The sequence below is a fragment of the Helianthus annuus genome, chromosome 11, assembly GCF_002127325.2.
Source record: "Helianthus annuus cultivar XRQ/B chromosome 11, HanXRQr2.0-SUNRISE, whole genome shotgun sequence".
Classification (NCBI taxonomy): Eukaryota; Viridiplantae; Streptophyta; class Magnoliopsida; order Asterales; family Asteraceae; genus Helianthus; species Helianthus annuus.
Window position 1 is genome coordinate 6400292 of NC_035443.2, and position 71107 is coordinate 6471398.

The 71107-nt window shown below is 37.1% G+C and overlaps 7 protein-coding genes and 1 long non-coding RNA gene across 12 annotated transcripts; 2 read left to right on the forward strand and 6 right to left on the reverse strand.

Moving 5' to 3' along the window:
- The first annotated feature begins 519 nt into the window (after positions 1-519).
- Positions 520-1563, forward strand: LOC110887651. The gene has a single exon (XM_022135228.1). It carries the CDS (start codon positions 520-522, stop codon positions 1561-1563), a length of 1044 nt encoding a protein of 347 aa, XP_021990920.1.
- A 2099-nt stretch (positions 1564-3662) lies between these two features.
- LOC110889368 (probable inactive purple acid phosphatase 29) lies at positions 3663-5123 on the reverse strand. Its single transcript, XM_022136883.2, has one exon. The coding sequence runs from the start codon at positions 5074-5076 to the stop codon at positions 3940-3942; it is 1137 nt and encodes a 378-aa protein (XP_021992575.1). The 5' UTR covers positions 5077-5123; the 3' UTR covers positions 3663-3939.
- Positions 5124-7627: 2504 nt separating this feature from the next.
- Positions 7628-21986, forward strand: LOC110889369 (nodulation receptor kinase). Of its 2 annotated transcripts, XM_022136884.2 has the most exons (15): positions 7628-8019; positions 8469-8985; positions 9637-10112; positions 10199-10349; positions 11127-11198; positions 11316-11384; positions 11477-11548; positions 12497-12568; positions 13498-13673; positions 13754-13980; positions 14055-14181; positions 14260-14328; positions 20669-20858; positions 20955-21087; positions 21534-21986. In XM_022136884.2, the coding sequence occupies exons 1-15, from the start codon at positions 7923-7925 to the stop codon at positions 21879-21881; spliced, it is 2796 nt and encodes a 931-aa protein (XP_021992576.1). In that variant the 5' UTR covers positions 7628-7922; the 3' UTR covers positions 21882-21986. The 2 variants fall into 2 exon arrangements, with proteins under 2 accessions (XP_021992576.1, XP_021992578.1); XM_022136886.2 differs by lacking the exon at positions 12497-12568.
- LOC110891688 (protein BRICK 1) lies at positions 11336-25952 on the reverse strand. 2 transcript variants are annotated; one of them, XM_035979512.1, is made up of 3 exons: positions 25781-25952; positions 24771-24943; positions 11336-11570 (listed from the first exon to the last, which is right to left on the reverse strand). In XM_035979512.1, the coding sequence occupies exons 1-2, from the start codon at positions 25911-25913 to the stop codon at positions 24819-24821; spliced, it is 258 nt and encodes an 85-aa protein (XP_035835405.1). In that variant the 5' UTR covers positions 25914-25952; the 3' UTR covers positions 11336-11570; positions 24771-24818. The 2 variants fall into 2 exon arrangements, with proteins under 2 accessions (XP_035835405.1, XP_021995007.1); XM_022139315.2 differs by lacking the exon at positions 11336-11570 and having other exon boundaries at positions 24670-24943.
- A 1090-nt stretch (positions 25953-27042) lies between these two features.
- On the reverse strand, positions 27043-34465 carry LOC110889370 (serine hydroxymethyltransferase 1, mitochondrial). 2 transcript variants are annotated; one of them, XM_022136887.2, is made up of 16 exons: positions 34203-34465; positions 34061-34111; positions 32890-32976; positions 32033-32154; positions 31873-31949; positions 31476-31600; positions 31303-31395; positions 31136-31228; positions 30000-30197; positions 29825-29929; positions 29270-29335; positions 29104-29181; positions 28860-28971; positions 28671-28781; positions 27313-27475; positions 27043-27210 (listed from the first exon to the last, which is right to left on the reverse strand). In XM_022136887.2, exons 1-15 carry the CDS (start codon positions 34290-34292, stop codon positions 27330-27332), a joined length of 1554 nt encoding a protein of 517 aa, XP_021992579.1. In that variant the 5' UTR covers positions 34293-34465; the 3' UTR covers positions 27043-27210; positions 27313-27329. The 2 variants fall into 2 exon arrangements, with proteins under 2 accessions (XP_021992579.1, XP_021992582.1); XM_022136890.2 differs by lacking the exon at positions 28671-28781.
- A 3035-nt stretch (positions 34466-37500) lies between these two features.
- Positions 37501-38450, reverse strand: LOC110889371. Its single transcript, XR_002563551.2, has 2 exons — positions 38062-38450; positions 37501-37800 (listed from the first exon to the last, which is right to left on the reverse strand). It is a non-coding gene; the product is annotated as an uncharacterized LOC110889371 (long non-coding RNA).
- Positions 38451-42438: 3988 nt separating this feature from the next.
- Positions 42439-53429, reverse strand: LOC110889372 (protein PSK SIMULATOR 1). 2 transcript variants are annotated; one of them, XM_035979513.1, is made up of 12 exons: positions 53205-53429; positions 52782-53116; positions 51850-51966; positions 50141-50258; positions 49380-49470; positions 48563-48660; positions 48310-48379; positions 47267-47361; positions 46740-46856; positions 44597-44673; positions 44282-44326; positions 42439-43069 (listed from the first exon to the last, which is right to left on the reverse strand). In XM_035979513.1, exons 2-12 carry the CDS (start codon positions 53006-53008, stop codon positions 42625-42627), a joined length of 1500 nt encoding a protein of 499 aa, XP_035835406.1. In that variant the 5' UTR covers positions 53009-53116; positions 53205-53429; the 3' UTR covers positions 42439-42624. The 2 variants fall into 2 exon arrangements, with proteins under 2 accessions (XP_035835406.1, XP_035835407.1); XM_035979514.1 differs by having other exon boundaries at positions 52782-52848; positions 53177-53423.
- A 4364-nt stretch (positions 53430-57793) lies between these two features.
- LOC110887652 (zinc finger MYM-type protein 1-like) lies at positions 57794-59931 on the reverse strand. Its single transcript, XM_022135229.2, has 2 exons — positions 59061-59931; positions 57794-58914 (listed from the first exon to the last, which is right to left on the reverse strand). The coding sequence occupies exons 1-2, from the start codon at positions 59929-59931 to the stop codon at positions 57794-57796; spliced, it is 1992 nt and encodes a 663-aa protein (XP_021990921.2).
- Positions 59932-71107: the final 11176 nt, after the last annotated feature.

The following is a 71107-nucleotide window of genomic DNA, read 5'->3' on the forward strand; positions in this document are numbered from 1 at the left end:
ATATGGTCTAGGATACGGCCAGAATCGCCAGGCTGGTAACATATCTATTAACACCGGTATTCCTGCTACTAACAATCTTGAATCTTCACAGGATGCAGGTGTAACATCAACATTGAGCAGAGAACTTTAAAAACTGAAGGATATGATATCAGGATGCAGGTGTACCTCATTCTATTACATCTTTTGCTCATTTAGTTAACTTATTTAACAATCAATTTTCTTGTAGCAGGAGTTTTGAGAAACTAACAAGTGATCTTTACAGGATAACACATGGATCACACGAATCCTTGAGGGATTATGTTTACAAATTTAGTAGAGAATCCCTGGATATCCCGAACCTTGATGTTGCCACAACATTACAAATGTTCAAAATGGGGTTACAGAAGGATTCTCAATTTTACCAAGATCTTGTAATGAATCCTTGCAGGAAACTGGATGAAGCTCGAAATAGGGCCTTAAGATACATAAGGCTCGAAGATGACAAGAAAATGAAGGAAAGGATGAACGCATCCTCAACGTATGAATCGACGAAAAGGAAGTCAGAATCCTCATACAAACCGGTCCAAGCCATATGCTAAGAATGACAACAAAAGAGTGAATGCTGTTAAGGATGAGGATGAAGAAGAATATCCTGAACTTTCAGAATATTGTTTTTCAGTAAATATTCCTGAACTAATGTATGCCATGCAGGGATTGGGGGATAAAGCAAGATGGCCTAGAAAGAATCCTAAAAATGTTGATTGGAAGGACAAATCAAAGTGGTGTGCCTTTCATGAAGATTTTGGGCACATGACGGAGGATTGTATAGCCTTGAGAAAAAAGATAAGTTACTTGCTAAGCAAAGGTTACCTGAAAGAACTTCTTGGCAGGAAGAAGAACAAGACTCAGGATACTGACAAGAATCCTGAAAGAGCAGCATCTCCACCACCCGATGCAAAGATAATTAACTTCATCTCTGGAGGATCCGACATATGTGGGACTTCTTACTCTACAGCCAAAAGGCATGCTAAAGAAGCCAAAGCGGAAAGGGGAGATAAGCCAACAGGAATGACGATGCTGACGAATGATAAAGTGATAACGTTTGATAGTGATGATCGGGATAACATCCAGGATCCCCATCATGACAGGTTGGTAATTACTTTGTATGTTGCTAACCATTTTGTCCTCAGGATACTGGTAGATAATGGGAGCTCAGTCAATATCATCCAGTTGGAGACTTTTAAGAAGATGGATATCCCGCAGACTGAGATTACTTCAAAATCCACTGTACTTGTAGGATTCAGTGGGGAAGCAAAGAACACTACCGGGGAAATCAAGCTACCTGTCTATGTTGAAGGGGTAAACTCGTTACAACGCTTCTGTGTTATGGATTTATTATCCTGCTATAACATAATATTAGGCAGGCCTTGGATTCATGACATGAAAGCCGTACCCTCCACTTATCACCAATGTGTGAAGATTCCTACTCCTTGGGGAGTGGTGAAAGTTGAAAGTGACCAGCAGGAAGCAAAAGAGTGTTATTCTTCCTCGATGAAGGCATCAGCAAAATCCCAGGAAGGATAGTAATTAAGGATACAAGCATAGGATATTGTGGAAGCTTTTGAACAGGATGTCAAGAAAGTTATCCTCGATGAAGATAATTTGGATATCTCAGTGCTTGTAGGAGTCAATATTCCTGAGGATATTGAGAAACAACTTACTAACTTTTTAAAATGCAGGATGTCTACATTTGCCTGGAAGCACGAGGATATGACAGGTATATCAAAGGATATTATAACCCATAAACTTGGAATTGATAAATCTTTCAGGTCTGTTTAAAAAAAAAAAAAAATCGCTCCTGAAAGGAATGCTATCATCCAAGAAGAGGTGGAAAGGCCGTTAAAATCCAAGATGATAAGGGAAGTCAAGTTCCCAAAGTGGTTGGAAAATGTGGTGGTAGTCCAGAAGAAGAATGTGAAATGGAGAGTCTGTGTTGATTACACAGACCTTAACAAAGCATGTCCGAAGGATCCATTCCCACTACCTCATATCGACTCAATGGTAGATGCAACTTGTTAGGGATAGAATTTTAGCAATTATGGATCATGTATCCTAAGTTTCGCCTGGATCACAGATCCTCAGGAAATAGGAAATGGTGCAGGAAGACTAAGGATCACGGATCTTCACTGTTATTCTAACTTACTAACAATTGTTCCTTGTATCATTGGCCTTGTTTTGCAGGTATATTTCGAAGAGGACTTGTTCTCATCGGGAATAACGGGGAATATGCTCCCATTATGAACACGTGCATGGGCTAGTGACCGTTAATGGTGAACGTGGATGCTTAGCTTAATTTTCGGATAGTTAGTTAGTGTAGATTAGCTAGATATTTCAGGGGATATTGAGCTTGATAGTTATCAGTTTTTGCAACACACACACTCGCATACACTCTCTCTCGAACACAGCTCTCAAACACATTAGAAATTTCATTGTAACAATCTCAATATCACCCAAAGTTGTAACCTTTATTGTTCAATATAGTTGGTGATCGGTAGTTTCCATCACCCGATGTTTTTTATACCGGAGATCATTTGTTGATCAAGGGTCTTTTCCTCATATAAATCCTTGTGTTCATTGTCATTTACATTTGATAATTGTTCATACATTTGTTTATCACAACAAGCACTCTACCTCACATTCAAAGTTTGGTTACATTATCCTTGATCAGGTTTTTGACCAAAATGAAGGATTGATCCGCCTTAACCTTACGTTAATTAATTTAAACATTAAGGATTAGTTTAACATATATTAATAATGAAAAAACAAAGAAAAATGATTGAGAAATTCAAGTTAAATTATTCTAAATCAAACAATTTCTCTCTAAGGCATCTGCAATACTTAAAACTTGAAGTCAACACCTATTCTATCAATACCAGCAACTTTGAACCATATTATTTCATTGTTTTGTCTTCAAAATCTCTAAAGATTCATCCTGTATCAATCAAGTCAAAAGGGTTCCTCACAAATTTAAAGTTCTAAACGAGCTGAGCCGAGCTCGATCGAGTTCTCTTAAGTTAAACAAGCTAAGCTCGACTTTCTTACATTCGTAATGCTAGATACGTGTTGCGTTTAACATATAAAAGAACACTAAAATTTGATTGAAAAACATGTGTATGTGCATGGGTTAGAATTGGCTATGGACTCACATATCTTTTATCTCTGAGTGAAACAAAAGGTTAATCATATAAGTACTTGATTCAAAAATTGTCCAAGGTATATTTCTAAGCATATAGCCTCCTAAATCTTTTTTTTTTTTTCAAAAGATCAGATTATTGTAAGAATAATATAGTTCTTGTAAGCATATTTGACATATTAATTCAATATGAAAAATAAAATAAAAATTTGATCAAGTACAAGTACCATAAAACACAAATTCAGACAAAAAGCATATCTTATTTGTCACCATTTAAACTTAGTTTTTATCATAACATATATATACAATGACTTATAAGATGCATGGATAAGGTCCTGAAATAACAAGAAAGGTACTCATCGCATTCGACGTCTTTTCCAAACCGCCTCATGTATTCGATAGGTTTATGCTAGAAAGATGCTAAAGATTTATCTTTAGGTGGAATGCATAAACTGATTTCACAACACAATGCATTATCATTCAACCCAAGTCCTTCATTAAACTTTTATATTAAGAGGCAAAACAATACAAGACTTATCAAATACAAATATACAATATACCAATACCAAGTCTCGGCCTTCGGATCCTCAGTACAATAACTGATGGCCGAAATTTCGATACAGTAACTCACACCAATACACGAAAACAATTCATAGAACTGAATACAAGTGTCCATTTTCTACTAGTATGTGGGATTTATGGTTGGTACAAGTATTCATTAGACTTTTGGGATGACTGAAACAAGTACAACACTTGTTTCTTTCTTTCTACCATTTCATAGATGGAGTCTTAGTCCAAAGCACTTGATCATCAATCACAGTTAGGTTTCCATCGTCAAGGCGTTTATAAGTTTTGATGAACTCAACCGCTCCCCAACTACCATTCGACTTTTTCTCTAACGATGCGACAACAACCCTTGACCTTCTTGACCATCCAGCCTTTCCATACGCATGGTACCCGAATCCACCAGCATAACATAGATAAACTCCTGTCAGCTCCCCACAAAAATCATTGATATGATCATGACCCACGAAAACCGCCTTCACATCCCCAGCTCCCACCAGCGTTGTGAAGAAACCGGAGTTAACCGAAGCAGAGCTAATCCCTTCTTGTTTAACGCCTGTATAGTTTGACGAGTCAAAGCTTGAATATTCAGGCAATGGGATGTGAAAGTAAGCAAGTCCAGGAGCTTTCGACTTTTTCTGAAGCTTCATCGACGTTTGTTGAAACCAAAACTGTTGCGACGGTTTAATCCATCCGTAGCCAGGGATAGCGGGAACCGTAGAGTAGTCACCACTATCGAGAAAGTACAAGTTGAGAATCGATTCGTTCCCGGAACTTGACCCTTCGGTTCCATGTACTTCAAGATTGTAATTTCCGAAACCATCGATAACATCAACGCCAAAAGGGTTTAACTGTGATAAGGTGTGGTTCATTCCGACGATATGTTTCATGAGGCCTTCTCTCGACAATGTGGATTCTTGATCGTGATTTCCTAACACGGCTGCCCAAGGGATGTTTGAGGATACCGCAGGGGCAAAAGCAGCGTTCATGGAAGCGACTGGATCGGTTGTATCAGCACCGTAGATGTTGTCTCCAGTGAAAACAATGAGGTCTGGTTTCTCAACCTGGATCATTCGCTCGATGAAAAAAGTGGTGTTAAGGTCGGAACAATGGGCGTATTGTTCAGGCAACACATCCTCACATGCTGTTTTCTTTCCATTAGCATAGTGCATGTCAGCTACTTGCAGAATCCTAAACTCACCCTTGTTTTTATCGAATCGCAGCAACTGTTGTATGCCATTGTTAAAAAAAGATGAACTTTGGACTTCCTCGGTGTTAACCGAAATAAGGAGTGAAAAGGAGCAGATGAAAACAATGATGATTCTTAGTAATCTCCCCATAGCTAAAGAAAATTGGATTTCCTTACTTCTAGATGATGATAAATTCTACAAAAAAAGATGTAAAGAAATTATCAAGAGAATGCTATTCATCACTCAACAACAACCGAGAGTCGCCCAATAAAGTCTATATGTAGCAAAGCTATTGGTAGGGTTTAGGAGAGCGGGATGTAGGCAAACCTTATCCCTGTCTATGAGGATAGAGAGACCCTCGACTCCAAAACAAACAAATAATGTTAAAAGGAAATAGAAAACCTCGTTTTTTAACGATACAAAGTGATGGAAGAGTAAAATAGAAACATATACAACATATAGACACAAAATGAGATATAAAAACATGCAAAGTTCACCTAAAAGTGTGGGAGAACCTATCACTTTAAAAGTCTCTAACATTAATCGTACGTCTCCACGAACTCCTATCGCAGACCATGTCTTCACAGACGTAAAACTCTATCAAATCCTGCCTAATCTGCTTGATTTCCACAATTCATAATCACACGCAACTACGCAAGTCAAAGCCCTAACCCTAAACTGCCTAAAAGAAAACAACCAATAAGCACAAACCACAGCAAACAAAAGAGTATAAATTCTAGAGCTAGAGCTTCAAAGTGAATAATAACCTATAATTTGATCTTAAATGATTCTAAATAAGGGCTTACAATTCCCAAGCAAATACTAAAGCAAATTTAGAGTAAATAGATATAAGAAAAACAGTATAGGAGTTTAGAAATAGCAGTAAACGAATAGAATAGAATGAACACGAATAGGGCATATTCTATGTTTGTGTTCGTTCGTTTAACTTTAACAGAACACTAACATTAACATATAATCGAACGATTCTTTTTGTTCATGTACATGTACTTTCATTAAGAAAATGAGCATGTTTCATGTGACGTGTGTTCATGTTCTTTTATATAACTTAATGAACAAAAGTTTTGTTCATGTTATTAAATAAACGAATATAAACTAACTTTCCGCTTAACAGTTCGTGAACATTAGATTCATTATTTTTTATTTTTGAAAGAGTACCTAGAAAAGCGGAGACGGTGTGGTCGGAGAACGCCGGCGTTTATGTAGAGTGGGAGCTCCGGCCGTTAGTTTAGTAACTAACACAATGGTGTTTTCTTTGTATTTTTTGAAATGGTTTGCATTTTATAGTAGTGGAATTTACAGCTACGATACATATGTTTAGTGGAATTACATTTTGCCCCCTATCACAAAGATCTTCTATTTTGATATTTAGTGTTAGTATTTTGGAAATTTGCAAAGAGTTGGATAGTAACTCCAAGTTATTGTCATGGACAAAATTCGGCATAGATTATAATGGGTTAAAAAAAAGATTATTTATAACAGGTAATATGAGTATTATATATAAATAACATATAATATGACCATTCACAACTTTGTTTCAAATACATTTTATATCTATACATAGATAAAAATAGCCACGTCAATAGCATATTCGGAATCTTATAAGATATCGTATTTAACTTGCTATAAGACGAAAAACAAAATATGCTTAAAATAATTATATTTGTAAAATATTATAATATTGAAACACCAATGCTCATAGGTTATTATTATTATTAATATATTAATATAAGTTCCGACTTGCAGACTTCCTTTACTTTTTTATTTATGTTTCCCACTAGTATTATATATAAATAACATATAATATGACCATTCACAGCTTTGTTTCAAATAAATTTTAAATCTACACGTACATAAAAATAACCACGTCGCAATAGCATATTCGGAATTTTATAAAATATCTATTTTAACTTGCTATAAGACGAAAAACAAAATATGCTTAAAAATAATTATAATTATAAAATATTGTAATATTGAAACACCAATGCTCATAGGTTATATTATTATTATTATTATTATTATTATTATTATTATTATTATTATTATTATTATTATTATTATTATTATTATTATTATTATTATTATTATTTTTCCAATGTTAGAACAAACACTTTGATAATGAGCATCCACCACTTTAGTCTGTTCACCAAATTGGTCAACCAATGTCACTTTCACCAAACTAACAAACAACTTATATTTCTTATTTATGTTGTGGTACATATAATATATACAAATATATAAAAAAAAAAAAAAAAAAAAAAAAAAAACTACAGGTCCAAACTTACCTGCAAATACCTCATCTTCCAGCTGCTCATAAGTTTCTTTTTCTTGTACTGCGGCAGGTCCGGTGGTTACGAGTGTCTAGTTGGTGAGACATGATTGATAGTCGAAGTTATTCGATGAACGTTTTTTTTTTAAATACAAAATTTCATGTTGTTGGATTCTAAGGTAGCAGACAAGGTGAGAGACGAAAACACGCCAAAACGAAGGATTGCTACGCCTTAACCTTACCTTAATTAATTTAAACATTAAGGATTAGTTTAACATATGTATTAATAATGAAAAAACAAAGCAAAATGATTGAGAAATTTAAGTTAAATTATTCTAAATCAAGCAAATTCTCTCTCATCTTCCTTTCAAGGCATCTCCAATACTTAAAATATGAAGTCAACACCTGTTCTACCAATACCTACAACTTTGAACCATATTATTTCATTTTTTTGCCTTTAAGATCACTAAATATTCATCCTGTATCAACAAAGTCAAAAGGGTTCCTCACAAATTTAAAGTTCTAAATCACAGTTTTTTTCGGCTTTTGGTAAAGAAGATGCTAAATGAACCACGATCAGTCAACCGTTTGTGGGAAATTTGAAACGGAAATAATGGATCGAATTCATGGAACAAAACCAAGATTTTCTTTAGTTTCAGAGTTATGAATTTGATCACCAGATGGAGAAACTTAAACTGACAATAAGAGGATGATGGAAGATTTGATTTACCGGAATTTAAGTTCGGTTTCATGTTGTGTTATACTTTGCATCTTCATAGCCATCCAACCAACTTGTTCACAAGAAGGTATGCTTACTTTTCATAAATGATATGAAGATCATATATATATATGATAATATTGATCAAGTATGCTAATTAGTTTTGTTCAAGACTAGTGGCGGATCTAGAAAATCATTATAGGGGCAACGTTTCAAAAAAGGTTTCTAAAGGGGTAGCGGCGCAGCTTGTTGCTCGCTTACCTGTGATATTGATGTAACTCGACCAGTTCATATATATATATAAAAAGGGGTAACGAAATCGAAAAAACGGCAAAATTTTTCCAAAATTTATACTACCGTTGGAGCATCAAGAGGCAACGAAGGTTACCCCTTGTTACACTCTATATCCGCCCCTGTTCAAGACTTAATCTTGCTAAAAGTTATTTTGATCAAATCAAAGTAGCTTATTGATCAAACTTTTAGTAAGTTTATATTTACCCATGGCTCTCTTAACTCTAGATTCTCAAACTTGTGTAGGTTTTTTAAGTATACAATGTTGTGCCGTTTCCAAATTCATCGATCCGGATAACAACATATCATGGATCCCAGATGATAAATGGTTTTCCGACAATCGACAATGTCAAGACATAATAACACCCTTACAAAATGGTACTACTTATGATCATGCTAGGTTTTTTGGAACAAAATATGGTACAAAATGGTGTTATGATTTGCCAACAAAAAAGGGTCAGATTTATCTGATTAGGGGCACATTCCCTTTGGGAGATATTAATGCATCACCTACAGGGGCATTTTTTGATGTTTTAGTAGGTGTAACGCCTATAGGGCGAGTTAACTCGTCAGATGAAACCGAAGTTGAAGGGGTTGTACGAGCTACTAATGATTATATCAACTTTTGTTTATTACCAAAACAAGGAAATCCTTATGTTTCCAAGATTGAATTAAGACCGTTGGATTCGGATTATGGAGAGGTTTCGGGTGTTGTCAAACTCGTGCATAGAGTTGATGTTGGGAACACTGGAGAAGAAATCCGGTATGTTGCATATCTTTTCTGAAAAAAGTTGTAATTTACCTACATGCTGTTCATAGTTGTCAATAACGGTCGCTATGGTCACTATAGCAAATAGCATAGCGTATAGGTCGAAAGTCGCTACAGGGTATGTAGCTATAAATAGCGGGATTTCACTTTTTTAAATATAAATAGCGAATAAATATAGCTAGATTTTAGGTTTTAATTAAATATACATGTAAAATAGCATATATACCAGGGTATTTTGATACAATATACATATAAAATTTGTTTAAATTTTTTTTCTAGTGTATTGCTATTCGCTATGTAGTATATAGGTAGTTAGGTACCTTATCGCTATCTAGGGATGAGCATTTTGTACTGGGTACCGATACCGTACCGGTACCGAAATTTCCCGTACCGAATTTTTTCGGTACCGGTACCCACTTTTTGGCATTTTCGGTATCGGTACCGATAAAATACCGAATTTTACCTTCAATTACCGGTACCGTACCGAATATTTCGGTACCGGTACCCAGTTTTGACGAATTTCGGTATCGGTATTTTCGGTACCGGTACCACGCTCATCCCTAGCGACAGATAGCGTCGCTATCTGTCGCTATTCGCCATTAACAACTATTAACAACTATGATGCCTTTGAACATGCAATTTCAGGTTTCCACAAGACCCGTATGACCGAATTTGGAAACCCGACTCAGATTTGAACCAAAACGGCACTTCCACGTCACTAGAAAACCGTAATATCATTGTTCCAAACAGCATAAAAACACGACCTCCTCTTCGAGTGCTACAAACAGCTCGAACACATTCAGATCGTTTAGAATTTTGGCATGAGTTTCATTCAGAGTACAATAATTATATTCTCAACCTCTATTTTTTTGAACTCGAAGGCACGGTGCAAACTGGCCAACGCGTGTTTGATATATACATCAACGACGTAAAAACACAGCAGATCGATATAATGTCGGCTGGTTCAAACTACAAGGCTACTTCTATAAACTTCGAAGCGAACGATTTTTTTAACTTGACCATACGAAAAACTACTAATGGATCCGAGTTGGGTCCGATTTGCAATGCTTATGAAATTTTTCAAGCTCAACAGTTGCTTCAAGCTACAGATCAACAAGATGGTAATTTTAACTATTTAAGCAAACTTAAGTGCCTAATTTTATATGCCCTTAACATGAGAACTAGTTTGTTTATTAATCTCCTGCAGTGGATGCGATTTTGGTCATAAAAAATGAGCTGTTGGTGGCGAACCGGGATAATGAGGTGTTAGAAAGTTGGACAGGTGACCCGTGTCTCCCGCAAAGCTGGACCGGGGTGACATGTAACCAATCGAATGGAAAAACGGTCATTACTAAACTGTGAGTTTTTTTAACTAAGATATCATATTAGCACATAGTTGTCAATAGCGGCTATAGAGCGCTACGTAGCGTATAGGTCATAGGTCGCTATATAGTATAGAGTAAATTACAAAAATCGTCCTTTATGTATGTCACTTATTGCAAACTGTGTCCTTTATCTTCAATAATTACAGAAAACGTACTCGATGTTTGCAAACCTTTGCAAGTTATGTCCTTTAGCCCTAACTCAGTAAATTTTTGTGGTTAATTCTGACCAAATGGACCCCACATGAGGGTATTTAGTGGTTAAATCTGACCAAATGGACCACACATGAGAGTAAAATGACCAAAATACCCTCATGTGGGTTCCATTTGGTCAGATTTAACCACAAAAAAAAAATAACTAAGTTAGGGCTAAAGGACATAACTTGCAAGGGTTTGCAAACATCGAGTACGTTTTCTGTAATTATTGAAGACAAAGGACACAGTTTGCAATAAGTGACATACATAAAGGACGTTTTTTGTAATTTACCCTATAGTATATAGCAATAAACAGCGACATTTTTATTTTTATTTTTTCTCATCTCCACTGCCCAATAGTCGATACCTCAAGCTTGGTCTTATAACACGTTTTTCGTGTATTTTCCTCATTTCCACTACTCGATAACATTTGTTTTTATGTTTCTCTACTTTATCGCTAAACATGAAATAGCGGACGCTATTTCGTCGCTATCACTACGTAGCATATAGGTAGTTTGTCGCTATTGACAGCTAACATAAAAAAGATATACTTTGCAGGGATCTATCTTATGGCAAATTTAAAGGACCACTTGCACAGGGCATCACTATGCTAACTCATCTTAAGGAACTGTAAGATATGCTAATTCCTTTAACCGCTTAATTAGACAAATTAGTCAAATTAATCAAATTCCCATATGTCAAAAGCGTTAGAGCGTTAGTTACTTACGTCGTGATTGTAAACGACAGGAACGTTAGCAATAATCGTTTCAACGACAGGATTCCTGTGTTCCCATCTTCTTCTGTTCTCACCTCAATGTATCCTTCTTTCCATAAATCAATATTGAGCAGTTAAATATTACAATTCAACTTGATAACAGAAGCAAATAATCATATTTACAATATTATAGGGACCTAAGAAACAATGAGTTCATGGGAAGGATTCCAGACTTGCTTACTTCCCTGCCACACTTAACACATCTGTGAGTTCTCTAATCTCTAGGCCTGTAAACGAACCGAACGTTCATGAACTTGTTCGGCGGGAAGTTCGTTTATTTAATAGACGAACAAACGTGAACAAAATTATTTGTTCATTTAATTAAACGAATGAACACACGTGTTGTTCGTTCATTTATGTTCGTCTATGTTCGTTCATTTATGTTAGTTTATATTTTAATAAGAGTAAATTACGATTTTGGCCCCTGTGGTTATATCACTTTTACCCTTTTAGCCCAAAAAAGAATTTTTTTAACATCTGAGCCCCCAACGTCTTTTTTTCTAACCCTTTTGGCCCCTAACGTCTTTTTTACTAACCCTTTTGGCTCCTAACATTTAATGGATGGGGTTCGTGTTAGGGGGCAAAAGGGTTAGAAAAAAAGACGTTGGGGGCTCAAATGTTAAAAAATTCTTTTTTGGGCTAAAACTGTAAAGGTGCTATAATTACAGGGGCCAAAATCGTAATTTACTCTTTTAATAAATACAATGGAGTTCTATTTATATAAATATAAACATAAACATAAAAGAGGTTTTCTAACTACTTATATACGCATATAACTAATTGATAATTGGGCTTTATGTCCGTTTATGTTTGGTCATTTATGTTATTTTAATTTTTTAAATTGTGTTCGTTTAAGCTTGTTTGTTTATGTTTGTTTACGTTCGTGAACTGTTCGTTTAGGTTTTAAACAAACGAACACAAACATGCCCATTTTCTTAATGACCGAACACGAACAAAAAAAATGTTCGAATCTATGTTCGTGTTCAGATAAAAGCTAAATGAACGAACACGAACATGCCTCTGTTCGTGTTCGTTCGGTTCGTTTACAGGCCTACTAATCTCCAATAATTACTGATGAATAATATAACCTACTAATCTCCAATAATTACTGATGAATAATCCAACTAATCTATGTGTTGCTATCCGCATCTAGATACTATGGATGCAATAAGGATTTCAACAAAGAGATTACCACAAGTCAAAATACATCTAGGATTGCTACAGAGTAAGGAATTTAATACTACTATTATTAAAGGGTGTACCTATCTACACACCCATTTCACTATGTACACACCAAAAAAAATGTTTTTTTGTCCTTACATGCACACCCTGCAGTGTCGAACTGTGGCTAAAATGCGGCGTTTTGGTCCGGTTAACCAGACAAAGACTGACGGGTGTCTAACGGGTCTGTTGACCGGACCAAAACGCCGAGCTTTGGCCGCATTTTGGTCCTGTCAACCAGACAAAAGACTGCAGACTGCCGCGTTTTGGTCCTGTCTGACGGGTCTGTTGACCGGACCAAAACGCGGCCAAAGCTCGGCGTTTTGGTCCGGACAACAGACCCGTCAGACACCCGTCAGTCTTTGTCTGGTTAACCGGACCAAAACGCCGCGTTTTGGTCACAGTTCGACACTGCAGAGTGTGCATGTAAGGACAAAAAACACCTTTTAATGGTGACTATCTACACACTTGGTGTGTAGATAGTTTGGCCCTTATTAAAAAGAATAACTAAACCATAGTTGTCAATAACGATCGTAGTGATCGCTATAGCGCGCTACGTAGCGTATAGGTCTAGTGTCGCTAATAGGGTTGTAGCGACAGATAGCGAGAATAACGACACTTTATTTATTTTTATTTTTTAATATAAATAACAATTAAATATAGCTATAAAATAGCTGGATCTTAGGTTTTTGTTAAATATACATGTAAAATAGCATGTATACCAGGGTATTTTGATATAATAATAGACATATAAAATTTAATAAAAAAAATTCTAGTGTATCGCTATTTATAAAATAGCCGCCCGCTATTTATCGCTATTCGCTATGTAGCATACAGGTACCTTATCGCTATTTGTCGCTACTCATCATTAACAACTATGAACTAAATCATGACGGGCTCTAAAAACAAATTATAAAAATGTTCGTGTTTTAGCAACGGAATGTGCAGAGAAGAGAAATCACCACATCCGACACACACCGTTTTCATAGCAGCAAACGCGGGTGCAGCCATTTTAGTTACAGGAGTACTTGCCTGCGTAATTTGCTTTTACAAAAAAAGGAAGAAGGCCAACAAAAGATCAGAAGGGAGAATACCTACAATGACCAAGAGTGAGTACAGTCGTTTCTACGAAAACTTTATATAATTTTTTTAAAAATTTATATGTCTGTGTAACAAACGTAAACTGCAGATGCGATTTACGCAATGCCAAGCAGTAAGGATGATATCGGTTTAAAGGAGATATCCATAAAGAGCTTTACTCTTGAGCAGATAGAAAGTGCGATACAAAATTATAAAACTTTGATTGGTGAAGGCGGGTTTGGGTCCGTTTACCGTGGGACCCTAGTGGGTCGAGAAGTAGCTGTAAAGGTGCGATCAGCAACTTCGACACAGGGAACCCGTGAATTTAACAATGAGGTGAAAATGTGAAGTATACATTTTTTTTAACTATTTTTAATGAATTATTGACAATGTTGTAATGTTGTATACAGTTGACACTTTTATCAGCTATTCAGCATGAAAATTTGGTGCCACTTCTTGGTTATTGCTGTGAAAATGAGCAACAAATTCTTGTTTATCCGTTTATGTCTAACGGGTCGCTACAAGATCGTCTTTACGGTATGTTTCCTCCAAATAGAATATTTTTTAGTACCTCTTCGCGATATTACTCTTACCGGTTTCATTGTGTTTTAACAGGTGAAGCGTCTAAACGACGAGCTCTTGACTGGCCCACGAGACTTTCGATAGCTTTAGGATCTGCTCGAGGTAAGTTAACCTCATCTTATATTTGATAAGTTAAGTTCACGTAAAAATAAAATAAACGTACGAAACGTACTAATTGAAAGAAAATAAAAAAAAAGTGGCGGTGGCATTTTGGTAATTATCAGCAACTTCAAAGTTACTCTAGTAGAGTAATTTTGAGCTTTTGTAGAGTAATTTTGTAAAAGTTCATGTAGAGTAATTTTGGTCGTGTAGGGTAATTATCAAAATTACACTAACCCCCCCCCCCCAACTAAAAGCTAAAAACTAAACCATAAAGCTAAACCCCATAACTAAATGCTAACAAAATTACTCTACAAGACATTTTCCAAAATTACTCTACAGAAGTCAAAATTACTCTACTAGAGTAATTTGATAATTACCCTACATTTCCCAAAATTACTCTACAGATGCTCAAAATTACTCTACAGATGCTCAAAATTACCAAAAATGACACCGCCACTTTTTTGCTTTTCCCCCAATGCGTACGTTTCGTATGTTAATTTTATTTTTATTTGATCCTTTACCTATATTTGATAATGTGAATTTAGATTTATTTGTAGGATGTATATGATGGATGATAGCCTCAACTTTCATCAATTGGCCGATAACACTCATTTCGATTTGTACCACACCACTCCCAACTTTCAACTTATTTTCCTACATCACTCACAAACTAACCCAGTTTGCTGACGTCAGCAGCCATGTCACCAAACCAGTGTCACATCAGCTGCAACGTCATAAAAAAAGCAAAGTCAGACGCCATGTTAGCTGCCATGTCATCAATAAAGCCATATCAGCTGCTATGTCATCAAAAAATGCCACGTCACCACACAAGTGCCACATCAGCAAAAAAACTAACTGAGTTAATGTTCAATTAGTTTAGGAGTGATGTAACAATATAAGTTGAAAGTTGGGAGTGATGTGGTACAAATCGAAAGTTGGTAGTGTTATCAGTCAATTGGTCAAAGTTGAGGTTATTCAAATCAAATATCCTTAGACTATGGGGTATGGGGCGTGGGTTGGCTACAAACGCCCAAGTCACCACCCCGGGTGGGCTTGGGTTTCGGCGTGGCCCCTTGGGCGGGGGTTTCAGCCCGGGCGTTGGGCGGGCCTACGGTCTTCCGTGGCCGGCTCTCATTGGCTGGGTTGGCTAGGCTATAGTGGCTAGGTTTAAAATTTAAAAAACAACCGTTTGGCCAAGCCAAACCCAACCCACGCGCGCTAGCCACGCCCCGTCATACCGACCCAAAATGCACATGACCAGCGGTGCCCCTCAAAGTCCACGTGTCAACCCATGCCCAAACCCCCGCCCCACCATACCCCACGGTCTTAATTTGTTAGACAAACTTCATTTTTCTTTAATGAATTTAATATAAACGCCACCATAGCACAACCAAGTTAGATGGTAACTTCAACAAAAAAAAAAAAAAAAAACAAAACAAAACAAAAATATAAACAAATATGCAACCACTTAAACAGAAGAACTGTATAGCAAAATCAAACTACCAAATTGGATTTTTTTTTTTTTTTTTGTTACTTTGAATCAAACTACGTGAAAAGGATATCTGTTATTATGTCTCAAATATAGAGAAAACAAAGCCCTATATATAGAGTTGCTAATTACAATTAGATACCCTCTACAATAATAAGTTTGTCTAATATAATAAGAACATAGTCTAACATTCCCCCGCAAGTTGAGGGCGGGGAACGACTTGCAACTTGGACCGTAGAAACTCAAGTCTTTGTGATGACAAGGGCTTCGTAAAGATATCAGCGATTTGGTCATCAGTTGAGATGAATTTGATATCTAGCTCTCCTTGAGTAACTTGTTCACGAACAAAATGATAATCAACTTCAACGTGCTTCGTACGGGCATGAAAAACCGGATTGGCAGAAAGGTAGGTTGCACCAAGATTGTCACACCAGAGTGTGGGTGCCTTGCTATCCAAACCGAGTTCACGAAGGAGAGACTTTAACCAAATCAGTTCTGCAACAGTATCAGCTATTGCCTTGTATTCGGATTCTGTTGAAGATCGAGAGACAGTTTGTTGTTTTTTTGCAGACCAAGAGATGAGATTGGATCCCAAGTAGATAGCATATCCCCCCGTGGATCGACGATCGATTGGGCAACCAGCCCAGTCAGAATCCGAAAAAGCAGTAAGAGTAGAAGTCCAATTAGCGTCAGAGAAAGCTTGCAGCTGATAACCCGTGTTGTGACGAAACAATAAACCATAGTTGACCGTGCCTTTTAGATAACGTAAAATTCGTTTCACAGCAGCCCAATGATTCTCGGTAGGAGCATGCATAAACTGACAAACTTTGTTAACGGCAAAGGCTATATCGGGACGAGACAAAGTGGCATATTGAAGAGCCCCGACAGTCTGTCTGTATCGGGAAGGATCATCAAGCAGAGGACTATCATCAGGTAACAACACTTGAGAAGTAGCCATAGGAGAGGAAACGGGTTTACAATCTGCAAGACCAGCACGCTGAAGAATGTCAAGCACATATGTCCGTTGAGAAAGGACCAGATCCGCACGGTGATGAATAACCTCAATTCCCAAAAAATAATGTAGCTGACCCATATTCGTAAGAGCAAAGAGAGAGTTAAGACGCTCAACAATGCTGGTGATAGCGCCCTGATTATTGCCAGTGATTATAATGTCATCAACATACACAAGTAGATAAACAAGCGTGCCCGATGAGTTGAGAATAAACAGCGACGGGTCAGTTTTGGACCCATAAAAGCCCAGTTGACGAAGAGCAGTAGATAGCTTAGTAAACCATGCACGGGGGGCTTGTTTGAGCCCATACAAAGATTTGTTCAATAAACACACATAATCAGGCCTGGTAGGGTCAACAAAACCAGGAGGTTGGCGCATGTAAACTGTTTCCTTAAGATCACCATGTAAGAAAGCAGTTTGAATATCCAGTTGTCTCAAAGACCATTTGTTTGTGACTGCCAAAGATAAGACAGTTCTAATAGTAGCAGGTTTGATAACTGGGCTGAAGGTCTCGTTATAATCAACACCATGTTGTTGATGAAAGCCCTTTGCAACAAGACGGGCCTTGTACCTGCTAAGATTGCCATCCTGATCTGTTTTTAACCTGTAAACCCACTTACAATCAACAACGTTAGTATTGGGTACAGGAGGCACTAGTGTCCACGTCCCATTTCTATGTAGCGCAGCCAATTCGTCGGCCATAGCATGGCGCCATTCTAAAGACTTGTTAGCAACGGTAAAGGATGTGGGTGTAGTAGGTATAGCAGGGTGGGTGGTGGCAGTGTAAGCAGCGGGATCATAACGGGCAGGTTGTTTGGGATTAGGACGAAGATTAGGAGGACGAGTCCTGGGTGCCGGAGGTGGGATGGTGGGGTTTGGTGATGGTGGATCGGATGGCGATGATGTAGATGGTTGGGTTGGTTGAGGAGGTTGGGGTGTCGTTTGAGTAGGCTCGGATGGGATGGTGGGGTTTGGTGATGGTGGATCGGATGGCGGTGGTGTAGATGGTTGGGTTGGTTGAGGGGGTTGGGGTGGTGGTTGAGTAGGCTCGGTTGTGAAACCGGGTGGAGGTTGAGGGAAAATAGATACATACGGGGAGTCGGAAGGTAGTGGGGTTGGGGTAGGTGTAGGTTTATGGTATGGAAAAACATGCTCGTTGAAACGAACATGGCGAGCAATGTATGTTCTTTCGGTGGATGGGTCAAAGCAGCGGTAACCATGGTGAACAGGGCTATATCCAAGGAAGACACACGGGGTAGATCGAAAATCAATCTTGTGTCGATTGTAAGGACGAAGATAGGGAAAACATTGACATCCAAAGACACGAAGGAACGAGTAATCAGGTTTGCGTTTAAATATGTGTTCAAAGGGAGATTTGTTGGAGGAGACACGAGAAGGTAAACGATTAATTAAGTAAACAACTGTTTCAAATGCAAAGTGCCAGAAGCGTTGAGGAAGATTGGACTGGGCCAAGAGGGTAAGACCAGTTTCCACAACATGACGATGACGACGCTCAACGAAGCCGTTTTGTTCGCTTGTGTGTGGGCATGAGCGTCGATGAATGATACCAAGATTTTGGCAAAAAGAAGTAAGCGGGCGAAATTCTCCCCCCCCCCCAATCAGATTGAATGGACTTCAACTTTGTGTTAAATTGGCGTTCAGCCATCTTGATGAAATTTGTTAGCACTGTGTAAACATCAAACTTATGAACTAAAGGATAAAACCACATGTATCGCGTATGATGATCAACACATAACAAAAAAAAAACGATAACCGTCACAAGAAGGCGTAGGGGAAGGACCCCAAACATCGCAATAAACAAGATCCAAAACATTTTTACTACGAAACGTAGAGTCTGACAATGATAATTTAAAAGATTTGCCTAATTGACATGAAGAACATAAATTGTTGGAAAACTTGTCCGAAACAGGTAAAGAACAATTTGAAATAATAGAATGAAAAACTTGAGCATGTGGATGTCCCAGTCGTTGATGCCAAGTGTTGGAAGACGCTTTGACAGCAGTGAATGCAACTTTGGGTAAGGTCTTGAGTTGAGGAAGACGGATGGAGTACAATCCCTGTTCACTGGGGCCCGTTAGGAGGGTAGTGCGTGTAGACTCGTCCTTCACAACAAAATAAGAGGAGTGAAATTCAAAATAAACATCATTATCTTGACAAAATTTTTGGACGGATAAAAGGTTTTGTTTAAGTTTAGGAACATGGAGGATATTTGATAATTTAAAGGTTTTGTGAGGGGAGGCAAAAGAGGTGGATCCAATGTGAAAGATAGGTAAAGAGTCACCGTTACCAACAAGTAAAGAATCCTTACCAAAGTAGGCCTCCGAGTTGTCCATGCTAGATAGATCTGGAGTGGCATGACTATTGGCACCAGTGTCGGGTTTCCATGAACTGGATCGAGAGGTAGCATCTGAGTAACTTGCATAATTGGCCTGAGTTGTGGCACGAGGTTGATTAGGACATTGGGAGGGTAGATGACCTATCCCACAACGGTTGCAATGACCATATACTGTGTTTTGAGTGGAGGCCCAAGCAAATTGACGGCTGCTTGTAGAGTCCCGATTGCGAGAATTTGAAGCTGCCCGAGAATTGCCACGAGATGAACCACGCGCACCACGATTACCTCGGCTGTTGTTGGATGACCGAGGGGCAAAGTAAGCCTGTGGTTGGGGAGAGGCTGCAGGACTAAGTTGATAACCCAACTGAGATGCCATTAACTGAAGATTATTAAGCTGCTGTTGAATCGAGTCCACATTGGGCTGTTGATAACCCAACTGTGATAAGGGTGGTACAGCAGCCTTTTATGGCTGCTGGCCTGGTGCAGACGTGGCTAAAAGAGCCTGTGGAACCTGCGGGTTCGAGGCCAAGAGTCTTGTGATCATGTAATCATGATCACTCAACAGTCCGTGAAGCTCGTTAAAGTTAACTGGAGGAGAACGAGCGAGAAGGTTAGCTTTAAGGCCATTATATTCCTCTCGAAGTCCTGCGAGAGTGAGCATAACAAGGTCTTTATCTTTCATTGGTTCACCTATATTAGCCAGGGCGGTTGCATACTCCTGTGCTCGGCTGAGGTAGTCAGCGGGTTTTTCATCACCCTTCATGGTGATCCGAAGTAACTGATTTTTAAGGGTGAATTCATGGGAAGATGTGACAGGGGCATATGCCCGTTCTAAGGATAGCCAAACTTCACGTGACGTTTTGCCCTGGATGTGCTGAAACGAATCCTCAGAAACAGTAGAAATAAGAAGCATACGAATATGGGCATCATTAGAAACCCATGGAAGATAACTTGGGTTGTCGGTTGTGGCAGATTCGTTGGTGACCTTCTGTTCTGGACAGGGAATAGTGCCATCTACATAGCCAAATAAGTTGTGAGAAGTGAGGAAAGACTCAATCATTGATCTCCAGTAACCATAATTTGTAGGTTTTAGGGTAAAGGCAAATTTATGAGAGTTGTGGGTAGTCTTTTCTTGATTGCTGAAGGTGAGAATGGCTGCCATGAGTAATCAGAGAGGGTTGATTGCCTGGAGTTGATTTGGCGGTAGTAGGGTTTTTGGCCGCAGGTTTGATTTGGCGGCAGTAGGGTTTTTTTTTTTTTTTTTGGCCGCAGGTTTGATTTGCTCTGATACCAAATCAAACTACGTGAAAAGGATATCTGTTATTATGTCTCAAATATAGAGAAAACAAAGCCCTATATATAGAGTTGCTAATTACAATTAGATACCCTCTACAATAATAAGTTTGTCTAATATAATAAGAACATAGTCTAACACTTTGAGTATAACACATTAACACTAATACACAGTTCGAACCACTGCCAGGTTTGAGCTATCTTCATACATTCTCGGGGGGTTCGGTCATACACAGGGACGTGAAATCAAGCAACATACTCCTAGATGATAGCATGTGTGCCAAGGTGGCAGACTTCGGTTTTTCGAAGTATGCACCTCAAGAAGGGGATAGTAATGCCTCCTTAGAAGTAAGGGGAACCGCTGGATACTTGGATCCAGAGTAAGTAATTAAGTATAACTTTTATATTCCAAATCCGAATCTTTTGCATATTTTAAAGGTTCATATGGTTACAAACTAAAACTCATGGATTTGAAGGTACTATTCGACCCAACATTTGTCGGCCAAGAGTGATGTCTTTAGCTATGGAGTTGTGTTGCTTGAGCTAATCACGGGTCGGGAACCTCTCAATATACATAGGCCGCGAAATGAATGGAGCTTGGTTGAATGGGTATGCCTCAATTACAACCCAAAATAAAAAGTTAGGACTATGTAATAAAAAATCGTAAAATTGGATTTTAATATTCCCAACTTTGACATATTGGCCGACAATAATCCCAACTTCTAACCTATTTTCCCTCAGCGATCCCAAACTAACTAGACTGGACTGCTTATGTGGCAAAAAAAAGTCAAAGTTTTGCTGGCGTGGACTGTTTATGTGGCAAATAAGTCCAAGTTTTGATGACGTGGACTTTTTACGTACACAAAAACTGACTGGGTTAACTTTTAGTTGGTGTGGGATCGCTGAGGGAAAATAGGTTAAAAGTTGGGACTGTTACAAAACATTTCCTTAGCTGGGACTGTTGTCGGCCAATATGTTGAAGTCGGGATTATTAAAATCCAAATTTCCTAATAAATATAACATTATGAGATAACAAAATGCCATTTTTTATGCAGGCAAAACCTTATATAAGAAACTCAAGAATAGAAGAAATAGTGGATCCAAGTATAAAAGGAGGATATCACACAGAGGCTATGTGGAGAGTTGTGGAAGTAGCATTAGCATGTACCGAGCCATATTCCACTTACAGACCGTCCATGATAGACATCGTTCGCGAGCTAGAAGATGCTTTGATTATAGAAAATAACGCGTCTGAATACATGAAATCATTGGATAGCTTTGGGGGATCCAATCGGTTTTCCATTGAGAGACCAATTTTTAATATACCCTTACCTTTACCTACGACAACGCCATCAGAGTCGTCATCTGTACTTACGCAACCTGCTGTTCCGAAACCACGATAAATTTGTGTCTTAATGTAGCAAATGGTGAATAATATTAAGTAAATATGCTTAATTTCGGTTCATTTTTTATGGAGTAGATTTAATCAGAGAAGAAAATTATCCTGATGTGATGATGTCATGAATAAAAAAATGGGGAATTTACGAAAATGTCATTTGACCAACGTTCTTTACGAAAATGCCACGTTCATGCGTCCGTGGACGGACTCCTCCACATGGGAGGAGTCTGTGTGTCACCTTGAAGAGTCCATGAACGAGGAGCTGACACGTGTCCTTTCAAATGTTGAAGAGTCCATCCCGACGCATCCCATGCCCTCCCCGACGCATCCCATGCCTCCACGACGCATCCCATGCCCTCCCCGACGCATCTCATGCCTCCCCGACGCATCCCTTGCATCCGGACGCATCCCATGTGGAGGACCGTCCACGGACGCATGAACGTGACATTTTCGTAAAGAACGTTGGTCAAATGACATTTTCGTAAATTTCCCTAAAAAAATCTTATGATTCAAACAGACTTAATTTGAGCAAATTTCAGTATGATTGCAAACGTTAGAAGTTTTTATTGGTACATTTTCAATTAAAACATAATGAAGACCATAAACTGCAGGATTGAATAAAAACCAATAGCGACTTACTGAGCAATAGTTACTAACTAAACGGCAAAAATGATGACATCTTTAGGATAAAAATTTCACAAGTTATCAAGCATGTATTTGTAACCAGAATTATTTATCGCAAAGTACAAACGAACACAAATATCTGTATTAAACAATTAACATGCATATGCTACTCTATGCGGCTTGTGCAGCATATAAACTAAGGGTCTGTTTGGTATGGGGTAATGGAATGGACGAGGGAATGAAATGGACGAGGTAATGGAATGGATGAGGTAATGGAATTGATCATTTTCCATGTCTTGTTTGGTTACCATGTGAGAATGAAATGAACCATTCCTTTTTGTTGTTTGGTATGCAAGAAAAGACGAAGGAATAAAATCGAATGGCGGTGGTCAGTGATGGGCGGTGGTCAGTTATGGGCGGTGATGGTGGGTGGTGATAGGTGGCAGTTATAGCGGCGGCGGCGGTTGGCGGTGGTGGTGGGTGGAGATGGCGGCGGGTGGAGACGGCGGCGGGTGGTGACAGCGGTGGTGGTGGTGGGTGACGGCGGAGGTGGGTGGCAGCAGCGGCGAAGGTGGTGGCGGCGGCGGTGATCGGAGGTGGTAGCGGCGGTGAGTGGTGGCGGTTGATTGCGGTGGTGGAGGTGGGTGGCGACGGCAACGGTGATCGGAGGTGGCAGCAGCGATGGTGGCAACGGTGGCGGCGATGATCGAATGTGGGTGGTGGCGGTGATCGGAGGTGCCCGCGGCGATGGTGGGTGGCGGCGACGGAGGTGGGGTGCGGCAGCAGGTGGCGGCAGCGGCGGTGGTGGGTGGCGACGAAGGTGGGTGACGACGGCGGATGATGGTGGTAATGGGTGGTGGCAACGGTGGTGGATTGTGGTGTTGTTAATGAAGGGTGAAGAGGGAACTGAATGGAAAAAAAAACAGGGGGGACAGATGGAATGATTTTGAAGGAAAGGAATGCATTTTGGAATGGGCGATTCCATTCCATCGACCAACCAAACACTCTTTTCTTCATTCCCTCATAATGGTCTATTTCATTCCACCTCTCATTCCTGCATACCAAACCATACCAAACGCTACCTAAAAGTTTCCAACATGGATTAACCCAGATATAAGTTCATTATTATACTGCTTCTGCACTTTGTTAGCTATTTAACACTACAAACGAATGGTTCGGGGAATCAAACAGGGCATATAGTCGTTATCTCTGCTGCCTAGAACAAAAATGCTACAACTATCATGCTGAATTTCTTCACTAGCATACAAATATACGATTACAAGAAAAAGAACATAAGTCATCAAATTTATATTATCTTATAGAGTTCCTGCCATCCCTAACTAAGGTTCGTTCACTAGCATACAAATATACGATTACAAGAAAAAGAACACGTATTTTCAAACTTCAGACATGTTCTTGCAACTGGCGTGTTAGGAGTGACGCAAAGAATGGAAGTTATGTAAAAACAATCAGAAAACTCAAAAAGGTTGACTCAAAATTATAATTGTTGATTTTCTAAGCATCCTTTTGGATCAGTGATATACAGGTAGGCACAACTAGCTGCAGTAAAACAGGTGGTGGTTGGTTATATGTAGGGCTGCAAACGAACCAAACGTTCAACGAATAGTTCGTGAACCGTTTGGCGGGAAGCTCGTTTGCGTTCGTTCGTTTATTAAACAAGCGAACATGAACAAGAAATTCCGTTCGTTTAGTTAAATGAACGAACATGAACAGAGGCCGCGTAAGTTCATTTATGTTCGTGAACGTTCAGTAACATGTTCATTCATGTTTGATCGTGTTCGATAGTTCATTAGTGTTTTTAGTTTGTATATTTTATTTATATACTTCAAAACTCTGACAAATAAAAAATATTTAAGAAGTGTCGGTGTATTATATATTTTGTTCATGAACACTTGTTTGTGTTCGCTTGTTTCCATTTATGTTCATGAACATTAGTTTGTGTTCATCTACGTTCGTTGCCTAAAATTAACAAACGAACATGAACACGTTCATTTCCTTAACAAACGAACACGAACATAAAATCTCGTTCGGTAAGTGTTCGTGAACACATATATTTCTTAACAAACGAACACGAACAAAGCCTTGTTCGTGTTCGTTCGGTTCATTTGAGGCCTTATATGACAATAAAGTGAAGGGAACTCTTCCAATTACAAAACGCACAGACTAGCTACGTAAATATGTATACGATAAGTAGGCAAACAATTTTCATATATATCACACTGGAATTTAAACAAGTTAAACAGCTCACAGTCTGGAAGCCCTTAGCTTCTTTCTACAATGCCATTATCGTGTAGAATCAAGTCTTGAATAAATTCGGGTTGGCCGTAGCAGTACTAACTTGTACTTCAAGCAATTCTAGCCGACGCTCTAGGCTATCAAGTTTCTCATTTAGAGACGCCAGTTTGCTCTTTGTCGTAGCTTCTGAAAGACAAAAACATATTTTATATTAAATTAACTTAAAGTTCTAGCATATCCTACAAGAGTACAAGATGAAAAGCACATAAATAATAACACTACGCAACATTCGTAATCAAACTCACAATATACACATGGCTGCAAACGAACCAAACGTGCGGCGGGAAGTTCGTTTGTGTTCGTTCATTTATTAAACAAACAAACACAAACAAGAAATTTCATTCATTTAGTTAAATAAACGAACATGAACAGAGGCCGTGTTCGTTCATTTATGTTCGCAAGCGTTCAGTAACGTGTTCGTTCATTTATTAAACAAACGAACACGAACAAGAAATTTCGTTCGTTTAGTTAAATGAACGAACATGAACAGAGAAACGCGGCATTCGTTCATTTATGTTCGCAAACGTTCGGTAACGTGTTCGTTTGTGTTCCATAGCTCATTAGTGTTTTTATTTTTTAAATTTTACTTAAATACTTCAAAATTCCAACAAATAAAATATTTAATAAGTGTCAGTGTACTCTATAATCTGTTCATGAATGCTTGTTTGTGTTCGTTACCATTTGTGTTCGTGAACGCTTGTGTTCGTTGCCTAAAATTAACAAACAAACACGAACAAGTTCATTTCCTTAACAAACGAACACGAACATAAATTCTCGTTCGTGAACACATTCATTTGCAGCCCTAATTATATGCATATCAAATAACTCTTATTATTGCAAACCCTAACTTATAGCAGATGCAAATTCGTGGAGTTAATTACAATAATAATCACGATTAGCAAGTAATGAGCCCTAATTGAGTAATAGGAAGCCGAAAACGAGGAGATTAAGTGAGGATTTTACCGAATTGAACGAGAAAGTCAAAGAGTTGACGAACGTTGAGAGAGATGTGAGAGATGAACTCTCGATTCTCCCAGTCAGCTTGCACGGCTATCCCTACGTTTACTGCATTCGTTATTCCACCTGCTCGAGCCATTTTTATCGCTGTTTTCTGGATTCAAATCGGTTATAGTTAGTTATAATGATATATTTTGTTGTGTGTTGCTATTCACGAGTCGAACCAAACCGAATCGAATCGACTGGACCTTTGCTTTACTCGGTTTATTTACAAACCGAACCGAGCGTTTATTGAACTTATTCAACCAGCCAAATTCGAACGAGCGTCTTTTTGATTCGGTCATTTTTCGACGGAGCGCCGAGCGAGTACTGAATGTTGTAGAACAAAAAAAAGAAAGTGACATTGAGGGTGTTAGTTTTCAAAGTAAAGTGCAGTTTTCATCCCTAATGTTTTGTCAAATTAGAAAACAAGTTAAATTTAATTAATAACATGTATAAATTCAACAAATAACAAAGGATAAAAAAAATACTAAACCGGTTCTATCGAAAGATTAACTGAGTGGAAAGATAAATCGTCGATCGATTGAAGTAGAACCTCTATTTGTCTATGCCATTCTATGAGTCTCTTCCTTTTTGCGTATGACATCGCCACTCCCTTTGGCAGCATCCATTAATTCGGAACTCAATTTGAAAGCCATATTTCGACTCGGACGTTTTCAGGATTGTCACACCCCAACCGATAGCGGAAACATCGGAGTGAGACGAAAACAAGATTGCAAGAGACTTCATAACTAATGATGACAATATTTAGATAATTCAAATTTCATTGATACTAAAGGACAAATACATTGTTTGAAAGGAAAGTACAACCAGTTGCAAATAACGAAACAACATGAAACAAAATACATAAGTTTAAATCTAGGTGTGTTTCTAATCCACCCTAAGTGATATTCTTCATCGTCATCAACTAGTTTCCTACAACATGTATTAAAATAATGACCAACAAAACCTTTGCGAGTATACAAATTTAGATACATATCATAATGGTGTTTAAAAGTTCTCTTATCCAAACTAGCATGTTATTAACAAACTAGCATGTGTTATCTATTTACAAACTTATTTTTATTTTTCACTTTCATTTTTCTTATCCCTGATCAAAACAAAATAACAATTGTTTTTTTTTTTAATAGATTTGAATTATGTATATCTGATATTATCTTTTTAGTAAATATGACATTATATCCCTAATTATCTATCACACAAAGATATAACTACTTAGTAATTAAGTGAGATTAAATAAAAAAGTTTAAAAGAAATGCTCCATTGATTCACATATACAGAAGATTCATCATCATACAGAAAAGCCTTATAATCCACATTCAAGATAGATATACTGGTCTGATATGGAAGAAGCACCACTTCCATCTTCATGGCACCTGTTCCATGCATCATCATCATCTTATTAAAAACAAACAATAAGAATCACAATAATATAATTAGATCCAAATGCCTCATTCTAATTTCTAACCCATACCTACCTGGCTTGTATGATTCCTTAGTTTTTGTATTTCATGGTTTCTTTCTCAAACCCGATTGTTGGGAATTGTTTCGCGTACTCCTCGACGTCATGGCGTAGCTTTGAAAGTTCTGATTGGATGCCACTAGACTGCATTGCAGCCACAAAGTCCTTCAGTTTTGTTCCTGATTCACAAAACAAAACACCATCATTTGTAATTCAAAACATATAATATAAAGAGTTAATTATTGTTTTCGTCCATGTGGTTTGTCAAAAATCACTATTTCAGTCCATTAGTTTAAAAATTGCGATTTCAGTCCCTGTGGTTTCACTTTTGTAACCATTTCAGTCCACCTCGTACCCATTTCAGTCCCTGTACTTAACAGAATAATGGATTGAAATGGTTACGAAAGTGATACCACAGGGACTGAAATAGTTACGAAAGTGAAACCACAGGGACTGAAATCGCAATTTTTAAACTAATGGACTGAAATAGTGATTTTTGACAAACCACAGGGACGGAAACAGTAATTAACTCTATAAATATAGAGTAAAATGCCATTTTCGTCCTTAAGGTTTGTTTTTCCGCATCTGGATCCAAAAGGTTTGAAATCTTGCCATTTTCATCCAGCTCGTTAATCCATCCGTTTTTCTCCGTTAAGTCAGGGGTATTTTCGTCTTTTTTGTTGACTTAAAAGGCAATTCGGTCTTTCGAATACTTGTACATAAAGTGAAAAAGACCGAATTGCCCTTTAAGTTAACAAAAAGGACGGAGATACCCCTGACTCAACAGAGAAGAATGAATGGAGTTAACGAGCCGGACGAAAATGGCAAGATTTCAAACCTTTTGGATCCAGATGCGGAAAAACAAACCTTCGGACGAAAGTCGCAAAACTGGCCAAAACCTTAAGGATGAAAATGGCATTTTACTCGTGTATATATATATATATATATATATATATATAGAGTGAATGTCAAGGATTGTCCTTTATCTTTATACCCATTTTCAGGCGCTGCCCTTTATGTTCAAAATTGACGAGTTTTGTCCTTTATGTTTTCATATCATACACGTTTTGTCTTTTAAGCCTAACCCAATTAGTTTTTTCAGTTAAATTTGGTCGTATACTTTGCACATGAGGGCATTTTTGTCAATTCAAAGGTAAGTTCAATAGCAGATTTACAGCTCAAAGCTTTTGCAACCTTTGAATTGACAAAAATGCCCTCATGTGCAAAGCATATGACCAAATTTAACTGAAAAAACTAACTTGATTAGGTCTAAAGGACAAAACGTGTATGATATGAAAACATAAAGGACAAAACTCGTCAATTTTGAACATAAAGGACAACGCCTGAAAATAGGTATAAAGAGTAAGTGTATACCTTGGGCTTCACCCTTGATCTTTACAGCCAGCTTTACAGCAAGGTCAAAAAAGAAGGCAACTTTAGCAAAATCCTCTTCAACAAATCCCCTAGAAGTAAGAGCAGGGGTTCCTAAAAACAATAAAATTATGGATTAAAATTTGTTTTAATTTAATAAAAAAATAATTTTTACTAAAAAACGGTCCTCACCCATTCTGATGCCACCAGGAACCATAGCAGAAACATCACCAGGAACAGTGTTTTTATTGGCTGCAATGTGAACAGCTTCCAACACCTTTTCAACCCTTGAACCATCAATACCCTTGTAAAAAAAATATATGCAAATGATCATTACTTCTTTATATTTGAGACTTATTGTCAAAAAAAAAAAAAAAAAAAAAAAAAAAAAAAAAAAAAGAGAGAGAGATTCTTGATATAACATTCTCTTGTTTACCTTGTTTTTCAAGTTAACAAGAACTAAGTGGTTCTCTGTTCCGCCGGAAACAAGATCATATCCGTGCTTAACTAGAGTCTGGAAAAAAAAACAAGCATGTGACTTATGCCGGCTTTGAATGTGAAGAAATCGACATGAAGTTTCCAGACGCGTAATTATATCATACCTCTGCAAACTTGGCACTGTTACTCATGACTTGTTCTTGGTACGCCTTGTATTCTGGTGTTGTTGCCTGTATACATTAAAGCACGAGATATAAAGGGCAAATCGGGAAATTACACTCATCATCATCATACTCAGTAAATCCCACCAATAGCAAAGCTAAGGTAGGGTCTGAGGAGGGTAGATGCAGACAGCCTTACCTCTACCCCGTAGGAATAGAGAGACTACTTCCAGTGAGACCCTCGGCTCGATTGTAGTTTTGTATCAAGCCTTTGACCTAAGGCACATAACACTCAAACAATCGGGACAGAGACCGATTGGTGCATGTACCCCCGTGTCTTTCAGCTATTAACGCCACCACATGATGCATAATTAACCATCCGCCGCTTTTAACGTTATTTTCGCGAAATTAGTAAGATAACGTTAAAGTTAGTACCATTTCACTTTTGCCCCCCCCCCTCCCCGAGCGCCAACACATATATACATTATATGTGCACACCGCAAACGGTGGAATTACACGTTATCAAAACGTTCATGTAACTTGTTGAAAAAAGCAAACCTGTTTCAGTGCAACTGCCAATCCAGTGATTGTGTGATTGTGGGGGCCACCTTGAAGTCCAGGAAAGACGGCCTGGTTGATTTTGTCTTCATAATCATAGAACACCTTCCAGAATAACGAGCGTATGATCAATATATAATCCTAAATTAGCAACCATTTATTTCGACAAATGTACCTCAACGCCTTTTTTGTTGACTTCTTTCAGTCCTTTCCTATAGAAAATCATGGCACCACGTGGACCACGGAGTGACTTGTGGGTTGTGGTGGTCACGACATCTGCATAGTCGAAAGGGGACGGGATGACCCCCGCTGCAACCAAACCACTAATGTGTGCCATATCTGCCAACATAATAGCTTTTTGCTTGTCACAAACCTGTAATAAAAATGTTATTTGTGAATTTGTAGGTAAATGTAATCATATAAAACTTAACCATGCTCATATTATTATAAACAATCTAACTAGTGGGTTACCACCGGCGCTCTGCAACGGGTTCGAAACGTAAGATAAAAATAAGCAAAGGTCTAAATAGTAACTATAATAAAGTGTAAGGGTAAATAATGAAAATTAAAAAAAAAAGGAAATCTTATTAAAGTTGAGGGGCTAAGTACGTTATTCCAAAGTTGAGGGGCCAAAGTTGGTTGATGTTGACAAAAGTTGAGGGGTAAACATGTCATTATTAAAGTTGAGGGGTAAACATGTCATTATTAAAGTTGAGGGGCTAAATATGTAATCACCAAAGTTGAGGGGCTATATATGTAAGGCTCAAACTATCTACACACTTGGTGTGTAGATAGTCACCCCAAAAAGTGCTTTTTGTCCTATATGCACACCCTGCAGTGTCGAGATGTGGCCAAAGGGCGGCGTTTTGGTCCGGTCAACCAGACAAAGACTGACGGGTGTCTGACGGGTCTGTTGACAGGACCAAAACGCGGCTGGACCAAAACGCCGAGCTTTGGCCGCGTTTTGGTCCTGTCAACCAGACACCCAGTCAGTCTTTTGTCTGGTTGACAGGACCAAAACGCGACCAAAGCTCGGCGTTTTGGTCCGGTCAACAGACCCGTCAGTCTTTGTCTGGTTGACCGGACCAAAATGCCGTGCTTTGGCCACAGCTCGACACTGCAGGGTATGCATATAGGACAAAAAAACACTTTTTGGTGTGCATATAGGCACATTGGTGTGCCAATAGGTACACCCATATGTAATTACCAAAGTTGAGGGACTAAATATGTAATTACCAAAGTTGAGGGGCCAAAGTTGGTTGATGTTGACAAAATAGCATTTTAAGTATATATAAAATTTACAGCACTCACCTTGCGGATTCGATCATAATCATATAACCGAGCATAAGCACTCGCACCAGCAACAATCAGTTTCGGCCTGAAGAGCGTCGCACTTTTCTCCAACTGCAAGTTGGAAATTACCAGTTACAGTAAAAATATATATATAATTCGACGGTAAAAAGTTAAAAAACAAGTACCTGGTCATAATCGATTAAGCCAGTGCTCTCGTCCAATCTGTAAGGCATGGTCTCAAAAAATATGGATACCGCAGATATTTTCTTTGTATCAGTCTGAAACGGTAAAAGTACAAGAATCAGATTATAGTAGAACGCGCATTGCGCTAGATAAGAATATAAGTATTTTTTAGCACCTGATAACCGTGTGACAGATGGCCACCATGAGGAAGATCGAGTGCCATGATTCTGTCGTGGGCCTTTAATAAAGCCGTGTAGACCTGGAAATTAGACGGCGACCCTGAAAGCGGCTGCACATTCACTGCATCAAAAACGATAATTAAACATGTTGTAAGTTCAATGCGTATAAATTGGTGTTCGTTCGCAACATGGAACAAAGATTAAGTATAGTGGCGGATTCAGGATTTCTTTTCACCGGGTTCCTTTTGCTAGATTTTTACTAATTCTCACTATTTTTTTCTAAATCATATAAAATTTCCACTATTTTTTTCATTTTTTTCCAAACCGAAGGGGTTCCCAGGAACCCCCAAAACACCCCTGGATCCGCCACTTTAAGTAAACTGTGAGTACTACCTCCCCATTTTGCAGGATCTAACCGGAAGGCTTCCAATGCGCGCTTCTGACATAAGGTTTCGGCCATGTCAATATACCTAGAAACAGAAGTTTTTAACATCTTAAAATCAAACGACTTCGTAACAAACACCATGATATTGAAGAAGATTTATTTCCTTACTCGTTTCCACCGTAGTATCTAGCACCAGGGTACCCTTCACTGTATTTGTTGGTCATAACTGATCCAACTGCTTGCATAACTGATAGGGAGGTAAAGTTCTCTGATGGAATGAGTTCAAGACCCTTTAAAAGCAAAACAAACAACCCAGAGTCAGTGTTTTATGTATTTTATATTCTTAAAATTAAAAAAAAAAAGATAAGGATGATAATGGAGTAAACTGTCATTTTGGTCCCTGTGGTTTGGTCAATTTTGCCACTTTAGTCCAAAACTCAAACCTTTTGCATCTGGGTCCCTATGGTTTCAGTTTTATTGCCATTTTGGTCCAAAAATGAAATCAGGTCATATTTGTCTTATAAAATCCTCTTATTTTGTCATTTTCCGCAGGGGCAAAATGATCATTTCTTTTTTATAAATAAATACCATATTTTATAAGACAAATATGACCTGATTTGCCCCTGAGGAAAATGACAAAATTGCAGGATTTTATAAGACAAGTATGACCTGATTTCATTTTTGGACCAAAATGACAATAAAACTGAAACCACAGGACCCAGATGCAAAAGGTTTGAGTTTTGGACTAAAGTGGCAAAAGTAACCAAACCTCAGGGACCAAAATGGCAGTTTACTCTATATTTTACATGCACATAACTTTATATTCTTAAAATCAAAAATAAAAAACTTGAACGGCCGGTCCAGGTTCCAAACCGTGAACCAGACCGGCCGTACATATTTCAAACCAGCGACTTTCTTCGATTTACGCGGTTCTTTTCCACAGTTTAAGAACTCCCCTACCTAAATCTACCTATTGAAAACATTAACCTGATACAAACAAACAGTATGAGATTAACAAACACAACCTTCCATTGTCGAGCCTTTTCGAGCTCAATAATATCCGCAATTTCCGGATCCACAACCTCAAGCGGCGCATTCAACTGCTTCGGCCACTGCAATTCACAATTCCTCAACCATCACAAACCAATTCACACACAAAACATCAATCACAAACCCTAACACAACCAAAAACAAACTAATTAAACTTAAAACTAGGAGTGCAAACAAGCCGAGCCGAGCCTGGGGCTGTTCATAAAGCTCGTGGCTTGCAGCTCGGCTCGTAGGTCGCTCGAAAGAAGCTCGAGAAAAACTAGCTAAATAAACTCAATTTGAGATGACGTGAACCAAGCTGGCTCATTTTGTAACCGAGCCCAGCTCGAGCTATGCTCGGCTCGGCCCATGGCTTGGCTCGTTGGCTCGTTCTTAGGCTTGTTTAACTCCGACGTAAAGCTCAAGCTGAGTTTAGCCGCCTGAATTAATTTCGAGCTTGAGCTCGACCCCACCCTGGCTCGACTCGTTTACAGCCCTAGCTGAGCCCGAACTCGACCAGGCTCGAGCTCGAGCTCGTTTAACTTATGAAAGCTCGAGCTCCAGCTCGGCTCGATTCGAGCTTTGTTAAAGCTCGAGCTCGTAGGCAATTTTTCAAGCTCAAGCTCAACTCGGGCTCAGCTAGTTTATGATTTCTTAATTAATTTATATTAATTATATTTATTTATTTTTATATATAGTTTAGTATTTTTTTCATAAACTTATATATATTAATAATTAGTATTTAAATGTATAATTAACATATTAATAAAAATACATATAAACAACACGCTCGTTTAGGCTTGCGAGCCAGCTCGAGCTCGATAAGAGAAGCTTAGGCTCGTGCTCGTATAAACGAGCTTGTTTTTTAGGCTCTTACTAGGCTTGAGCTCGTTTAAGCTCGGCTCGTTCAAGCTTTTTTTTGAGTCAATCTCGAGTAGCTCGACATTACAAAAACTAGGGATGAGCATATGGTACTTGGTACCAGACTACCAGTACCAGTACCGAATTTCCCGTACCGAATTTTTTCCGGTACCGAATCGGTACCCACTATTTGGCGTTTTCGGTACCGGTACCCATATTTGGCAAAATTTGGTACCAGTATTTTCGGTACCGGTACCGAGCTCAAATCCCTAGGTCGGCTCGTTTGCACCCCTAGTTAAAACTCACCGTAACTCCAGGCCGTTCTTTATCATACACAGCTTCACTCGGTAACGAAGACTGCAACACAAATCAAATCAAATCAAATCAAATCAGTACACAAACATATTATTCCCTTTTGAAAAAAAATGAGGACAATAACGGTACGGACCATTGAGTAGAGATGACCGTTATTGAAGAGACGCTGCAAGGGTTTTTCTGCAGAGGATGAGAATCGACGAAGAGCTAACGCCATCGCCATTGTTACCGTTTCTTTCTCTCTCTAACTTTCTCTCTCTAGAAGAAGAGATAACGCAGAGTGGAGTGTGAGTGTTTGGCGCGTAATTTGTTTTGGTGTGGATTGGGGTTTGGGTGAGGTTTTGGTGGTTGGAGATAATTGTTGTAATTTTTCTGGTGGAGTTTCTTTTCTTGGAAAACATGATATGAGCGTTATCCGTTTGTTAGTTTAGTTTACTCCCCGCTAACGGATTTTCAAATTTACATTTTGTGTACGGTTAGTGTTGGAAAAATTGGGATTAATCACCGACTATTAATCGCTAGGCGGTCAGCCACTGATTAATATTTAAGTAATCGGTGAAGTAATCGTTAGTCGGCCAGAAAAATCGGTCCTAGTCGACCGGAAATAGGCAATTTCGCGAGATTCCGATCAAACTATGGCTAAAACCTACAAATTCCAACAATCAATCTTATATGTTTAAAAATTGGTAGAAAAGGGTTAAAACTTGTCTACTAAAAAAATTACATATAAAAATGAGTCTATATGTGTATAAAACAAAGATCACATACAAAAATTCTAACCTGATTAGTCACGACTAGAATCTAGCAATTCTTACAACCATGCCGGTATCTAAAAATAATGATAAGCATTTGGTACCGGGTATTGGTACCGAACCAGTACCGTACCTAGAGGTGTGTACAAATCGGTTTTTTTGGTTGAAAAAAAAAACGAGCTTTTTTTAATAACCGGTTCGGTTAAAAAAACCACTTCTTCATGGTGGGAACCAAACTAGTCTACACAATTCGGTTCGGTTAAATACCAGTTTTGGCCAAAAAAAAACTAGTTTTTTATCCGGTTAACTGATTTTTTTTAAACCGGTTTCGGTTCTCAAACCGGTTAGAAAGATCGAACATACTAACCTGTATACAAACCGGTGGTTCGGTACAAATTTGATACCAACTTTTAGCATTTTTCGGGATTGTTACTTTCAGATCGGTATTTTGGGCCGATTTACCTTTGAATATCGGTACCCACTTTTTGTGTTTTTCGAGATCGGTACTTTCAGTTTGGTACCGGTAAAGTACCGAGCTCATCCCTACCTAAAAATACTGATAACGGATTTCCAGAAAAGTGGGTACCAAATGTTATACCGAATTTATCGGTACAGTACTGATACCCGTTACAAAATACCTATCTTTGTATGGTATCGGTACCGAAAATATCGACACTGAAGTTTATAAAAGTGGGTACCACATACCGTGTTCAATCTATCGATAGGGTACTCGTTCGGTATTATACCGGTACTCGCTATCAAATGATCATCCCTGGCGCATAAACACCTAAAAATCTACTCCTAAGTCCTAAAATTCATCTTGTAGGACTCGAATCACCACTTTAATGAGGACTAATCTCTATGAGGTTTTGACTAAGAAGTTGTGATTAACTTGTTTATAATATTTGTTAGATTTTTAATTCTTATAATTCGTTGTTAAAAACTATAATAATTACTACAATAACAAATTATTCAGCGTGGGATCTCTCCTAACTAAAGGTGCAAATTTCTACGTGTACACACTTCATACCATCCAAAGATGGAACGTCGGGAGTGTCCACTAGTTGTACAATTGATGATTTAAATGTTGATCATATATACATTTGGGAAAACATATAAAATGCGTATATTACAGTATTCAGGCCAACAGATAATTCAGTGACTGATCCAGAGGTAGACATGATTGCCAGCTTGATCTGATTCGCATTTAGGGTGTATATCATTGATAGAAATTATTGTTGAGAGAGGGGCAATTTATTGATGTTATGTGTAATGTCTATCCTTTTAACCTCTCTAATTATCTCCTTAAATACACCTAAGGGGAAATCCTTTATTAGCCAGTAAGGATAAGGATAATATATATGATTTATAACAATTACCAATTAATATTATAATAAGATATAATTTAATAATTTGATCTACTATAATAGAAATGATTTATGACAGCCACTTGATTAAATACAAGTAATATATCTAATCTAACATTAAATGTCATAAATCACGGGTGTAGTGGTGGAGCTTGACCAAAAGTTCCAACAGGACGGAAAGTCATGGGACCTGATTTATATATTGTAATAAACGAGTTATTAGCCCCCGCGCGTTGCGGCGGACCCGTTAAACCAAACAAAAAATAAACGTTGAAAACCACGCATACGCATAGCGAATCACAACGTAAAAATATTGTTGTAGAAAGTAATAATTAACCAAAAACAATAATATTTATTTCTAATAAATTAATATAAATGTTGTGAAAGGAAGTAAGTGGATTATTTCATTTAGCACTGTAACTAACTTAACTTCATTAACGAATTTATGTTAAATTTATAGCGATTGAATATAAAGCAAATTGTTAAAGGAATGGATGTCACTTATGGTTCCAACAAAACTTATTTATTTTTGTAATCGTCTAATGCGATCAAGGAAAATAAAATAAAACTAATATATGAGTGAACCTATTTAATGAATCATCGTTTCTTTCGTGCGATTTTTTCTCGATAACGACTGCCATACAACTCCACCTATGTTAGACTTGAACACTTCCTAGATCGATGATAATACAATGACCATGTCTGATTCGACAAATTCCATGAACAACTATGCCCTGATTTGAGTAGTTGACAAACATCGACACGGCCTAATAAGACAGCTCTCAGTTTGCTGCTTTCCTCGCAGACATTGTGCCGCTGCTCTCGTAATGAGATGTCAACCCGCGCGTTGTAGCAAGAACTATGTTAAACAAAACATTTAAGAACAAATATCGACTAAACTTGAACCTCAAAATCACAAAATACGAACAATTAATTGAAACAAACATACATTTCGAAACTAATTATGGAAACAAATTACGAAAATATATCAGATTCCCAGAAAGCAGAGAGGAGGAAGAACCGAGAAGACGCAAGGAACGAATTCGTATCAACGGTGGTGGTGGATAGAGGCGCACTTGTGTTAATTATGAATGTCTCTATGATTCCGATAGGAATCTCACACACAGGAGAGAGCCCGAAATATACAATTACAAAGGATCCTTTATTCACTCAAAATATTTTGTCTTTGGAGAATAAATCCTGATGGAAAACGAATCTATCTTTCAGTATCTATGAAATTAAAATTCACTTGAAATCCAAGTTTCAAGAACTCTGCACACTTCATACAATATAAGTGAAATCAAAAAACGCATTAGTGGTCATCCGATTGATGCCATAAACCATTAAATCTTTTATCATCGAAACCATTGGTATAACCGTTTACATATTCATCAAAGTATCAAATATTCCAAAACAAAAAATAACAGCCAGTTTCTTTATCTACACCATAAAAATTGTTGGCGATATCTAACCTTGACCCAACTGCTTGCATCAGACCAATCAGACACATCCATGTACCGTCATAAACCTATTCACCGTCAACAACCATGTCTCCACTCCGTTCCAAGAATCCAATTCCGGCAAAGGGGGTCACCGTAACCATTTGCCCTGACTTCCAATTTGAAAAATCAAGCGGTCCCGATTATTGATGGAAAACGCAATTGGAAATGGAGGCCGCAAGGACATCCCAATTGCGGGAAAACAAAAAAGGGAAACATATTTTCCGTTAAACGCATCATTAAATTCATATTTTTGATGTAAATCACACCCAAAAAAAAAAGCAATCAAAGAGCCGGTGCCAAATTTTGTGGAAATTAGAAAGGATTAGGAAGGTTTTTTTTTTCAAGAAATTGAAAAGAAATAGAAAACTTACATGACAACAGTGGTGGTGAAGATCCTATAGACGGCGGCGTGGAAGACGGTTACGGATTACGGAATGGCATGATTGGCTGTGGTGAAAATGGAGACGAAGACGTTCAATCGTTAATTTTGAAAATGTGGTGATCTGTGAGTGTAATGTTGCAATGGTTGAATTAGTGGTGGTGGCGGTGATATAGCGGGTGTCAGTAGAATCGTTGCGGTGGTGTATATTTTAATTGAAGGAGATGTTTTTTGACGGAATTCCGTGAAACGAAAAAATGGAAAACGGTTGAAGTTTTGATGTCAATTGAAACAGGGTGCCTTGGATAGACGCAACGGTTACGTTCGCCGGTGGTGGCCATTGTAAATACTTGAAACGATACATTATAATTTTTAGTGACCATCTATTTTTGTTGACGCAATGGTTGGGTAGCCGTCCGTTTTTTTTGGTTGCTAATTGTATAATAGGATAATATTTAGGCAAAATAATTGGGGGGACGATCCTATATCATTTTAAAATTTTTGGACGAAAAATAAAAAATTTTACACTTCTAACCGAAATAATGGGTGGCGGCACCCCCCACTTCACACTAAGTTACGCCCCTGCACGGGTGGTGTATTCTAAATTAACCTTTTGGTTCTTCAGTCTAGGCGTAATCTCTAAACCTTTATAGTAATGAAATATAATTACAGGTTAGTTGTTAGGCCACTCGGGGTGGTCAAGTTAGGGCTGTAAACGAACCGAACGAACACGAACAAGGCCTTGTTCGTGTTCGTTCGTTAAGGAAATAAATGTGTTCACGAACGGTTCATGAACACTTACCGAACGAGATTTTATGTTCGTGTTCGTTCATTAAGGAAATGAGTGTGTTCGCGAACGGTTCATGAACACAAACGAATAACAAATAAATTTGCCGAACACGACGAAGGATAACGATAGATGGACCAGAGAGTAGCACTCGAACTTGAATCCCTTATTGTAGAACGGAGGTCGATCGTATTCGTGGATGTAAATAATGAGAAATGATGCATAAACAAGGTGAAAGTGGGTTTTCTAGTTTAATTGTTAGGGAAGTAAAATAAACAGAAGTTTAATAATATAAAAAGTACAAATCAAATATAAGAAAGTACAAAGATCCTCAATTAAAACACAAACATACGAACATAAACGAACACAAATCAACGAATGTTCACGAACACCTTACTGAACGTTCACGAACACAATCGAACGAACAAGACATTTGTTCATGTTCGTTCATTTAACTAATCGAACGGAATTTCTTGTTCATGTTCGTTCGTTTATTAAACGAACGAACATAAACGAACTTCCCGCCGAACGGTTCACGAATTGTTCGCTGAACGTTCGGTTCGTTTACAGCCCTAGGTCAAGTTATATACCGTGATACTATTGTATCACTCGTGGAACACCACCCCGCCCAATTCCCATCACTCGTGGTCAAGTATAACGAGTTATATATATAACGCGTTGAAGTTGGAGGGTGATGAATGTGTATCTTGTACATTGTGTATTAATACTTGTACATTGGAATCCCATCACTAGTGATACCACCCCCTCCCCTACATTTCTATCACTAGTGATAGAATATTGGGTGCTGACATGACATGATTTGATTAGATAGTGGGAGTGATAGAAACTATCACTAGTGAACCACCCCTCCTCCCCTTATAATATTAAGATGTATTTTGTTAGTAAACTACTAGGACCGCAATCTCAATTGTTACATCCAGAAAGCAACAAGCCTTGTAGAGTTCGTATTTTTGGTTTAAATGATCTATACGTGCATTTATTTGTGCTATATATACCTAATTAATTATATTAGAAGGGTGATACATGTGTAGATTCTACAAAAAAAATACACACAAAGGTATGTATGACATGCCTAGTCAGAGGAATGTTTTTCAGCTAAATTGTAAAATCAAGCATTTGATCCAATTTGAAACGTTCGATCATACCTTTGCTCGTATTCGGTTTGTTTATAAACCGAATAGAATCGAACTAAGCGTTTATTCAACCGAGCCAAAGTTGAACGGGTGCATTTCGATCCAATCATTTTTTCAACCGAACGCCGAGCGAGTTGTGGTACCCGAGGAAAATCCACAGTCATCTTGACTTACCGTTTCATCTCTCTGAGACTGCTTATCAAATTTCAGGACGAAATTTCTTTAAAGTTGGGGATGATGTGACAACTCGCAACTTCAGGTTATTACTTTAACCTAACCACAATTAATTAAATCATACATTCATAGCATTGCATTTAACTAGGGTTAGTTAAATGAGTCTACGTTCGTAAATCGGGGAATTACCGGAACACGTACATGATAACTCTCGAACATTGGCAACTGATGTGGATAATAATTATAAACGGATAGTTTATACGAAACTTATGTGCTGCATGACAAATACTTGAACTATGTGCTTTAATTGTAAATTACATGTTATTATATGGTTTTTGTGTAAATCTTTAGGGAGTGTTTAGAGTTATTTGTGAGACTCTAATAATAACCACTCAACCCTAATCTCACCACAAAACTCACTACGCAGTTGTTTTCTACACACATTTTCTCTAATCTTTGGCCATTCAAGTTCCACATAAGTCATCAATCTATCAATCTTGATCTCTCCAATTCTCTTAGAATCATCTCTACATCAATCTAAGGAAAGTGTTCATGCTTTGTGTTGTTAATCTTGTTCTTTGGATTTCAATGTGAAACCCTAGACATCCAAACAATCTGTGTTTTTGTTCCAAATAAAGGAATGTGTGATGATTGATAAATGAAAAATAATTGTTGTAGACTAAATGAATGTGTAATGATTGTTCAATGATTAAGGATATTAGGGGCATGATAGAACAGTTAGATTGGTTGATTTGATGTCTGACATGATTGATTTCTGTGCATTTAGGGTTTTCTGTTCATGAAAACGTTGAAGAAAGGGATTTTTAGAATTGCTAACGGTGTTGTTCCCAATGAAACCGAAGCTCTTGCCTAAGAGTAATGCTCATGTTGTCCAACTTTTATAATGTTGAGTGTTGGTAACAAATGTGTTGTTTTTTGGTTTATCTTACATCTTAAAGTATTACATTGGCGTTAGAGAACTAGAGATTGTATTGTTGTGTCTTTTTTTTTTTGTGGTGTTGTAGCTTGTAGGGGTGACTAGTTGGTGGTTTAAGATGCATGTTTGGTTGGTTGTTGGGCTTGGTCTTTAGCTAGCTTGCTAAGACCATGTGTAGTGGGGCGTTTTTTTTTTTTTTAAATTGAAAAAAAAACGCCCGAAAACGCCCAACGCACCATTACATGGGGCGTTATGTTTAAAAAATTTTGAAAAAAATGGGGCATGGCATTTTAATAAACACGCCCAACATACACCACTTTATGAGTTCTCTGACACCACTTTATGTGTAGTGGCCAATGGGGGCATTCCAAATGGGCTGACATGTTTGACCAAAAAGCTTTTTAAATGTTTCTTTTTTTTTAATCTTTTTTAATGATTGGAATGGGCATTATAGGAATAATGCCCCACTACACCACTTTTTGCTATAATGCCCCATGCTGACTGGGATGACACGTGTCGGATAATGCCTCATGGTGGAGACATTATAAGTTGTTACCACTACACATGGTCTAAGGGAAAGCCTCATGTTGGTTAATAATAATATCTTCCATTTGGTTGGTCAAAAAAAGCTACAGTTGTGGTCAATTTCATTGAAGCAGCGCAACGCACGTGAGACTAATTCTAGTTATAGTTAAAATACAACATTAAAAAGATAATTTACTCTTTAAATAATTCATCGCTACTCTCTAAATAACTCTTAATAAATTTTTTACACATGTGTAAATACAACAAATTTACGTATGTGTAAGTTTCCTTTATTTACGAATACATGTAAATTTGAGCGTGTAAATTTAATTTGTAATATTTATTTGAATAAGAATAATAATGATAAGGTGTAAAAAATAGAATTTGGATTGATTTTGATTGGCCTTTTCATTCGTTATCGCAATATTTAGCGTTCTCAAAATAATATTCCAAGACGCAGACAGTGGTGGGTAGCCCAAGCCCACTATCTCTACTTTCAGGGAAAACCCGCCGCCAGAAGGCCCACTGCAGTAATACCGTAATACCCGGTTGAAATCAAATTCAAACTTGAGACATGTGGCGATCACTTCCTTGTAATCTGAGTTGAGCTACAGCCAATTGGCCAATGCACATAAGAGTAGCGGCTCCCGGAGTGAGATCACTCCGGCGGTTGGGAGGACCGTGCACTATCCCCCCCCCCCCTCCCCGCGCCCATGCACATAAGAGTATTTTGGTTTTTTACGCCTTCATCTTAAGAAAAATGTTAATTACAAAACAAAAAGAATTTTAAAAGAAATAAACAAAATATATAAATCCAACATCATATACATTATAGAATCATGACAACATGTGAGTCATAACTTTTCTGTATAAATACAGAAACCATGAAAATCTACTGAAAACATGTAAACATGTGAGCCATAACTTTTTTACACACAACAGCAGTCGACACCTGAAACCCGTCAAAAGAGTGTTTACTCACGCTCTTATATCATCTATAACATCCATAGCCTTTATCCTATCGACATCAAAGTTAATAATCGGAACAGATGACGGTCTCTTGATGGGAAACGACGGATCCCACCTAAGTTCACGGGTCGTGGAATGACTGCTGCTTTTAGTTAGCCTATGTTGCTTGCTTAACCTGTTTCTGGTGTCAAAATTCTGACTTTTGCTTATTACTAGGGTCGGTTTTCTTTTGCTAACATCCTGAAGCATTTCTTCAGACAACGGAGAATCAGGCCAGTTTCGATAGCGAATAGGAGACTTTACAGGTGATTTTTTTCCTCTGTTTATATCCTTTGAAGAGCAGACGAGATGATGAAGCCCGATGACTAGCTTGAGAATATATTCATCAGTTTTTTTCGGATCGGCGTGGTGGAGAGTCTCTATTCTTAATGGGATTTCACGGTTTGCCTCGTATCTACAGGAAATTAATTAGCTGTTTAAATGAAACAGGATCGCGGTACAGCAGAAACAAGTAGAGGTGCCGACTTCGACTCATTTACTTATGAATGGGTCAAACTTCAGGTCATGTGTTGGCCCATTTACTAAACTTTAGGTTACGTGTTATCTCTAACATGTTAACCGGGTTAAGTAAAAAAAAAGAAGCTAAAGAGAAAACCCGACATCATCCAAGGGTACATATCCTAAATCAATTTTACTAATGAGTAGATTGCCATTTTAGTCCCTGAGTTTTTGTCTAAATTGCCATTTTAGTCCAAATAGGTTTTTTTTTCTCCTCTGGTTCTATGCAGTTAATATCGGTGATATATCGGTTATATCGGTCATCTCGGTCCTTTAGTAAAATATCGGTGTCAAATATCGGTCAAAATATCGGTACCGATATTATCGGCGATATTGACCGATATTTGACCGATATATCACCGATATTTGACCGATATAACCGATATATCACCTATATTTGACCGATATAACCGGTATATCACTGATATATCACTGAATTATTGGTGTTAAGTTGCTATATATATAAATTCTGCATTATATTAAAATTACTGATATCCCACCGATATCTCACCGAGATAACCTATATTTCAAATATCGGTCCTTTACCGATATCCGATATTTTACCGCATTAACTGCATAGCTCTGGGTCTCTGACTTTTCCTTTTTCTTGCCATTTTGATCACATTGCCTAACTTAGTCTAAAAACCAGGTTATAATTAGGGGTATTTTTGGCATTAAATTATTATGAGGTTTATAAATTATGTTGTAAACTACCCCTAGTTATCACTACACAACAGTTATGCCAAAAATACCCCTGGTTATCACTACACAACAGTTATGCCAAAAATACCCTTGGTTATAACCAGATTTTTCGACTGAGTTAGGTAATGTGATCAAAATGGCAAGAAAATGGAAAAGTCAGGGACTCAGAGGAGAAAAAAAAACTATTTGGACTAAAATGGCAATTTGAACCAAACCTCAGGGACTAAAATGGCAATTTACTCTTTACTAATAAAAGTTAATTAACCTCTGATTAATATAACTATTGTGATCATATTCGTCAACCCAATCGATCCGTACCAAAAATGTCAGTTTGACATGTTGATCTAACCCACCTGACCCGCCCATTGTGCCACGTCAAGAAAAGAGCAACGGAAATAGAACTCACCCTGTGTTTACCCATTCTCCAACCCAGCCAAAGGCATGATGAGCTCTGCATTGACCCGATTTGGTGTTCAACATGATGCAAGATTAGCAGTTAATAAATAAATAACAAAATATATATATTAAACTAGAACTTCAAGTTAAGTTGATGTTTCGGATATGTATTAATAATGATTATTGTGACTAAGAGTTGCAATAATCACTCTAAAATACACATCGAAACACACCCAAATGCCCCTTTGTTTAATCCATACAAAAAGAATATTAAGTTATAGACCAGAAGAATATGAAGAAAGTAGTCATAAATGTCAAGAATTACTTGGTTGTGTTTGTTGCAATTGGAACAAGCCATTGTAGAGTTTTCTTCATTTCTCCTTTAATTTCAGGAACGGTAAGCTGCAATAGAAAACAAAAACACTTTATCTCATGTAAAGAAAATGGAAAATCATTGATGATGCATGTTTAGAAAGGAATGGAAATTTTATTGTTCAAATGGTTAAAACTCCCACAAGACTCGAGTACAACTTTTAATGTGAATTAGTATTTGGCGGTTACAATAAGGAATAATGGAATTTAATAATCCCAACTTTCACCAGTTGGCCGACAACGGACCCAACTTCAAAAATAATCACTGTCGGTCCCAACTTTTGACATTTTGTAAAACATTGGACCCTTATTGTTGGGACCGCCCGTGGCTATTTTTGAAGTTGGATCCGTTGCCGGCCAACTGGTGAAAGTTAGGATTATTAAATTCCATTATTCCTTACAATAATGATATACATTCCTTTATATTTTTATCTACAATTACTTTACTAGCTATCTAGAAAAAAATTGTTAATTTCAAGTTCACCCTCAAAAGTTTTTTATAATCAGTTTTAACCAACACATAATACATGGAGTAGCAACTTAATAATCTTTTTCCGAATAACGTATATGATAAAGTTTTTTTTGGTAACCGTGACAACCCCTTGGGGAAAACTCATGGGCTCCCATCAATACCATGCTAACCCAATATTCAACCCCGGGACCTCCAAGTGCAATCGATTTCAATGCCACTTAGCCAATCAGCTTGAGAAGGTGTTAGAATATATTAGGGTTAAGCCCATTAGCATCAGGGTTTCCTGTTACGTCTATGTATACCTGAAGGGGTATGGTCCTAAATCCTGCGCCGACCATACGAGTCAGCCTCAGGTCGCGCGCGAGACCATACCCAAGTTAAACCAAATTGATAACTTGCCCGACCTTGCGCCTACTAAACAGATGTGTTCCAAGTTGCGCGCGAGGCCAGGACCAAAACAAGATCAGTTCTGACACTTAGCTCTCGGGTAAAAGACCTGGCTTCCTTGACCTTGCGCCGACTACACGGGATATACCCGGGTCGCGAGGTGGGAAGAAGCGCAGGTAAACATCGGACAAGTACAAAAAGGTACAACTGGCAGAGCAGTGGGCCAATGTGATACTGGTCGATTATTTTTAAACCTCTTTTAACAACATTGCACCGACTCTAAATCAATAGCAGCTAAAATTGGAGCCAGATGAATCTGAATTTGATGCCTTCACCGAATCAGTGGCTTATGTACTAAAGTCAAACATAAGATGAATGGACGCACTAGCCTTTTTTTTTTTTTTTGTAATTTGATGATTGGCAAATGTGATAGTGGTCTATTATTTTTAAACCCTAAATACCATTGTGATATGTGGTAATGGGTTTAGGGGCTTATGTGTAACATTGTAATAAGTACAGGGTCTTGTATGTTAGTGAGTAAGTCTGGGTAGTGTGTTTACGTTAGTTGTACGATAGTCAAGGGGTCTATGTGTAAAATAGTGGTTAGAAGTTGTTACATATAGTTGGTCGTTGTAATGAAACGGTTATCGATTTGGTGCGAATCTCTTTCTTCTGTCATTTCTCATCACATTTAGAGAAATAATACACCGCTCTGCCTTCATTTAATCAATCCACAACACATGTGGGGGCTGCGGCCACCAGTTAATGGCAAAAAAAGGGCGGTAAATGAGAGGCAGAGAAGAGAAGGGGGCACCGGCAAATGGTGTGACGACGGTGGTGGTGGCGGATGATGTAGGAGGAGGTGGTGAAGTTAGGGTTAAAGAAAGGGGGTAGGATTTAACTTATGTGTCTTTTTTTTTTCATTTGTACATATTGCTTAAAAAATTGTAAATTATGTAAAAAAGACATAAATACCCCTAATTTGACAGTAAAAAGTGAACGAAGTTAATAAACTGGATGAAAATGGCAAGTTTTTTTTTTGAAACCACAGGGACGATAATGCGAGAAAAAAAACCTTTTGGATGAAGGTGACCAAAATGAATAAACCACAGGAATGAAAATGCCAGTTTACTATCGCGACTACATATATAATACTGGAAAAAATAGACCGCAAAGTAGACAAAGAATCTACAAAATGCAACCAAAAAACCCTGCAAAATAGATTATTAACTCGTACCTCTTCATTTAGGTGAAACCAATGTGAGTTGGAGCGTATTGCTAACTTAATATTACGCGGTAGTCCTTGGTACAAAGAATCCCTTGTATGCGGAGACACAGAACCTGAGTGAGTGACCTGATGTGTATCATTAAATACTTTTATTACAATTTATATTAGAATAAATTGTGTTTTTCGCCTCTGTGGTTATATCACTTTTACTATATTAGCACAAAATAAAATTTTTAGCATATATGTCCTCATGGTCTCTATAACTAACCATTTTGGCCCCCGTGATCTCTAGACTTAGGGGCAAAATGGTTAGTTAAAGAGACCATGGGGGCAGATATGTTAAAAATTCTTATTTTGGGCTAATATAGTAAAAGTGATATAACCACAGGGGCCAAAAACGTAATTTACTCTTTATATTATTACCATTACTCCTTATCAAACAGAATATATACTGGTATCCATGTTTATGTCTGAAAGAACAAGCATTATAAATGTATGATCACACAGCTAATAATATCTAAAGAACAGAAACTCACAAGTGTATCAATCTGAGTAATAATATTAGCATAATGTAGAGCAAGACCAGCTGCTCCCAACTTCTGCCGGTTGCTTTTTACTGGTGTTTGGGTATCTGAAATAACATATAGGGAAAGGTTCAAATACATAGTCTCATAAAAAAATCGTACAAAGGGTATCAAACGGACTCTGATTGAACCCATTCTAGCGGCATTAGAACCGTTTCGTCAAACTCTACGATATTAGATTTTAGGTTTTTGCTTTGTATTTCTAGCTTGTAGATTTTAGAATTTTTGTTTAGATCATTTTGTCTTTTTATTTAGCATTGTGTCTTTTTATTTATAGTCATTGTGTCTTTTTTTGCGATTTATTGTGTCTTTTTTCTGGGCATTGTGTTATTTTTTGTGATCCATTGTGTCTTTGTACCCGTCCTAGGTTTAGGAGAATTTCTAGGATAACTTTACCCAAATTATATATATCCCTCATAGGCATTCATGAGATAAATTGACATTTGATTTGGCACATAGTTTAATAATGGGTTTAACTAACGAACAAACACATAAAATATCGCTTAATAAGACAAATATGAAAAGAGTTAATTACTGTTTTCATCCCTGTGGTTTGTCAAAAATCACTATTTTAGTCCATTACTTTAAAAATTGCGATTTCAGTCCCCGTGGTTTCACTTTCGTAGCCATTTCAGTCCCTGTAGTTTCACTTTTGTAACCATTTCAATCCATTTATTCTATAAGTACAGGGACTGAAATGGTTACGAGGTGGACTGAAATGGTTACGGAAGTGAAACCACAGGGACTGAAATCGCAATTTTTAAACTAATGGATTGAAATAGTAATTTTTGACAAACCACAGGGACGAAAACAGTAATTAACTCTATGAAAAAAAAATTGTAGACCACAATCAACTAACTAATCAATCTAGGAGGCAGGCAACATCTTGAAATGATGGCGAATCGGCAAATAAGTGTATTTGGAAGCGGATCTTACCGGTAAAAAAGATAAACTTAAAATTAAAATCGAACAAGTTGCTCGTTTAGAAGACCTACCAGCTGTTCCAAAAGCATTATGAATCTCAAAGTGCAAGAATTGCACAATGTCTACGAGTTGCTCCATCACCTTACATAAAAAATATAAGTACTTAGTGAAATATTACACCCCTTCCAAGAGAATATCCCTTATAGCTTAAACAGAAAAACCATTGCACCTATATAAAGTGATGAAAAAAATAATAATAAGCATACTATAAAGGATACATTTGTATTCTACTCTTCACAAAGATATACAGTTATAGTTTGTTACCTCTTCCAAACTCTTGGACCAAAGTGACTTCTTTTGCAAACTTCTCACGTGCTTCCTTTGACTCTTCAATTCTGCCCTCAAGATAGCCAGTGGCGGATCTAGAAAAAAACGTCAAATTTTTCCAAAATTTACACTACCGCCGGAGCGTGAAGGGGTAGCAGGGGCTACCCCTTGTATCAAGCTATATCCGCCCCTAAAGATAGGTAATCTGACCCCTTTATATAATAATATAATGTTTAACGAATATTAAGTTACATCATACATGTGCATTAGGTACTTCAAGCCAAAAACTTACCAAATATTCATGCACACGACCATCTCACCATATGAAAAATAAAATAGAAAATAAATAATAACAGCTAGATAAGGATTATGGTCATAGAAAAGGTAACGAGTTAAATGCCATTTTAGTCCCTGTGGTTTAGGCCATTTTGCCAGTTTAGTCCAAAGGTTTCATTTTTAACCTGTGGGTCCAAAAAGGTTTCACAGTTGCCATTTTAGTCCATTGGGTTAACTTCATCCATTTTTTCTGTTAACGAGAAGGCTAATTCGGTCATTTTATATGGCTGAATTGCCCTTTTAGTTAACAGAATTACATACAAAATGACCAAATTGGCCTTCTCATTAACAGAAAAAATGGATGAAGTTAACCAAGTGGACTAAAATGGCAACTGTGAAACTTTTTTGGACACACAGGTTAAAAATGAAACCTTTGGACTAAACTGGCAAAATAGCCAAAACCACAGGGACTAAAATGGCATTTAACTCAAAAGGTAACTGAATATCATCTCCACATTTTTTTGAGGATAATGGTTACCTGGTGGAGAAAGATTGGGGTTCTCTAATATTTGCTCTCGTCGAAAAATTTGTTCACGCCGGTCCAGCTCTTGTAACTCATGGCATAATTCCTGCATGCAAAATCACTTTACTTTGATTTCTAACGCTACACATGTATATAAACACACACATGCATACATATATATATATGCACACACACATATATAAACACACATACATATATATATATATGTACACACACATATATAGAGGTGCATTCGATACATACAGCATACTCAATTTAAGTAAAGAACTGCAATATGTACATGTGTTTATGCATTCCTCGCAATTCTCTACTTATAATCGATTCTTTATTCTATGTGCAGCGTGAATAGAAAAGGTCAGTGACATATTATTTGTTTCTTAAAATACATGGAAGGAATAATTGCATTTTTTTAGCTTTATCAGTGCTGTATAAAAATTCAGAGATTGATTGTCATAAGTAACCAATCCCTTCAAATTACCATTTCAAAGTGTGTGCCTTATGTAAGATATTAGGGCCACCTTGTCCTTTAGTAACTTCGGCAACTTACTCACATCTCATTCATCTTTTTTTATCTTTTTTTTTTATAAGCTTTGATGTTATTGCTTCAAATTGAGGTACCGGACAATCGTTATCAATTTAAAGAAGTCCAATATGCACATCATAGTATGAACTACTATTCCTTTTTCTGTATTTTCCCCTTCTAAATATGCAAAGAAATTAGAACAGAGATATAATATAGAGTAGCAAATACTCACTGCAGTATACTGAACCAAATTCTTCAAATGCCCCATGGTGGTTTCTGCTTCTTCTTTTAGTTGTTTCTGGGGAATTAGTAAGGCTGGCAACTCGCGTCTTATCGAGTTTAACCGGTCTCTGACGACGCGAATAGCATAAGTATTAAACATGAATACAACTTGTTTAACTACTTTATATCTCACGTCTATAACAGAGTTGTATGTTTTATGTACCAAGGAGAAGAAATGATTGATCGTGGCCTCCTAATTCTATTTATTTTTAAAAAGGTAAAAAACCAAGTAGTGTACTTTTTCAGTAAACAGGTTTAATCGTGTCTTATACAGATATCTATTGCAGCCCTAGGAATTAGTTTTGATCCCAATCTAAACAATATAATAAACACATTAGCATGTGCAAATCGAATTTGACAAAACAGATTTATGTTAGAGGTGGCAAAACGGGTCAAAAGACTCAAAACAGGTATTTTCCGGTACAAGTCAGATCGAAAGGTAGAAACACTTTTGTCCAAAAAGAAAATTATTTTTTTAATTAACTAGTGTCAAATAAGATTTCAGTGATTAACGTTATTTGGATGAGGGGAAGGTTCAAATGAAAACCACTAGTTATCGCGAAAACTCGAAAACTAACTAAAAAAAGCCTAAAAAACATACCCAATTTTTTTTTTTTTGCATACCAATTTTCGCTATTTAAATTATATAAAAAAAAACTTTTTTTCAAAAAAAAAATTGTAGTGCACATGTGTAGGGCTGTAAACGAACCGAACGTACACGAACAAGGCCTTGTTCGTGTTCGTTTGTTAAGGAAATAAATGTGTTCATGAACACTTACCGAACGAGATTTTATCTTCGTGTTCGTTCATTAAGGAAATGAGCGTGTTCGCGAACGGTTCACAAACACAAATAAATTTGGCGAACGCGACGAAGGATAAAGATAGATGGCCCAGAAAGAGTAGCACTGGAACTTGAATCCCTTATTGTGAAACGGATGTCGATCGTATTCGTGGATGTAAATAATGAGATATGAAAGGGAAATGATGCATAAAAAAGGTGAAAATGAGTACCCTAACTTAATTGTTAGGGAAATAAAATAAATAAAAGTTTAATAATATAAAAAATACAAATAAAATATAAGAAAGTACAAAGATCTTCAATTAAAACACAAACATACGAACATAAACAAACGCAAATCAACAGATGTTCACGAACACCTTACCGAACGTTCACGAACACAATGGAACGAACGAGACCTCTGTTCATGTTCGTTCATTTAACTAATCGAACGAAATTTCTTGTTCATGTTCGTTCGTTTGTTAAACGAACGAAGATAAACGAACTTCCCGCCGAACGGTTCACGAACTGTTCGCTGAACGTTCGGTTCGTTTACAACCCTACACATGTGTAATATTACACATGTGCACTACAATTTTTTTTTTTTGAAAAAAAGTTTTTTTTTATATAAAAAACTAGCAATTTTTATAAAAAATTTGAAAAAAAAAATTGTGTGTTTTTAGGCTTTTTTAGTTAGTTTTCGAGTTTTCGCAATAAAAGTGGTTTTCATTTAAATCTTCACCATTTGGATGATATATAATTCTTTATAACAAAACAGTTCACGAGGTTGACTGGTTCCGTTTTAAGAAATTTTCTTTCACCCTTTTGACATGTTACCCAAGTGACACATTAATAATAAGCAAACGGGTCGAAATTCCCACCTCCAATTAATGTCCACAAAATTACTCTCAAAATAACGGTCCAGGTTGTGCCATTGAGGATCTTTGCATCGATTTCCAAATCGAACCACTTCTCCAGAAAAGATTTTAAATTCTTCCCTATAAAGATCATAAAAGCAAGATTCTTAAAATAAGCCATTTTAAATAAAAAGCAATGATTTTATCATTAGACCACCCGTAGTGCATAGTTGTCGATGGCGAATAGCGACAAATAGCGACAAGGCACCTATAGGCTACGTAACGAATAGCGACAAATAGCGACGGCTATTTTATAAATAGCGATTACACTAGAAAAAAAATTTTGAAAATTTTTATATGTATATTACATCAAAATACCCTTGTATATATGATATTTTACATGTATATTTAACAAAAACCTATAAATCCAGCTATTTTATAGCTATATCTAATTGATATTAACATCAAAAAAAAAAAAAAACCTAACTGTCGCTAAGCTCGCTATTCATCGCCATAACCTATATAGCGACACATAGTCGCATCACCATATAGCGCGCTATAGCGACTGCTATAGCCGCTATTGACAACTATGCCGTAGTGGGGCAGCTTCTAGCGTTTTTTGCCTTCGAAAACGCCCCACCACGCCCCAAACCACCCCCATGGGCGTTTTTGTCAAGAAATTTTGTTATGGCGTTTTTTCCACGCCATGTTCATTTTGTGTTGGCCAATGACTGTGCATCCCTTTTGTGTTTGGCCAATAACAATTTTTGATGGTTTTTTTTTTATTTAAATTCTATTACACCCCTTTTAACATAATGCCCACGTCCCCACTACACCCGTTTTAGAAAAACGCCCCATAATGCCCCATTGCTAGCTGGACTGCCACATGGCGCAAAACGCCCAAGGGTGGGGTGTCTTCCACTACGCATGGTGTTAGTTACATTCATGGTACCCACCTTTTATCAAATGCAGCAATTCTGAGGAGCTCATCCATGTCTTCTGATATTAGAAGTTGCACACCTTCTGAAGGCAACACTACCTCTTTTAAGTGTTTTATGTTATCCTTTGAAAGAGATTGCATCAAAATGGCACCCTTAACGATTGTGTTTGCAACTTCAATTGATAATATTGATAATTTATTTCCTTCAATATCCTCAGTGGATCTAGAATTATTTCCACCCATCTTCTCACTTAATTAACAGTTTAACACCCTCTAAACGTTGACTTCCAGTCAAACTCAAACAGAAACCCGAAAATAGTAACAATTAACCGTAAGCAGCGATCATAACTCCTAATAGTTCAGGAAAACTAAATCGATGACGAATTCGACGAAAATTTAACGAGAACTTACGGAATTAAAGTAGGTGGAACAAGTTAACCTGCAAATTGGATAGGAGATTGATTTGAGTGGACTGAATATGGATATTGAAGCATGTTGTGATAATTTGTTGATGTGAATATGTGAGGTTACGGATGAAGGAGTGTTGAATTATCCGGCTGTTAGTAGGCATATCGTGTGGAGGCAGTACGGTTTCTGGGGAACGTCGTAACCAAGTCTGACCTAGCGCAGACCTGATTAAAACAACATAGTCTGGGTAGATTTTGACTAGAAGTCACCGTTCAAAAAAAAAACGCCATTGATTGAGTCTTCTGTGTTGGTCAAACACTGGATGCAGCTAAGACCACCCGGGTTTTTTTAACTTTGCCCAACAACACCTGGTAACCACTCCTTGGGGGTTTTTTTTTTAAAAAAAAAATTGGTGGAGCGTGTTTTTTTAAATGCCTTAAACTTTATCTTTGGCCAATAGCATTTTTTTATGGTTTGTTTTATTTTTTATTTAGTTCTGTTAGAATATCTAATCATTCCAATATTTCAAGCCCCACTACTCTCCTTTTACATAATGCCTCACAATGCCCATATGCTGACTGGACCGTCACATGATACAAAATCCACAAGGATCTTCCCCCTCTCACTACACATGGTCTAATAACAAATTTATTTAAAGACCGGATAATAACAAACTTATTTAAAGGATGGATAATAATGGTGTGGAGGTCATGTTGGTCCTTGGATGACTATTGATATTGACTCATTTTTGGGGATGAATTGGATATTTTGATTGTTTTCACACTTAGAAAATGATATCTAGGTTTAGATCTATATTTATATCTATAATGTCTAATAAAACTACCTAGGAACACATGACACCTTTCTACAGCCTCTCATTAGTGTTTTCCCGCTCAAAACTAAAATGTTTACCATCTTCAGGTGATGCGGACCCGTTTTCCTAATCGCCTCCTGAAAATCTTCAACATCAAGGTTATATTATGATTTCTTTCTTTTAATCATGTTGATTCTCTAATTCTTTAACATTCAGTGTTGATATTTATTATTTATTTTTTGGATTTGCATTCGTTCGTATCTAAGGTTTCTTCATCTTCGATCGATTCACTAGTTTGATTCTGATAATCAAATGCCGCCTCCTCCAAGGTACCAATCTTTTCTTTATGTATTAATCTTTGTTGTTGATATTATATATTTTTTTCTTTAGATTATGTGGATTTCAATAGATCTAAACATATTGTAATTAGGGTTCTTTGTGTTTTTACTTTATATCATTTTATGATTCCAATTATTTTATTTGTATTTATGTTTTGGAATAATGGAATAATTCTCCAGATTCTTATATAACCACAAGTAGATACGAGGCTATGCTCTAATACCACTTGAAAGTCCCAGATTAGATCTTGTACTTTGATGAACGAAGTGCGGAATCCACAAATAACGTGTGATTATGACAAGAAAAAGTAAATAAATGTTCTTGTATTTCTGGTAGAATTTCGGCAACGTAACGTTACAGTGAATTGTGAAAAAAGCTCCAACATAAAATTATGACACTATAGCGCATAGCTTCACCTATTTATAGACCCGACACACCTAGTGCATCACATCAATGCATGACCCTTGAGCATGACACCCACCTCTTCCCAGAGGTACCGGGTTCGAGTCTTGGGAGTAGCATATGTCGCCCAGGGTAAGAACTTGGCAAGGGGAAGTCACCGCGGAGCTAACTTGGTCGGGTAGCGGCTCCCGGAGTGGGATCACTCCGGCGGTTGGGAGGACCGTGCACTATCCCCCCCACCCCACATCAATGCATGACCCTTGAGCATGACTCATGCGCTACGCATCACTCATGCGTTGGGCATGAGTCTTGCACATCTCTCACAAAAAAAACATAAAAAAACGCACATAAACTTGTTACGCTACCATACATAACAAGGACACAAAATAAAAGATGCAGGCATTAGACATTATGCTCCAACATTTGTAGTCATGTTTTGATAGCAAAGACTATTATGGGGAACCTGTGTGATATAGTTTCAGAACTTGCTTCAAGTATATTGCCAGATAATGTTTGGCCATCGAGTTCCAAACTTCCTAGGATATCCGAATCATACTCTCGATTTGTACATGAATGTTGCCATATTCTTCTGTTAGGGATTGTTGGTGCCATACATGTAAATTTGAACGTGAAAATTTAATTTGTAATATTGTATTTGAATAAGAATAATAATGATAAGTGTAAAAAAAATAGAATTTGGATTGATTTTGATTGGTCTTTTCATTCGTTCTCGCAATAATTAGCGTTCTCAAGATAATACTCCAAGACGCAGACAGTGGTGGGTAGCCCAAGCCCACCATCTCTAGTTTCAAGGAAAACCCACCGCCAGAAGGCCCACTGCAGTAATACCCGATTGGGATCAAATTCAAACTTGAGACATGTGGCCATCACTTCCTTGTAATCTGAGTTGAGCTACAGCCAATTGGCCAATGCACATAAGAGTAGCGGCTCCCGGAGTGAGATCACTCCGGCGGTTGGGAGGACCGGGCACTATCCCCCCCCCCCCCGCGCGCCAATGCACATAAGAGTATTTTGGTTTTTTACGCCTTCATCTTAAGAAAAATGTTAATCCTCCCACTTCGTATAATCTAACCAAATTTTGGTTTGAAGTTCAAATCCTTGTAACTTTATCCATGCTCGTGTGTGTGGTTGTTTTTCTAGAAAATCTAGGGATTGATGTTAAGAAAATACACTTTCAACTTTCAAGAAAGCACTTAACAATTGAAATCAACTCGCTAAAAACTCTAATCGAATTAAGATAAAATAAGCTTGAGACGAACTTGAGTAAACTTAAAGCTTATTAAATTTACGAGTTTGAGTTTAGAAAAAGTTGAGTAAGTTGATATTTCTAACCATATGAAACGCTATATTTTGGGTTTGAATAATGAAAAAGGGGCTATAAGTGAAGGTTTTGGTTAGATCATAAAGAACGACAACACGTTAAAATTCACAACTTTACAAGACTCATAAGGCATAAACTCATGGCCCTCTCTATTTCCTTATTAAAACTGAAAAAATAACCTGGGCCTTCAGTCTTAACTGCTCTTTGGCCCACGAACAAAGTCCAGCCCATATCTTGTTGAGGGATGCATCGGGCCTTGTCCTGGCCCAGACGTTAACCCAGTAGCCCACTTACATCAACTCTCCATTACATGTAACGTAAAAATAAACAAGTAAGAATTGTCCCATAAACCGCCTTGTCTTTGCGCTTGCGCAGGTTGAAGTTATATTATGAAGCGAACACAAATCCTGCACTTCAAACACATTAATAGATGGAACACGAACCCACTTACTTACGCCTTGCCAAATCTGACAAGCAAAACAACACGAGGTAATTAGCAGGCGCCATCACCTCATACACGTGGCAACAAATCAACGGAAGTCTTCACGAAAAGCAACACCACACTTCCTACCTTATGGTGGTCCCACACACAAGTGATTACACACCATGCACGCTTTGGACATGGGATCTCTCTTCACCAATCAGAGCAAGGGCCACGTCAGCACCTTCATGCACATCACGGACATGTGGAATGTTTTCCACCAATAGGAGCATATTTACACATTAAAAATACAAAGTGACTATGTTTGTTGCTTTTATATCCATTGTTATACTTATGCTCTAAATAAATCCACATCAACATTACTAGCATTCACCTAGAACTTGAGAGGAGCATCTACATTGATACAAATAATATTTGTCACCGCGATTTCCCTCATCGAAATTAAGCGAGTAACTAACAGGATCGTACTGGAAACTCAAAGGCTTCGAAGATCCATAGATGCTTTTCTTGCTTTCTTCAACCAACTTCTTCATCACTTTCTTCCACTTCCGGCTTCGGCCTCCCTCATTGTTCACTCTTGTGAACTCACTGTGGTCGTGGGAGACCGATGAGAACGATGAACATTCGGAGAAGTTAGATGATCGTCTTTTAGTGGTGGTTTTAGTTGCAATTGCCATTTATCTTTGTGTTCTTTTGGAATGATGAAAACTAGTTTTATAGATGAGCAATGGGGGCAATTTGGTAATTTTAACTAGCTTGGAGAGCGTCTACTTTAGATGCATGGTGTAAAGGGGTCGTTAGATCGTCACTTTGCAATCTTTACACCTACATTGTACATCGATCCCATAATATTTTGACTAGAATCATCTTCCTAAATAAGTTTATTCTATTTTTTTTTATTTTGTTTATCCATGTTCAGTTTATAGTAATATTATACCTCAATTTTCTGTAACGATTTTTTTTCCTTTAGGAATATTGGATTTTAATAATCCCAACTATTCGCTGTTGGCCGCCAATAGTCCCAACTTTAAAAATAATCACTAGCGGCCCCAACCAGTGGCGGATCCAGGAATATTTTTCACTGGGTTCACTTTTTTAGATACTCCAATTTCATGTAACTGAACATAAAGAATTTCGGGTCGGTTCGATAGTTCGGATCGGGTAAGGTTCATCACATAATAAAAGTACGATACAATGATGAAAAGAAAATCGTCATTAGAAATTTAAAAACACAATATAAAATACGATAGTCTTTACAAATAAAAAAACTACCTAAAGTTGTTAATGACGAGTTTTCATCTTTTGAAAACCTTGCATTACACTCTCAACGGAAACTTGTTGTAAGAACTCCTTTTCAATGTAACAAATGCAAGAATCGTTCATGTATCCATCACCAATCCTATTACACAATTCTGTCTTCACAAGCTTCATTGAAGAAAAACTCCTTTCAACACTAGCCGTTGCAACCGGTAAAACTAGTGACAACTTTATTAAACGATAGACCAACTGATACTCAATGTGTTTCCTTGTTTCCACCATCCTTTTGGCAAGATCACTAACCCCATTCAGGTTATCAAACCGACTATCTCTTTTCATATTAGAAATGTAGTGGCCGAGTTCATCGATAAGCTTATCTTTTTCATCAAAAGTAAAATCATACGGATACATTTCGGCCAACTTTAGCAAGTTTAGTTTATTAAAGGAACTAAAATTTTCACGCGGGCTCAAAGAACTTATACACGTAAGCAAGTTAGTGGTTACCTCGTTAAAACGGTTTCCAAGCTCTTGAATTTGCATGTCGAGAACCGTGTTGAAATTATTGACCACAAAATGATGACGATTGGTGATGTTGGTCTTTCTTCTTCTGTTTTTCGGGTCAACATACTCATCTTCCATGTTAATCATCTCAATATCATACTTGTCACAAAAGGATGTGACATCTTTTAAAAGTGAGTCAAAGCCTTCAAGTCGATACCTTTGTAATTCTTCTTTGGTTGATCTAACCAACTCAACTGCATTCAAAATATCTTGATTCTTTCTTTGAAGAGCGACACACAATAAGTTAGTAACTCCCAAGATATGTTTCATCAAATGTAAATAAAATACAAACTTGAAACTTTTCATGTATAACTGAAGTCCATTTGCTTGAGTTTTGTGAATTGGTTCCCATGCCGAAGTTTCTATATATTCAAGCACTTCAATAACACAAGGATATAAGGTAAGCAAACGAAGAAGTGTTTTTTCGTAAGAGCTCCAATGTGTATCTCCGGGTCTTGTAAGTGCCATTTCTTGATTATTTCCACTTCCGATTACAACTTCCGGATTCAATGCCAAAAGCTCTCTTTGACTTTCTCTTAACAAATCTATTCGTTTGCACGATGCACCAACAACATTTATTAAATCTGTTAATTCCTTAAAAATCTACAAATTTCAAGATGCTTGTTTGCAAGGGCCACAACAACAAGTTGAAGTTGGTGGGCAAAACAATGAACATAATATGCCGAAGAATTTTCTTTCAAAATCAAAGTTTTCAAACCATTAAACTCACTGGACATGTTGCTTGCACCGTCATATCCTTGGCCTCTAACCCTACCCAAACTCAAATTGCGGTGAGCAAATAATTCATCAATTGCAGATTTAAGAGATAAAGCGGTTGTTTCCATAACATGAACTACACCAATATATCGCTCCTTCACAAATCCTAATTTATCAACAAATCTCAAAACCACGGCCATTTGTTCCTTTTTAGAAATATCCCTCGATTCATCAACTAATAAAGAAAAGACATCATCACCAAGCTCTTCAAATATCATCTTTAACACTTCTTCTGCAAAACAATTACAAATGTTTTTTTGTATTGATGGAGCCGTCATTTGGCAATTCTTCGGAGCATTACTTAATATATACTTTGCAATTTCTTCATTTATTTGTGCGAACAATTTTAAAAACTCTATGAAATGTCCTCTATATAAGGATGCTTCAGATTCATCATGACCCCGAAAAGGTAATCCGCCATTCAACAATCCTTTAGCGAGTATAACCGAAGTACTTAATCGGATTCTATATTCTTTGTTTTGCTCGGGTTTTTTTTGAACCGCTGGTATAGATTGGGCTTCTTTAAGTAAGTCTTCTCCTTTTTGAACCGCCCTGTTGTGAAAACTATTACTTTTACCAACATGAATTTCGAATCTTTCTTCTTTCCTATGCCAACATTGTACCCCCTCACTCGCAAATGCATCTTTTTGTCCACTTTCTTTGAATAAGTAACAATATAAGCAATACACTCTATCCGCTTTGACATTATATTCCAACCAATTTCCATGCTTTTCTGTGTACCATTTTGGATTGAACCGTCTTAACTTATCACTATTACCAATAAGTGTTTGTGGAAAATCTGTTTTTTCCCTTTCGGTTGACATGGACCTCGAAGCAAATATGTTCGTCTAATTTCATCTTTTTGACTAGGGTGATAAGATGAAATTGGTTTCCTTTCGGAAGGATCCCACGGAAGATCATCCAAAACGATTTTCAAGGGTTTACTAGTTGAAGATGACGATTCAATGTTAGGTGGTGGTTGCCTTTGAAAGAAACTTGAAATATTCTTCTGCATAACTGATAATGCCTAAATACCAAACAGATTCAATATTAACTCTCAGCAGCAATATTAACTTTAAGCAGCAATAAAACATCAAAAGTTGTTTCGGCAACAATAAAACATCAATAAAACATCAAAAGTTGTTTCGGCAGCAATAAAACATCAACAAACAGATGAAACTTTCAGCAGGCTAACAGCAATATTAACTTAAAAACCACTTAATCGAACTGTTTCGGCAGCAATAAAACATCAAAAGCTGTTTCGGCAGCAATATTAACTTAAAAACCCAATTTCAAACCCAATTTTTATGTAATCAAGTAATCAACATATTATAATCAATTAATTCGTATAAAACAAACAGATATATAACAAACTGTAATCACTGAGATGATGATAATCAATTTATTCGTATAAAACAAACAGATATAAAACTAACTGTAATCATGGAGGCGGAGGCGGAGCAGCCGAAGGCGGAGCAGCCGGAGGTGGAGGCGGCGGAGCAGCCGGAGGGCGGAGGCGGACTGGCGGAGCTGCTGCCTGCTGATGTTGTTTGAACTCTGTGTCTGTTCGCTGCTTGTTTGTGTTTGTGTGCGGCGTATGTTTTCTGATATAACCCTAAATGGGTTTTAATGTTTTATTACTTTAAAGAAAAAAAATTAAAAGAGAAATTAAAAAAAGGGACAAAAAAATGCAGTGACGGGATTCGAACCCGGGTGGGTTAGGAAGAAAAGCGCGATTATAACCAGTGGAACCAAGGCCTTTTATGTTTATGGGTTCCTTTTATAATATACTTATGGGTTCCTTTTCAGCTTCTTATATATATTTACACTAAAAATTAAAAAAAAAAAAACACTGGGTTCCCGGGAACCCGTACTTTGTACATAAGTCCGCCCCTGGCCCTAACTATTGACATGTTGGTCACTAGGGGACCCCGACTAACAGAACCCTAACGCCGTTAATCTCCGGTCGTCGGAAAACCATTTTTAGCCAGAAAAAGGTTTCTAGAGGTCCGATCTAAGGTTACAACAAGGTTTAGGACGAAGATGTTAAGTTTTCCGGCCACAAAGTTGAGTTTTCAAGCCAAAAAGAAGTTTTCTGGCGAAAAAGGGAGTTTTTCGTCAATTTCAATAATTGGGGCTTTTACTATAAAAAGGCTCCTAAAGGTCCGTAATATGGTTACAAAGAGGTTTGGGACGAAAATGTTGAGTTTTCCGGGCAAAAATGAGATTTTTGGCCAAAAACGTTTTTCCGGCGACCGGAGACTAATTGTGTTAGGGTTCTGTTAGTCATGGTCCATACGTTAATAGTTGGGACTGTCTGTGTTTATTTTTGAAGTTGGGACTGTTGGCCTCCAATGACGAATAATTGAGATTATTAAAATCCAATATTCCTTTCCTTTACTTGTTTCAATGGATCACTTCTGATTTTCTTGATATATTTTATGCCTATATTTTATATTGGGATGTGCATGGATCAGTTTGGTTCGGTTTTTACCATTGACCATACCATAACCACAACCGAACTTCGATTATGAAGTCGGTTATGGTTCGGCTTCAATTGATTTCGGTTATTAATCAAGAACTTTAACTAAAACTAACTTTTCGGCTAAAGTTAAAAAAACTAACGCCAATGGGCTTTTCAAATTAAGAATGAAACCCACCATGTTGGACTTAGCTCGGACCTATTTTTATAAGACAATCACGACTACACTTTTTGGTTAAACTACCGATGTAGGATACCTTTTAATAAAGTAATTATGCACTTAACGTTATACACAAGATTCATACGATCATAACACCTCAATTCTTTAATAAAATAAAAGGGCATCTACATCAATATCATTTTGTTACTAATACTTTTATCTTAGTAAAAAACCTCTACATGGTTAATGTAAAACATAAATCCATTATATTGAACTATAAACTTAACATTTCAAGTATGGTTCGGTTTTTGGTTATATCGGTTAACCAAAACTTCATAACAATAACCATAACCGATTGGTCGATTAACCAAAGCTTCATAACCAGAACTATCGGTTATGTTGGTTATCGTTGATTCGGTTATTTCGGTTATGATTCAATTATCGGTTATGACGATTAATTTGTTCACCCTAATTTTATATGCTGAAATACTATTAAATTAAATTTTAGTAATAAATGATAAATACCAGCTTATTATATCCAATCTAACATATTATTATCAGGAAGTTAATCAAACACTACATAATACACTCATTAACCACTATAACTATATGAAACACATATCTCATATTCTCATACACACATAGAATGGGTCGGGTTTGGGACGGGTTTAGGTAATCCCAAACCCAAACCCGGTTAGATAAGCTTGTCCCAAACACGTCTCAAAACCTGTCGGGTTTCTAGCGGGTAAATACCCATCGGGTATCGGGTATACCCGCGGGTTTCGGGTAAACCCGTTAATTTAAAAAGATTACTCGTTGGGTATACTCATCTCAAAACTCATTGGGTATCTATCGGGTAACTACTAACCAGTTACATTTTGTATTGGCATTATAATAATATATATCAAATAACTACAATGTATACGGAATATAATACATATATGTGTAAAAAATGAATGAATCATATATATATATATACATATCTAATAATATAAAAGAAATTATATCGGGTAAACGGGTACACTTTATTGGGTAATTGGGTCGGGTAAATGGGTATATCACTAAATCCCAAACCCATTCCAAACCCGCGAAAAAAACAAAAACTATTCCCAAACCCGATTATAGAATTACCCACTTCCTATTTTTGTTTGTAATCGGTAAAAAGTATAGGATAAAATCGTTATAGAATAAAAACATTAGAGGGGGATGCTTCAAATGAAAACTACTTTTATTGTAAAAACTTGAAAACTATCTAAAAAAAGCCTAAAAAACACAAAAAAAAAATTCTTTTTTTTTACATTTTTTTTATAAAAATCGCAGGTTTTTTATATAATTTTTTTTAAAAAACATTGTAGTACACATACACATGTGTAGTATTACACATGTGCACTACAAATTTTTCTTTCTTTTTTTTTTGAAATTTTTTTATATATAAAAAATGGCGAAAATTGGTATGCAAAAAAAAAAAAAAAATTTGGGTATGTTTTTTTGGCTTTTTTAATTAGTTTTCGAGTTTTCATAATAACTAGTGGTTTTCATTTGAACCTTCCCCAACATTATAGTTATAAACTTATTTTAACGAGGTGGTGACTTTGGCGTTTATACCCAACCCACGTCACAACCTCCGCCCCATACCCCATATTCTTATATTCCCTAAATCAATATTTAATTAATATATGTCACTGTTCATTCGCTTCAAATTTTATTAGTATATAATATAATTATATATAAAGTAAATACGAAAAAACTAAAAAAAAATCACTAAAAGAAGTAATAAGGATACTAGAACATGATATTTAAGATAAAGTTGACCCAAGAATAAAAGAGCCAAGCTAGTGACACCATCTACCCAAGTCCCAACAATAAAAAACTAAAAGAGATGTTGTCTTCTTATTGAATATACCCAACTTTCTTATGGTTCCCTTTATGACTACAATACATGTGGAATTCTTTTCTTACAATGTCAAAAAGATAGAAAAGATTATTTGCCTGGAATTTTTAAGATCGTCGGTGTTGGCCATTATCCATTGACATGAGAGGAAACAATTTTGGAATTTTACACGTCATATATCATTACTTTGGTAAAAGAAATTAAAAGGCAACAAGTTGCTATAGCCTTGCATGGTTTGCATCATTATGTTGTCATTCCAGACTCATCCCATTTGAAAGGAAAAAAAAACAAGTTTCTTGATTAAAAAATATAGAGTAAATTACGATTTTGGTTGTTGTGCTTATTTCACTTTTACCCTATTAGTTAAAAAAAAAAATCTTTGACTTAATTGCCAAAATTGTCCCTGAGTTTTGGGCAGGTTTGTCATTTTCGTCCAAAATGACACTTTTGTACCAAATTGCCCCCAACGTTTGCAATTTTTTGCCATTTTCATCCAAACCACTAACTTAGTTTATTTTTTCTGTTAAGTTGAGTATATTTGGATGAAACTGGCAAATATAAAACCACAGGGACGATTTTGGCAATTTACTCAAACTCATTTAAATTTCTTTTATTTAATAAATTTTGTTACATATATAATAAAAAAGAATATACGTGCAATTTTTATATGAAAAAAAATAATAGCTTTGTCACATAATTTTTATAAATTTTCATCCAACAACTAACTAAGTTAATTTTTCTATTAAGGCGAAGGATATTTATAAACTAAGACATAAATTAATTTCTAATTTTTTATATAGATCGGTTTTATAAAAATAAAATCTACTTAAATCTCTAAATTTTATAAAACTAAAATGCTGGTGACCTTATTGAAAAAAGTCAAATAATTTTTTTTTATCATATGTACCAAGTTTGTAATTCATCTTCTACTCTTTCAAATTCGCTCCTAAGAAAAAACAGAAGTCAGTGCGCCCCCCCCCCCCCTCCTATCAAACAACGTATCGTTATTAAACCTTAAAATTACCCACCAAATTGTAATTATAATGTTATGAACCAAAAGTTTTCTTTACTCAAGCCACTCAGAATAAGTATTAGTTAGTTACCCTCATAATCTTAATTAAATTAATATTTTATTTCTACTAACATATTTCCTAAATGCTCAACACATTTAAAAAACATGTAACGTTTTACAATTTTTTTTCTATCTCTACAACTGATAAATACTAAAAGTTGTAATCGATTTTTATGTGTTGCCCACCAATGACGTTTTCTCTTTATAAAACTGATTTATATAAAGAAGCTGTAAATTAATTTCTGTCTTAATTTAAAAAAATTAAAACATCCTTCACCTTAACAGAAAAAATAAACTGAGTTAGTGATTTGGAAGAAAATTTATAAAAATTATGTGACAAAACTATATATTTTTTTTTCTAAAAACTCCATGTATATTCTTTTTTATTATATATGTAACAAAAATAATTAAATAAAAGAAATTAAAAAGGGTTTGAGTAAATTGCCAAAATCATCCCTGTGGTTTTATATTTGCAAGTTTCATCCAAATATCCTCAACTTAACAGAAAAAATAAACTAAGTTAGTGGTTTGGATGAAAATGGCAAAAAGTTACAAACCTTGGGGGCAATTATGTACAAAAGTGTCATTTTGGATGAAAATGACAAACCTGCCCAAACCTCAGGGACGGTTTTGGCAATTAACTCAAAATCTTTTGACATATGTATCCTCAACATTATTTTATCTAACTATTTTGGCCCTTACCACTAACACTATCCATATATCAGGTTAAATATTGGTCATGTGCAACTCACATGATGTCCATTAAAGTAATTTACTCCTTTTTTTACTTCATTTAAGAATTGATCAAAAAAAATTAATGAGTGACCCACTCACTTCATCTTCATCAATATACACCCCAATCACATCAACACCCTAACCCCAAAGCCCAAGACCATCAGCAAACCCATCACCGTATGCGATGATGAAACTGGTTATGGGTATACCCTATTAATTTTTTTACATATACATATCGGATTTTTTTTTAGAATAACATGCCCTTTGAAATATCAGACTCTGGCCGGTGGTCCTCCCCGCCCACCCTCAGGGCTGGCCATTCGTGTGAGGCTTTTTGACATGGCTAGTTCTGAAGGAATAGGACCCGGAAAATTGTTGCTAGTTACATCTAATAACGATAGCAAGTTCAAACCCAAAAAAAGATAGATTGAACCATAGAATATGTTGTTAGAAATGTTTATGATTGTGAGGTTTTTTTCAGCAGAAATAAAAAGAAATTATGGAAGCAAGCCTTCAAACGAATTATGACAGGGAAAAAGGTTTAGAAAAAAGTGGGTACGTCAGTTGACATAAATGCCCACATGAGAGGCACATGATCAGTTTTTAACCAAGAAAATAGATATGGTTAGTGATGAGGGTCAAAAAAGTTAGAAAAAAGACGTCAGGGGCTTAGATGTCAAAAAAATCTTTTTTTGGACTAAAGGGTTAAAGTGTCCAAACTACATGGGCCAAAATCGTAATTTACTCAAAAATATATAAGCATTTTTAAAGACTCAAGTTCAATTCTCACTTGTGTCATTTTGGTGGATTAGACAATAATGGATAGAGCCTAGCCTCCAGAGGTGCCAAGTTCTATCCTGAGCCCACCCGGTTTTCGTCACACCGTGTGTTACGCCAGAGAGTGTTCATCTCTTGTGGTTGTGGTGGCACAACGGCTGTCAAGTAGCAGTCGGCGGTATGGTTTTCCTGGGAACGCCTAAGCCAAACTCTGAAACCAATTTGAGACGTGCGGTAGCTTAATACAAGAAAGTCGCCGTTATAAAAAAAATGTTTAGGGGATGTTTGCGAGCTTCTTAATTGTTATGCTCATCATTCATGACCCTATCATCGGAGTAATAGGGGAACCTTTTTGTTCAAGAGGATATAAGTATCAAGTACTATTTGGGGAACAATTTATGTGGCTCCATGGCGAGTGTTCGGTGCAATGCTTAATAGATAAGTTTAATACTTTAATGGCTAAAATTGCTCAAGTTGTTAGTTTAATTTGTTTTATAATTCGTTCTTAATGAGTGTTATGAAGGTAATTATATAAGTTTGTACTTTTCTTAGATTTTATGTTTATTAAATTTTGTTAATAGATTATTGTATTCTTCTAGAATAATGAGTATCATCGATGGATTGACAAATCAGCGATGTGTTCAGTAAATCTAATGTAATATTTAGTTTTTTATCAGTTGTGTTGTCAAGTAAATTTGGTTGTCGTATGTGGGAGCTATTTTTTTTACTTAGTTCGGTAATACTAAAGATAAGAGTTTAGATAAGTTTCTCGGTCAGGCTTTTTAACTTTATGCATTTGCTCCAAATACGAATCTTTCTTTTATTATATTTGTATCAAAACTTACAACCTACATTTGCAACGAAATGCATTCTTTCAAAACTGGATCAGAAAATCTACTCCCATGAGGATAACATACATCACAATATTTTTCCTCATCAAAATTCTTTAAGTAACTAACACTATCATACCGGAATACCAAAGGCTTTGATGACCCACATTTACCCCTCTTGCAATCTTCAACCACCTTGGTCACTACCTTCCTCCACTTCCTACTCCACCTATCGCCACCATTTGTTCGTGCGCTCTCTTCGCGTAGGGGCACAAACGACCACGAGAACCAACCGATGAAGTTAGTTGTTTGGCGATTAGTTGCGCTGTGCCGGATCACGGATTTAATTGCCATTTTTTTTGCTAGAGAAATTGATTGGAAGCTTGATAATGAATGGAAGGTTGCATTAGGAAAATATATAGGTGGTTGATGAAGGGTTATTTGGTAAGTTGATAATTGTTGGGTAAGGGACGTGTATGCTTGTTATGAAATATGTTTGGTGTAAATTGTAAAGATAAAGTGGCTTGTCTTCACCATGAGTTTCTCAATCGTTACACATGTCAGATTTGGTACCTTGTATTGCAATTTTGCCATATTTGGTTAAACAAAACCGTCCCAACTTATTTTATTCATAACAAAATAAAGCTGATTAATAGTTGAAGTATTTATTTAATTTATTATTTTAGTTTGAAATAACTATTAATATTTAACCGTTAAATACGGCAGAAAACAATTATCGCATTGTGACGTGGAGTGATATTGGGAGACGATTGACTGGGTGACCAATGTGAAAAAAAGTCAAGAATGTCGCTTCACGACTTAGTGTTTTAATATTAAACTTAGTGTTAAATTTTTTATTGGGTTGATTGGGCTAACAAGAACAAATATAATTTTCTATTTGCGAATATTATGCCAAACTTAATAGAGCGGTATATATATGTATAAAACTATAAGTATAATTGTAATTTGTGTGTGTATACATAATTATATATATAATAAACTAATAAAATTAATTCGAGCCGGGCGGATCTTTACTTGTTTTTGGCTCGTTTACAACCGAGCGGGAAATCGAACGAGCATTTTTCCAAACATTTTTCGAGCGAGCAGTGAGCAAGCAACGAGCGGAGAGCTGTCACACCCCAACCGATGGCGGAATCATCGGGGCGCGGCACTGAGCGAAACAGATTGTCCAGGAGAAATCCATAAAAACTAATGTTACTAAATATTCTTAAGTTACGTCCCATACCATTACAGACAGAGCATCTCAAAGACAAATAAAAGCTGTTCCGACAACTCAAAATATGAATTGTTTTTGTTTCTAGACTCTCCTACTTGATTTCCACATAGCAAGCATCCTAGCATCTCAAACACCTGTCACATACGTTAAAAATAGAGGTCAATACACATAGTGTAAAGGTGAGCATACAAGTTTAATAGTATAATAGATAGCGAGAGCGTTTTACGCATAACCAGCATGTAACATGTAGCAAAGTGAAGCTAGTAGGTTAGCGACAACGAAATATGCACAGACGTGACTGCGAGTTGTAGAATGCGCAACACATATCACCACTGTGACACGTGAAGTAAAGCCCTTAACAACCCCTGTCCACGACAGGTGCTGAGTCCAAACTATAGTACTATCGTTGCTAAGGTGTCAGGCAACAATCGCTGTGTAAACATAACATACAAGCATTCATCGAATAACACGTATAACATGCAATAACGGTCAGCGTATAAAAGTGTTTGCATTGTGTGTCCAATGTGATTTGAATAAGTAACGTATGTAACACCCAAAAGTGCATAAAGCAAAAGGGTTCGAGTATACTCACAGATAGCGTTTAATAAATAAACATCGTCTTGGATTGAAGGGAGCGCTGAAAAGTTAGTCTGATTACAGAACGATAGCATAAGCGAATGAACGGTGCGTTAAACAGTGACGAGTGTACTGGATGACGAATGGTCATTCGATTGGATGACAATCCGGATGGATGGTCATCCGGTCGGATGGCCATTTGGTCGGATTGACATTCGTTTGGGATGGATGTGCTTGTGTATGATGGCTTTGAAGTTTTCGTTGCAGCATTTTAAAATCAGAGAAGTATCTCTACCTTTCAGGTCGTTCGATCGAACAGTCGTCCGGTCGGAGGGCCGTTCGCTCGGATGACGATCCGTTCCAGCGAGACATTTCTCAGAGAACAAGTTCACAGTAGGACTGTCATTCGATCGGATGGTCATCCGATTGGATGGCCATTCGCTGGATATTGATATGTATTGAAAATGTGAAAATGTTCAAGTATTCAAACCACAAGTCATCCGATCGGATTGTCGTTCGATCGGATGGCAATCCGATCAGACGGCAGTCCATTTGGGTGACTTGCTCGTTTTGAAATTTGTTAAGTTTGAAAAGTTTGCGGTTTGATCTAGACGATATGACAACGTGTTAAACAACGGGAACTCCCTTAAGCCCAAGTCATCCGATCGGACGGGAATCACCCCAATCTGATCAGTTAACTGTTCTTGACGGTTGTTCATGCTCCACCCGTGAATCGGTTGTCTCTTTGATAGGAAATCAGTTCTCAGACCGACACTTCCCTAGAGAATGAGTGGAAGGCCTGAATGAGCTCCGATTCTATCGGTTTTGAGTGCAAGAGTGTAAAAGAGTTGAAAGAAAGTATGAAAACATCTTTCAATCCTTTTAAATCTTGAAAATGTTTAGATTTATGTGAAATCAGTGTTTAAACATGTTGAAATCTCTTAGATCTGAGTTGTTCTTGATGGAATGAGGTCAAACCTTGAAGTTCATAAGAACCCCATGATGACATCATCCTGGAACACCTAAAATCAGCAGATTTCAGGGTGAAAAGTTAAGATTTAAAGGTGAAAATGATGAAGAAGTGTGTGTAGATGATAGAAGTACAAGATTTGAGGTAAAAACTTACAAGAATCGCGAGAAATCAAGTGAAATAGAGCCAAAAGTGAGTTGGTCACACAAGAGCTGTCACATCACTGTTCAAGTGATGTGACAGGTGCTATTTATAGGTGACAAATAAGGAAAGGCGGTGCAGTGACGGATCGGAGGGCAATTCGATCGAATGGTCATTCGATCGAACGTCTCCGGCTAGGGTTGTCCAAACTGCTCGACGATCGCTCGAAAAATGCTCGAAAAATGCTTGTTCAATTCCCGCTCAGTTTGTAAATGAGCCGATCGATCGGTTCGATTCAAATTCAATCCGAGCATGAGCAAAGCTCCGCTCGCTCGGTTTCGCTCGAATTATTTTTATTAATAATTATATATATTATAGATTAAAAACCCAAAAAAAAATTAAAAACCCAAATAATATTAAGCTCATCTTAATATTTAATATGAAAATCTAACCTAAATCTATATTTAATATGAAAATCTTATCTAACCCTAAAAAAATATTCGCCACTCTCACTCTCCAGTGACACTCCAATCTATGTCTTTTGAACTAAATGACAATTTGTATTCGCACTTTATTTTTAGAACATTTTTAGAATCTTGATTTGAGTTATGTATTGCTTTTGTTAGTAAAGTGTTGGACATGTTTTAATTAAGTTAGAATTTGTTTTTGTTGAACGAAGCCATATAATTCAATCGAGCGAAACCGAGTGAAAACAATCCGCTCGTTTTTTAGGATTTGACAAAAACCGAGCGAAACCGAGCAGATCGATTCAAATTCAATCCGAGCATGAGCATCACTTTTGCGCTCGGTTTTGCAAATTTGATCCGCTCGGATCGGATCGGTTGTAATTCAATCCGAGCATGAGCAGACCCTCGATCGGATCGGATCGGTTCATGAACACTCCTATCTCCGGCGAGTTGCGTTTCGATGTTTCGTTTCACGTGTTGAGCGTTGTGATGCGTTTAAGCGAGCGTCGATTAAGCGATGCGATAGGTTTAATTAATAGTCACACAGATAACATAACTAACTTACAACAACATAAATAAACTTGCTTTAGCGTTTGCGATTAGATTGCGTTGCGATAGAGTTGCGATTGCGTTTCGATTAATCACCACAACATAAAGTAAAC

Coding starts and splice junctions, on each gene's coding strand:
- LOC110889368 (XM_022136883.2), bottom strand. CDS start 5,076: ATGGGGAGATTACTAAGAATCATCATTGTTTTCATCTGCTCCTTTTCA.
- LOC110889372 (XM_035979513.1), bottom strand. CDS start 53,008: ATGGGTGGAAATAATTCTAGATCCACTGAGGATATTGAAGGAAATAAA. Junction 51,967..52,781: donor ATTGCTGCATTTGATAAAAG/GTGGGTACCATG, acceptor TGATCTTTATAG/GGAAGAATTTAAAATCTTTT. Junction 44,327..44,596: donor ATTGCAACAAACACAACCAA/GTAATTCTTGAC, acceptor GGGTCAATGCAG/AGCTCATCATGCCTTTGGCT.
- LOC110889369 (XM_022136884.2), top strand. CDS start 7,923: ATGATGGAAGATTTGATTTACCGGAATTTAAGTTCGGTTTCATGTTGT. Junction 13,981..14,054: donor CCCGTGAATTTAACAATGAG/GTGAAAATGTGA, acceptor TGTTGTATACAG/TTGACACTTTTATCAGCTAT. Junction 14,182..14,259: donor GCTACAAGATCGTCTTTACG/GTATGTTTCCTC, acceptor GTGTTTTAACAG/GTGAAGCGTCTAAACGACGA.
- LOC110887651 (XM_022135228.1), top strand. CDS start 520: ATGAATCGACGAAAAGGAAGTCAGAATCCTCATACAAACCGGTCCAAG.
- LOC110889370 (XM_022136887.2), bottom strand. CDS start 34,292: ATGGCGATGGCGTTAGCTCTTCGTCGATTCTCATCCTCTGCAGAAAAA. Junction 32,977..34,060: donor AAGAACGGCCTGGAGTTACG/GTGAGTTTTAAC, acceptor TGTGAATTGCAG/TGGCCGAAGCAGTTGAATGC. Junction 28,972..29,103: donor TTGTTAACTTGAAAAACAAG/GTAAACAAGAGA, acceptor TTTTTTTACAAG/GGTATTGATGGTTCAAGGGT.
- LOC110891688 (XM_035979512.1), bottom strand. CDS start 25,913: ATGGCTCGAGCAGGTGGAATAACGAATGCAGTAAACGTAGGGATAGCC. Junction 24,944..25,780: donor TGACTTTCTCGTTCAATTCG/GTAAAATCCTCA, acceptor TTTGTCTTTCAG/AAGCTACGACAAAGAGCAAA.
- LOC110887652 (XM_022135229.2), bottom strand. CDS start 59,931: ATGTCAACCGAAAGGGAAAAAACAGATTTTCCACAAACACTTATTGGT. Junction 58,915..59,060: donor CGGTGCAAGCAACATGTCCA/GTGAGTTTAATG, acceptor AGGAATTAACAG/ATTTAATAAATGTTGTTGGT.